Source organism: Amblyraja radiata, chromosome 17 (genome assembly GCF_010909765.2).
Source record: "Amblyraja radiata isolate CabotCenter1 chromosome 17, sAmbRad1.1.pri, whole genome shotgun sequence".
NCBI lineage: Eukaryota > Metazoa > Chordata > Chondrichthyes > Rajiformes > Rajidae > Amblyraja > Amblyraja radiata.
In genome coordinates this window covers 46807746-46879834 of record NC_045972.1, presented here as the reverse complement: position 1 = coordinate 46879834, position 72089 = coordinate 46807746, and the positions used below count along the sequence as shown (strand labels likewise).

Here is a 72089-nt window from a genome sequence, read left to right as displayed (position 1 = left end):
TGGAATGGGTCAGGAAAATGTTAATGAAAAAAATCTAAATCAAACGTGGAAAGATTTTCTTAAATAGATTAATATTATCATAGACTCTGGAATCTGATCAGCATATAGCACCTTCCTTACTGTTTAATACTATTGTCTTCAGAATAATGCTTGGTATAAGATATGGTCTTATTGTACAGCATGTTATTTATATTTTAGTTCTATTTCTTGATGCTGAAGATTTTTGTTCTAATTGTGTTTGTTATCACTTTAAATTGCCCTGGTTATAATACTGATAAACTTGATATTTAGGAGTAAAATATATGCACCTCTGATTATCTGTTAATATTCATCATTACCCTTTAATTAAGGATCATAAAATTGAGTTTCCATTTAGTTTGAGTGCAAAGGGTTTGCATTCAAATGACAATATATAACCATATAACCATATAACAATTACAGCACGGAAACAGGCCATCTCGGCCCTTCTAGTCCGTGCCGAACACTTACTCTCACCTAGTCCCATCTACCTGCACTCAGACCATAACCCTCCATTCCTTTCCCGTCCATATACCTATCCAATTTATTTTTAAATGATAAAATCGAACCTGCCTCCTCCACTCCCACTGGAAGCTCATTCCACACAGCTACCACTCTCTGAGTAAAGAAGTTCCCCCTCATGTTACCCCTAAACTTCTGTCCCTTATTCTCAAATCATGTCCTCTTGTTTGAATCTTCCCTACTCTCAATGGAAAAAGCTTATCCACGTCAACTCTGTCTATCCCTCTCATCATTTTAAAGACCTCGATCAAGTCCCCCCTTAACCTTCTGCACTCCAAAGAATAAAGACCTAACTTGTTCAACCTTTCTCTGTAACTTAGGTGCTGAAACCCAGGCAACATTCTAGTAAATCTCTTCTGTACTCTCTCTATTTGGTTGACATCTTTCCTATAATTTGGCGACCAAAATTGTACACCATACTCCAGAATTGGCCTCACCAATGCCTTGTACAATTTTAACATTACTTCCCAACATCTATATTACAAAATAAATAATAGTATACATTCCAATCATATTTTGAGATTGAATGTGTTACATGCAGACAGTGCATTAGTCCAGGAATATTTAGTCATCTCAACAGAGCCAGATTTATTAATTTAGTAACGGAGCATCTTGCTGGAATGAAAACTATCTTAATCAAAGCTAATAATCTCTAAACAAAAAGGCACAAAAACATAAAAGAAAAAAATAACGACTTTACTAAAGTCAAAATGCTGCTGACAGGTTTTATGACAGTAAGAGGCACTGAACTTTCAGTGAGCTTTTGCTTGGAGGATGACTACAAAAATCAAAGATTCTAGAACTACTATAATATCTGTGAGTATGCAGAAGATATTACTTTCTTTAATTTACTACGTTCTATGTTTGTGGTTTGAAACCTTTCGATTAATAATCTACAGTTTTTCCAATATGTAATTTTACTTAAATTGCATGATGGTATTTAAGGAGACTGAGTGCTACACAATATTCCAGGTATGGCCTCAATAACGTCTTGTCAACTTGCATTCTATACTCTAGTTAAAGAGGCAAGTGTCCTATATGCATTCTTCACTAGCTTAATTACCTGTATTGCCATCATTGAAGATCCTTGGACTCGTGTGCCAAAAGCCCTCTGTTCTTCCATACTGTCTAGGGCCCGACCAATCATTCTAAACATCCTTGTCTTATCCCCTCAAATTGCTTCACCATAGTATTCACTCTGCCATTGCTCTACCAACCCTATCCATTTATCAACATAATTCAGCAGCCTGAACAGCTCTCCTCAAACTTCAACTGGCCACTTGAACGCCCAGGAATGAAGGAGATTACAAACAGTGGTGAATATTGTCTGGTCCTGACTCCTCTAACATCGAACAGATCTGTGGGAGGTGCTGTCACAAAAAGGCAGCCAGCATCATCGAGGACCCACACCACCCTGAACACGCTCTCATTTCACTCCTGCCATTGGGAAGAAGTTATAGGAGTCCGAAAACTGTGATCTCCAGGTTCAGGAACAGGTCCTGCCCAACAACCATCAGGCTATTGAACACTATGAACTCCAACTAAACTATGGGGGATCTTCAGATGGCACAATGGGCTAAGTGTTCGGCTGGCAACCGGAAGGTAGCCGATTCGAATCCCGCTTGGAGTGCATACTGTCGTTGTGTCCTTGGGCAAGACACTTCACCCACCTTTGCCTGTGTGTGAATGTGTGTGAATGTGTGTGAGTGATTGGTGGTGGTCGGAGGGGCCGTAGGCGCAGATTGGCAGCCACGCTTCCGTCAGTCTGCCCCAGGGCAGCTGTGGCTACAGAAGTAGCTTACCACCACCGAGTGTGACTGAGGAGTGAATGAATAATGCATAATAATGAATGAATAATACGCCTTGAGTATTAGAAAGGCGCTATATAAATCCCATCCATTATTATTATTATTATGAACTGCTTGGCTTGCACTGGGGACTTTGTGCTTTTGCACAATATTGTGGGTTTTTTAACTAATTAAATGTTTATTTATTTATTATTTGATCTATTAAGTACAGTTAATCACCTGTGTGCTGCTGCAGCAAGTACAAATTTAATTGTTCTGTTTTAGGACATATGACAATAAAACACTCTCCTTACTATCAAAATGCCACCAATTTTCATAACAGTTTCAAAGTTACTTATCTTACTTCCTATATTCCCAGCCAATGCATGTACATACAGTATATAACAGACAGTAAGTGTTTCAATACCAATCCCTTCGTAAGCCTCTGCTTATAGACTTTCAATTGCAAATACTTACCAGTGGCGTTCTGTGTGATCAAACTACCATCACATACATATTCTCACAACTTGCCTTCGACATGTGCTCTGGTGAGAGGAAGCTTATTTTCACATATTTGCTCGTATTCTTTTGCTTCCTCGTCTTCTAATCCAATAGACTGAGAGAGAGAGACACAAGAAACTGCAGATGGTGGAATCTTGAGCAAAACACAATATGTTGGAGGAATTTGGTGGGTCAGGCAGCATCCGCGGAAGGATCGAACATGAAGAAGGGTCCTGACCCTATACGTCGACTGTCTATTCCCTCTCCAAATGCTGCCTGACCCGTTGAGTTCCTCCAGCACTTTATGTGTTTTGCCCAATGGACTAATAGTTGGGCACAAAGCAACAAACATGACTCCTGCATCATAAACCAGGGGGAGTGGGATGGACAGACACAAGGCAAATTCAAGTCAATGGTCTTCCCTGAGAATTAGACAAATGAATCAGCACACTTCTTCAAATGTGCATTGGCTCTCATAATGTCACATGTATTTTATAGGGAGCAGTAAAAATGGTCTTCCACCATTCTCCAGTGGTAGGAATATAAAAGAATATCATGCTTTTATATTCCCTTAGGAAATTGCACAAGGATAATTTAGACTATCTGCCTTACTAGCCATACTCCGAGGGAAATACAGGTAAAAATATACTTCTCTACACTTTTAATTGCATTTCCAAGGTAGTAAACCACGTTCCTATGAAATATTCATATGGAATATGAAATATAAATGAAATGTGCAGGGCAAGTGTTTTAAACAGAGGGTGGTGGGCTCCTGGAATGCCCTGCCAGGGGTGGTGGTGGAGGCAGATATGATAGTATTTAAAAGACTTCTGACTAGGCACATGGATACGGAGGGAATTGGATGATGTGCAGACAGATAAGGGGTGGTCTTGGCATGTTCAACACGGACATTGTGGGCTAAAGGGCATGCTCTTGTGCTGTATGGTGGCACAGTGGTAGAGTTGATGCCTTACAGCACCAGAGACCCAGGTTCGACTCTGACTAGGTGCTGTCTATATGGAGTTAGTACGTTCTCCCCGTGACCGAATGGGTTTACTCCGGGTTCTCCGGTTTCCTCCCACACTCCAAAGAGGTACAGGTTTGTAGGTTAATTAGCTTCAGTAAAATTGTCCCGTGTTTAGGATAGTGCTAGCATAGGGGGATCGTTAGCTGTCGCGGACTTGGTGGGCCGAAGGGCCTGTTTCCACGCTGTATCTCTTAAACTAAACTAAACTACTGTTCTATCGAAACATAGAAAATAGGTGCAGGAGTAGGCCATTCGGCCCTTCGAGCCTGCACCGCCATTCAATATGATCATGGCTGATCATCCAACTCAGTATCCTGTACCTGCCTTCTCTCCACACCCCCTGATCCCTTTAGCCACAAGGGCCACATCTAACTCCCTCTTAAATATAGCCAATGAACTGGCCTCAACTACCTTCTGTGGCAGAGAGTTCCACAGCTTCACCACTCTCTGTGTGAATTTTTTTTTTCTCATCTCGGTCCTAAAGGATTTCCCCTTTATCCTTAAACTGTGACCCCTTGTTCTGGACTTCCCCAACATCGGGAACAATCTTCCTGCATCTAGCCTGTCCAACCCCTTAAGAATTTTGTAAGTTTCTATAAGATCCCCCCCTCAATCTTCTAAATTCTAAATTCTAGAACGATGTTCTATTCATGTCAGTATTCCAGGACGTATTGGATTTACCATTTGGAATTTACTATTTTAGTCCCTGATTAATGTGACAAGACTAGAAAGAGTATTTTGACATTAAAAAGTTGATGCTAATACTCTTGTCTGGTCTATGCTTTCCAGGTAGAGACAAGTGCATGCTATCGCTCAGAGTGGCAACAAATGGGAACAATTGCATTTGTAATTTTAACAGGGCATCCTCATTAATAACAGATGGCACATAAAACTTGTTAGCATTTAACACCTTGAACAAGTCCTCAGGAATTATTGCAGCACTTCAAATGTTTATGTACAAAGTTTATGGTGTTATGTTACTCAAACCATTTTGGCAGGACTAGCTGTAGAGTGTTCTCAGGGCACTGAAAACCACCACACCATAACCAGACACCTGTTTGCATTAAGGCCAAGTCTGCTCTCATTTTCAGTACACCCAGTTAGTTCCAGATGTTTAAGTGGAATGTAATATTAACAAATGATTCCCTGAAGTCAGAAATAGTGACTTTGTGCAGGAAATTAATAATGTATGGAGAAGGTGGGGCTTCATCTTGTGCTGTAACTTTCAAGGCTTTATTCTGGAAAGCAAAAGCAAAAAAGAATGTTGTGATTTTCATAAGTTCATGTGATAGGAGCAGAATTAGGCCATTCGGCCCACCAAACCTACTTCACCATTCAATCATGGCTGATCTATCTTTAGAAACAGAAACATGGAAAATAGGTGCAGGAGCAGGCCATTCGGCCCTTCGAGCCTGCACCGCCATCCAATATGATCATGGCTGATCATCCAACTCAGTATCCCGTACCTGCCTTCTCTCCATACCCCCTGATCCCTTTAGCCACAAGGGCCACATCTAACTCCCTCTTAAATATAGTCAATGAACTGGCCTCAACTACCTTCTGTGGCAGAGAATTCCACAGATTTACCTCTCAACCCCATTCTCCTGCCTTCTCCCCATAGCCCCACGACATCCATACTAATCAAGATATTAGAACATAGAACAGTACAGCATAGGAATAGGCCCTTCGACCCACAATATTTGTGCCAAACATGATACCAAGTTAAACTAATCTCCATTCCCTACATATCCATGTGCCTATCTAAAGGCCTCTTAAACACAATGATTGTGTCTGGCTCCACGACCCCTTGCAGTACACTCCAGGCACCCACCACTTCCTATGTAAACAATTTGCCCCACGCATCTCCTTTGAACTTTGCCCTCTAAAGTTATGCTCTCTAATCTTTGACATTTACCCCCCCCCTCCCGGGAGAAAAATTCTGAAGTGCCTCATCATTTCCCTCTTTTAACAAGAAATTATTTGATGGACCAACAAATTTCAGTGCATCTGAAACCTAATGAATATTACAAATCACTGGTAGACAAAAATGCTGGAGAAACTCAGCGGGTGAGGCAGCATATATGGAGCAAAGGAAATAGGCGACGTTTCGGGTCGAGTGGCATTTCTTAACTCACTATTTCACTATTGTTGATTAGATGCATCTGTTTTTCATAGGTTTTTAAACAAACCATCCGAGTTGAATATTTAGCATTTTCTGTGCGTGCTTCACAATGATCTTCTGAAAGCTTCTTACCAAATGCTTTTTATTTTAAATTACTCTCTATGTCACAATATTGATGAATACGTGTGAACAGTTGCAAGGAAATTGCATGTCATATTTTTCTATTGTGCAGTGGACAAGTGAATTGCAAGTGAGATACTGAGCCATACAAACAAGAAAAACATCCTAAATGTGATTTCTAATCTATGCTGAATGAGTTCATCTCAACTAAGAGGAACTAGGAGTGTACAACAATGTCACCGAGACTAGGGGAGGAAGACTACTGCGGGATCTCCCTTCCTTGGTCGGAAGTTAATTGTACTGTCCATATACACTCTACAATCTTGAGTGAGACTTTTCCTGTGATTATACATTCCACTGAGCTTTAATTACCCGTGTCATAAATAATATACACTTGGATACTGACAAATACTATTCACTTGGGTGAAAACTCGAAAGAGCTGCTATTGCTTGAGGGAACTATGCTAAGTTATTGATGCAACACAGAGGTAAGAAAATCAAATCATGGAGAGAAGTGAGTAATGTTCAACTAAAAATCAAGTCATAAAGAAAAATAGGCCAAGTCTTTGACAATGCAATGCCCAATAAGTGTGGAGAGATTTGAATAATTCCATGACCTATCAAACTTGGTGGACTTATTGCTGTATACAAATGAGATTGATTTGATTCATATAACTTGTATGTAACCATCCATCACTCACTGCATTTTCTTGAGAAATTACCTTTTACTTGGAGCTGTTGCTGCAGTTAATGTTCTCTGCTGTTTTAACAGACTGCATACTAAATAAATGTACTTGCTGTACACAAGACTACTGTGAGTTATACCCTCTACCTTTAGTCCATTGGCAATACATACTCTGACTATGATAGAGCACCATACATTGAATATTTTGGGATGATGCAATTGCACCCATTACAAGTGGCTGCATATATCATGCAGCATTGATTGAGATCCCTGGATTTATTTCCAGAATGAGCTAATCTCGGATGCAACAGCAAGTGAAATACTGCAGCAGGTCTGTGTCCCTGTTCAAGAGATAGGAAAATTCACCAAGGTTCCCCAGATTTAATTATCTCTGCTGAACATCGCCGATACATAGAAGAAAGCAGAAAAGGCCTCATGTTATAGACAATAAATAGACAATAGACAATAGGTGCAAGAGTAGGCCATTCAGCCCGTCGAGCCAGCACCGCCATTCAATGTGATCATGGCTGATCATCCCCAATCAGTACCCCGTTCCTGCCTTCTCCCCATATCCCCGACTCGCTATTTTTAAGAGCCCTATCTAGCTCTCTCTTGAAAGCATCCAGAGAACCTGCCTCCACATGAGTCAGAGAATTCCACAGACTCACCACTCTCTGTGAGAAAAAGTGTTTCCTCGTCTCCGTTCTAAATGGCTTACTCCTTATTCTTAAACAGTGGCCCCTGGTTCTGGACTCCCCCAACATCGGGAACATGTTTCCTGCCTCTGTTACAATCTCTTATGTTATAATTTTTTTAATCAAATTAATTACATTTCATTTTGAGCAAAAATCCCTGTATCCACCTATGACATGCCAGTCTTTGACGCACCCCCAAGTCTCTTTTCAAACTCCCCCGATTCCATCAGTCTGAAGAAGGGTCCTGAGGTTGTGACCTGAACCATCATCTATCCACTTCCTCCCCTGATGCTGCCTGACCTCCTGAGTTCCTCCTGCACTTTGTATTTTGCTCAAGCTTCCACCATCTGCAGTTCCTCGCGTCTCCAATCTACCAAGGCTGGAACGTGAGGAAGCGGGTGTAACAACTGGGGAAAACGCGAGGCAGTTTTTGGGAGCACACACAAATTCCAACCAGGAGGTCAGTATTAAACCGAAGTCTCTGCAGTTGTGAGATAGTTGTATCACCACTGATGGTAGTAGATGCAGGAAAACATCAGTGTGGGTGAGCGGGCTGGGGGCTTCCCTCCTGAGCCCTCAGAGGCACTTTGGTCTGCAGGAGGCGCCCCAGGACACGGAGTCGGAGCTGTGGCCGTGCGAGGTGACGAGCGGTGTGTTCGTGGGTCGACGTGTCCGGATCGAGGCGTCAGTGAAGTGAACCACCGGAGGCCCTACATCAGCCTGGGGCTCGATTACACTGGGCGCCGCTCCACAGGGCCGAGTGTGCGGTTCGGACGCAGCCTGCAGTGGTGCAGAGCGGTGGAACAAGCGGTGAAGGGCATCAACAACATCGTCTGGCCATGCCGAACCCTGCAACTCTGACCCAGCATCGCCACCAGGACAACGGCCCTTTACGGCAATGTTAAAGCTATACATTGTTAACAGTTCTGGGCTTGAATGATACAAATTGGCACTAGAAACATGGTGACTCTTGTGTCCTCTCTCAGTGTAATCTGCTATTCCTACCCACTTGTATTTTAGTGTAATTGTGCCTTTATATAGTAAGATTTTTACTGAACTATATGCTGTAAGGAATTTCAACGTACCTAGGTACACATGTCAGTAGTGTTGCCAACTGTCTCGTATTAGCCGGGACATCCTGTACATTGGGCCAAATTGGCTTGTCCCGTACAGGACCGCCCTTGTCCCGTATTTGACTGCTACTACTCGAGGGGTCGAGGGGATGTCGGGTCGGAGTGCCGTGTCCGGCCCCGCCTCACCAGTCCTGACGTAGTGCAGCCCATGGAGTGCAGCAGCAGTTCCTCGCCCGTGGACCTGTAGGGTCTACGGGCGAGCTGTCCGACCCGCTGTCCGACCTTCGGACCTTCCCTTACCGCCGACACCACCACCCCTGCTTCTCATGGCCGATCATCGGTTCATGAGTTGGATTCGGTGCTGGACTTTGCGCGCGACATCGCGCGGCCCGGGCCAAAACTCCTCAGCTGGCCCGCCGGCTGAGCTTTGTGTGCAGTCCAGCACTCGGGCCAACTCATCATTCACCCAGCCACGGGCCGAGTCGGTCAACGAATTGCTGTGGGGAATTTGTCCCTTATTTTGACCTTTTGTCCCTTATTTGGGAGAGAGAAAGTTGGCAACCCTACATGACAGTACAGTATCATTGTGTCAGCCTTAATGTTATAAGCTGGATTCTACTCTTTATATTTGGAGCCTGGAGTATAACGGACTAAAATTTTAATTTTTAAAGAAGGGACAGTGATTCTCTTGACATGATTTCTTTTATTCCGCCATCTTGGGAGTTAATGTTGTGTGGCTGACATAATGAGCCTTAGCAAATCCTGAGATGAAGCTATGAATTAACTTTGCAATGATGTCAAAATACCTCTCTCAGGGACTGAAAATAACCTCTTGTCTCCTTTAACTGCAAACACACTGGTAAAAGGATATGTGGCACAATCAATTTTCCTAATGATTTTGTTTCTATAGAAACATTCTTATTTTCCCCCGAGTTGTAGCACAGATCATGCAAATAGCTAATGGCGTAACACATATTCCTAAAACATTTGTTTGTATTCAACTCTTGCAGTGAATTTGCTTCCATGTGTTTACAGATATTTAATTTGCATCCTTAAAAAAACTTTTTCTCCAGGGTGGAAAAATAAAGAACTAGAGGGCACAGTGAGAGGGGCAACGTTTAAAGGAAATATGCGGGGCAAGTTTTTAAAACAGAGATTAGTGAGTCCCTGGATCGCACTGCCTTGTAGTGGTGGAGGCAAACGGAATAGTGGTATTTAAGAGCCTTTTAGATAGGCACTTGGATATGCAGGGAATGGAGTGAGATGGATCATGTGCAGGCAGAGAAGATACAGTGCCCTCGATAATGTTTGGGACAAAGACCCATCATTTATTTATTTGCCTCTGTACTCCACAATTTGAGATTTGCAATAAAAAATATCACATGTGGCTAAAGTGCACTACGTCAGATTTTATTACATTTTTATACATTTTGGTTTCATCATGTAGAAATTACAGCTGTGTTTATACATAGTCCCCCCCATTTCAGGGCACCATAATGTTTGGGACACATGGCTTCACAGGCGTTTGTAATTACTCGGGTGTGTTTAATTGCCTCCTTAATGCAGGTATAAGAGAGCTCTCAGCACCTAGTCTTTCCTCCAGTCTTTCCATCATCTTTTATTGCTGTTTATCAACATGAGGACCAAAGTTGTGCCAATGAAAGTCAAAGAAGCCATTATGAGACTGAGAAACAAGAATAAAACTGTTAGAGACATCAGCCCAACCGTAGGCTTACCAAAATCAACAGTTTGGAACATTGTTAAGAAGAAAGAGAGCACCGGTGAGCTTACTAATCGCAAAGGCCAAGGAAGACCTCCACAGCTGATGACAGAAGAATTCTCTCTATAATAAAGAAAAATCCCCAAACACCTGACCGACAGATCAGAAACACTCTTCAGGAGTCAGGTGTGGATTTGTCAATGACCACTGTCCACAGAAGACTTCATGAACAGAAATACAGAGGCTACACTGCAAGATGCAAACCACTGGTTAGCCGCAAAAATAGGATGGCCAGGTTGCAGTTTGCCAAGAAGTACTTAAAAAAGCAACCACAGTTCTGGAAAAAGGTCTTGTGGACAGTTGAGTTGAAGATTAACTTATATCAGAGTGATGGCAAGAGCAAAGTATGGAGGAGAGAAGATCCAAAGCATACCACTTCGTCTGTGAAACACGGTGGTGGGGGTGTTATGGCCTGGGCATGTATGGCTGCTGAAGGTACTGGCTCACTTATCTTCATTGATGATATAATTGCTGATGGTAGTAGCATAATGAATTCTGAAGTGTGTAGACTATAGATGTGTATAGACACATCTTATCTGCTCAAGTTCAAACAAATGCCTCAAAACTCATTGGCCGGCGGTTCATTCTACAGCAAGACAATGATCCAAAACATACTGCTGAAGCAACAAAGGAGTTTTACAAAGCTAAAAAATGGTCAATTATTGAGTGGCCAAGTCAATCACTCGATCTGAACCCAATTGAGCATGCCTTTTATATGCTGAAGAGAAAACTGAAGGGGACTAGCCCCCAAATCAAGCATAAGCTAAAGATGGTACACAAAATTGCTGGGGAAACTCAGCGGGTGCAGCAGCATCTATGGAGAGATGGCTGCAATACAGGCCTGTCAGAGCATCACCACAGAAAACACTTAGCAAATGGTGATGTCCATGAATCGCAAACTTCAAGCAATCATTGCATGTAAAGGATATGTAACAAAATACTAAACATGACTACTTTCATTTACATGAATGTCCCAAACATTATGGTGCCCTGAAATGGGGGGACTGTGTATAAACACTGCTGTAATTTCTACATGGTGAAACCAAAATGTATAAAAATGGCGTTTATTAAAATCTGACAATGTGCACTTTAACCACATGTGATTTTTTTCTATTTCAAAATCTCAAATTGTGGAGTACAGAGGCAAATAAATAATCGGGGAAACCTTTTCCTCGCTGGTGATCCCGATCCCACCTGGCGATCTCTGGCTGTCACGGGGATGACCTCCTCTCAGTCTCCCCCGCCCGATCATCTGTCACGCGTGTGGGTGGGCTTCCCCTCGCGTGAACCCGCGATCGGCCGGCCCTCCGCTACTTTTGACCATCCTCGCCATGGGCCCCGCAACCCGCTCGCCGTGGGCCCCGCAGCCCGCCCGGCTCCCCTCCTCCTCCCCCCCTCCTCCACTACCCCCCTCCTCCTCTCCCTCCCTCCTCCTCTCCCGTCCTCCTTCTCCCCCTCCTCCTCTCCCTCCCTCCTCTCTCCCTCCCTCCTCTTCTCCCCCTCCTCCTCTCCCCCCTCCTCCTCTCCCTCCCTCCTCTTCTCCCTCCCTCCTCCTCTCCCTCCTCTCCTCCTCTCCCCCCCCTCCTCCTCTCCCCCCCTCCCCTCTCTCCCCCCTCCTCTCTCTCCCCCCCTCTGCCCCCCCCCAACCCACCACCCTCCCCCTCCACTTCCCTCCCCAATTTCAGGTAGTCCTTGCTTTCTCCCTCCTTCCCCTCCCTTTCCCAGCTCTCCCACAGCCTACTGTTTCCGCCTCTTCCTTTCTTCTTCTTCCCACCCCACCCCCACCCCACCCCCACATCAGTCTGAAGAAGGGTCTCGACCCGAAACATCACCTTTTCCTTCGCTCCATAGACGCTGCCTCACCCGCTGAGTTTCCCCAGCATTTTTGTCCACCTTTGATTTTTCCAGCATCTGCAGTTCCTTCTGAAAGGATAGTTCAAGGGTCACCAGCGAGGTAGATGGTAGTTCAGGACTGTTGGGATGAGTGAATTATTAATGATGCAACAATTAAAACAACATTTGAAAACCCTACCTACTGCGGTCACGTTGGCGCAGCGGTAGAGTTGCTGCCTTACAGCGAATGCAGCGCCGGAGACCCGGGATCGATTTCTCCGAGATCGTCGATTTCCTCCTACACTCCAAAGACGTGCAGGTTTGTAGGTTAATTGGATTGGTAAATATAAAAATGGTCCCTAGTGTGTGTAGGATAGTGTAAGTGTGTGGGGATCGCCGGTCGGCCACGGACCCGGTGGGCCGAAGGGCCTTTTTCTGCCCTGTATCTCTAATCTAGACTAAACTAAACACTTTCCACCCCTTCTTTTCAATGCAGCGTAACATATTGCCCTCTTTCTGACTCACAATAATACTACAGTATTTGAAATACTATAAAGTTGTACAGAGAATGTAATATGTTAACATCGTTTTTGTACCAATACATTGTACTCACTTCTAATAAATAAAATAAAAAAGATTAAAAAAAAGAAATACTATAAAGCTACCAAATGTAAGGCTTAAATCAGAAGAAGGATATTATTTGTTTAAGAAGGAACTGCAGATGCTGGAAAATCGAAGGTACACAAAAAAGCTGGATTTCGGTCCGAAACGTTGCCGATTTCCTTCGCTCCATAGATGCTGCTGCACCCGCTGAGTTTATCCAGCTTTTTTGTGTACCACCAAAGGATATTATTTATCTGATTACTGGATTTAGGCTTATGCTTAGGCTTATATTTATTATTGTCATGTGTACCGAGGTACGGTGAAAAGCTTTCTTTAGTACGCACTCCAATCAACTCAGATAATACTATATACATAAATACAATCAAGTACAATAGGTGGAACAAAGGGGAAGATACAGAGCGCAGAATATAGTTCTCAGCATTGTCGTGCATCAGTTCCAGAGACAATGTCCAATGTTAGCAACACTCCATTGCATTGGTAATAATTTTAAGCAGAGTTTATCAATATTATTTTACCTTGAATTCTGTGCATTGCAAAGTCTAGCTTTGTGTAGTGTTATAATTTATCTTGATTTTGTGACTTGCCAGAGAGCCAGAGGGTTATAATGGACAATGAAACAGGGGCCTCTGAAGTCATTGAGAGTGCCATGTGTTGCCCTGAGATATTCCCCTGCGGAGAATGTCAGGCAGGAAACCAATACCATTGGTAAGCCGATCAAATTTCAGGAACAAAGAGGAACCGCTAGAATTTTGCAGAAGAAAATGGAAAGAAGTGAAGAGTTATGTTTATGAAGCTCGCTGCCTCTCATTGTGATGAACAGTGGTTTGAAATCTAAGGAGAAATCAGAAAGCAGATTCTATAAAGGTTATTTTCAGGACTATCCATAGAATCCATGTACACAAACACTTGGGAGAAATAAATTATGGGTTAATGACAGCTTTGTTTAAAACTGCAAAATGTAACACGATTCCTGGAAGACACTAAAATACAACTGGCAATCCAATGAAAGTAAATGATTTATGATTCCCCCCCCCCCCCCCCCTGCTAATCAGCACTCCTCATTAACATTGCAGTTTCCTTTAGATTTGAATACATTGGGCGAACACAGCATAGTAACAGTACTTCATTGCTTGTGTTAATTTGCATGGCAGTCTAACACTGTGCTCTATTTGTATGCAAACAATTGTGCACATAAAGTATTAAAAAAAAAGCCCTTTCCTCCGTTCACCACTTCCGGCAGTAGCTGAGAAATCTAACTTGCTGGAGGGCAATGGTGATGAATGAATGCACACTAGTGCCGAGATATAGATTAATATAGGATCGGAGAGAGGGAGATATTCTGCTAATTCTGTCATGTTGCAAGATATATATATATATTTTTGTTTTCTGAGTCAGTGAGATCCGCTTTGATTAAATAAAATTATCCCCAAAATCAGAAATGTAGGAAGAACCGGTCACATTTCTTTGCATTGAGGTGATGGGATATATTGATGAATAAAATGCAGTCAGCACCTCCATCACCAGATTGCTCACAAATTAATTTGCTAACATTTCCGTGTGCGCATAAGATGGGACTCAGAGGGCGGTAGATGTATGGAACAAGCTGCCAGAGGAGGTAGTTGAGGCAGGGACTATAACAGCATTTAAAAAGCACTCGGACAAGTACATGGATAGGAAAGGAATATGGGCTAAATGCGAGCAAGTGTGTGGGATTGAGCATCTTTGTTGGCATGGACAGGTCGGGCCGAAGGGCCAGTTTCCATACTCCATGACTCTAATATGACCCTATGACTCCATGAACCAAAGTGCAAAGGTTACAGGACATGCAGTGGTAATGTAAATTGGCTTGTGTAACGTTTCGGGTCGAGACCCTTCTTCAGACAGAAGAAGGCTTGAGGTGTCAAGTAAATACATCCACTCTCAGCTTTCCTCTTGGAGAGAAGGGCGAGATAAGGGATGACTTTGTAAAGAGCTTTAAGATTTTTAGAGTCTTTCCTCATTGCATATGAGTAATGACATTTAGATTTTCCACATGTATGACATTCTGCCAAGAAAGTTGGGGAACTGTTGCATCTTAGGAGCCTTAGCTGCAGCAACTGATATTCCATAGTGAATTGGAGAGGTTGGCAGAAACTTCAGCAGACTAGTTCACAGAGAATTAAACTGCAGCAGGGAGCCAAAACAAATGTTTGAGAGTAATTTCAAGAGAGTTAGATTTAGCTCTAAGGGCTAAGGGAATGAAGGGATATGGGGAAAAAGACAGCACGCAGTACTGGTTTTGGATGATCAGCCATGATCACGTTGAATGGCGGTGCTGATTCGAAAGGCGGAATTACCTACTTCTGCACCTATTTTCTATGTTAATTCCAGCCCCTGGTTCATAGTCCTGTGCAGATCTTCATCCAGATGTGTTTTACATGTGACAAAGGTTTCCTGCTTTGTTTCAGGTCAAAGTTTTGGTTTGGTTTTCCACCAGTGTTTCAGGTCATCATTCCCAGAACTGCATCATTCTATGGGTGGAAAATAGTTTTGTGAACTTCCCTCTGGTCTAACACCAGAGGCCATAGCCTCAGAATAAAAGGATGTTTCTTTAGAAAGGATGAATGTCTTTAGCCAGAGGGTGGTGAACCTGCGTAATTCCTTTCCACAGGCAGCTGTGGAGGCCAAGCCAATGGATATTTTTAAGGCGGAGATTGACTGATTTTTCATTAATAGGGGCGTCAAGGGTTACGGGGAGAAGGCAGGAGAATGGGGTGAGGAGGGAAAGATAGATCAGCCATGATTGAATGGCGGAGTGGATTTGATGGCCAAAATGGTCTAATTCTGCTCCTGTATCTTATGAACTTTTGAAATAACCCTTTGGTCTATATATCTGAAGCAGTGGACTTCATGCACTACCATGGTCAGGCCACAGGCAAACTAGAGGAGCATTATCTCATATTCTGCTTGGATCATTTACAATCCAATGGCATGAAAGTTGAATGTTCCCACTTTAAGTAATCCCCCCCCCCCCCCTTTTTCCTTCCCATGCCCTTCCACCCCAATGTCCCGGGTAAAACCCCCAGGTACTACCCAACTCACTAAGCCCCTCCAGTATTTTGTGTTTTGATCTTAAATCTATTTACAGAGGCCAATTATATAACCATATAACAATTACAGCACGGAAACAGGCCATCTCGGCCCTACAAGTCCGTGCTGAACAATTATTTTCCCTTAGTCCCACCTGCCTGCACTCATACCATAACCCTCCATTCCCTTCTCATCCATATGCCCATCCAATTTATTTTTAAATGATACCATCGAACCTGCCTCCACCACTTCCACTGGATGCTCATTCCACACCGCTAGCACTCTCTGAGTAAAGAAGTTCCCCCTCATGTTACCCCTAAACTTCTGTTTAACCTACAATTAACCTACAAACCTGCATGTCTTTGATGAGGGAGGAAACCAGAGCACCTGGAGAAAACCCACGCAGTCACAGGGTGAACATGCAAACTCCACACAGACAGCACCCAAGGTCAGGATCGAACCCTGGTCTCAGGCGCTGTGAGGCAGCAACCCTACCTGTGCTGCAGGTTTTGTCGAATTAATCAGTTCTCACCATGTACAAACCTTTTCATATTTATTTCCCTAATTTTCTCATGAATTAGGATGCCATTTGGCCCCATTGAGTCTATACTAGCCCTCACAGCAATCCCATACCTGGCTTGGTTCCCTCTCACTCACGTGGCTGTCAGTTCCCTCGTTATTCTTCCACGATCCAGCCCTTACCGAGGGAGATTGTTGGGGTGAAGCCATTACAGCTCATATTTTATCTTGCTGTAACCTCTATACATTGTATATGCATCAGTAATCATGCAGGAAACCAAGGGAGTTGGAAATGGCAATGACATACCTGCTGCTAAGTTGTTTCCTCACTGCAGACAATAGCTATCCGAAACTGGAATTTCCTATTGATTCAAGATATTTTTACATTTATACCTTTCACACACATTACAGTAAGGAACAGAAATGTAAAGCTCCTAATGCACTTGAAAGTGCTTTTGAGGCCTTCTGCAGCGTGGAAGGCGCTATTTAAGGTAATAGGATTGCTTCCGATAGGAAGAAGTGACTTCCTGAGGTACTAACTTAGCAAAAAAAAAATATTTTTCTGATATGTTTAAAGAAACGCTCTCCATAGCATATACAAACATGCTGGAGAAATTCAGCGGGTGCAGCAGCATCTATGGAGCGAAGGAAATAGGCAACGTTTCGGGACGAAACCCTTCCGGGTTTCGGCCCGAAACGTTGCCTATTTCCTTCAGGGTTTCGGGACGAAACGTTGCCTATTTCCTTCGCTCCATAGATGCTGCTGCACCCGCTGAGTTTCTCCAGCACTTTTGTCTATCTTCGATTTTCCAGCATCTACAGTTCCTTCTTAAACACTCTCCATAGCTACTGGTGGAGCTGCTGCTGCCTCACAGCGCCAGGGACCCAGGTTCCACCCTGACCTCGGGTACTACCTGCGTGAAGTTTGCGTGTTCTTCCTGTGATCACGTGAGTTTCTTCCGGGTGCTAAGGATTCCTCCCACATCCTAAAGGAAGTGTGTGTTTCTGGGTCAATTGCCCTCTGTAGATTGTCCCTGGTGTGTCGGGAGTGGATGTGAAAGTGGGATAAGATAGAACGATCGCTGGTCGGCGTGGACTTAAGGTGGGCTGAAGGGCCTGTTTCCGTGCTGTATCTTTCAATCAATTATGTTTGTTATTTCAAACTACTCCCTTCTACAAATTGACAATGGGTTGAAAGGAATTGATGCAGCCTCTCTCCTTGTCTCTCCTTCATTGTCGATAGTATAATTGCAGAAGATAGCAATTGCAAAAACTATAGTTACTAACTTTATTTCATTAAATTCTTGTCAGGCGCCACAATTTAGCGATTTTTATAAACAACTTTTATAGACAATAGACAATAGGTGCAGGAGTAGGCCATTCGGCCCTTCGAGCCAGCACCGCCATTCAATGTGATCATGGCTGATTATCCCCAATCAGTACCCCATTCCTGCCGTCTCCCCATATCCCCTAACTCCGCTATCTTTAAGAGCCCTATCCAGCTCTCTCTTGAAAGCATCTAGAGAACCGGCCTCCACCGCCCTCTGAGGCAGAGAATTCCACAGACTCACCACTCTCTGTGAGAAAAAGTGTTTCCTCGTCTCCGTTCTAAATGGCTTACTCCTTATTCTTAAACTGTGGCCCCTGGCTCTGGACTCCCCCAACATCGGGAACATGTTTCCTGCCTCTAGCGTGTCCAAGCCCTTAACAATCTTATATGTTTCAACTTTTAAAACTGCAAAACAAAAAAATGATACCACAAACAAGGACAATTTGTTAGAAGCCAAATGTTGTCCGCAATAGCCCTATGGGGATCGATCTATGTCAAAAGCGGTTTCAATCTAGCTCGCAGCAGGGGATTAAAAGTTGCATTATGTAAGGATATTATTCCTGAATAGGAATTGTGTTTACTTATCAACAGAGGGACAAAGACCTAGAGACTGAACACACCCAGCACACCGGAATAATCAACATTTAGGAAGGGTTACAGGAAAACAGAAGCAGGTGCACTCTGCTGAATCCCTTGCTTACTCCGGCATGCAGTCGTGTGGATGGGGTGGGAGATTGCAACCTTCACGTGGTCCGCCCTGTTTCGACTAATGCAATCAACCCGACGTGCACAAACAAGATCAAATAGAACAAGTTGACCTGCAACTTTAGGCTGTGCACGCCATACACAAGAAGAAAAAGAAGTAGTGCGGATAGACACAAAAAGCTGGAGTAACTCAGCGGGACAGGCAGCATCTCTGGAGCGAAGGAATAGGTGACGTTTCGGGTCGAGACCCTTCTTCTGAAACATCACCTATTCCTTTTCTCCGGAGATGCTGCCTGACCCGTTAAGTTACTCCAGCACTTTGCGTTTATCTTCAGTTAAAAAACCCCAGAATCACATAGAACCAAGCCGTTTGACACACCTCCCCCCCCCCCACCCCCTAAATCCCCCCCCCCCCCCCCCCCCCATTGAGTCAGCAGTGACCATCAATCGCCCGTTCACACTAATTCTATGTTATCCCACTTTCTCATCCACTCCCTACACAATGTGGGCAATTCACAGAGAACAAATAACCTACAAACCTGTATGTCTTTGGGATTTGGGAAGAAACAGGAGCACCCGGAAGAAATATGGTTACTTGGAGAACATGCAAACTTCACACAGACAGCATTTGAGGTCAGGATTGAGGGGTAATCTTATAGAGGTGTACAAAATGATGAGAGGAATAGCTTGGGTAGATACACAGATTCTCTTGCCCAGAGTAGGGGAATCAAGAACCAGGGGACATAGGTTTAAGGTGATGGGGGAAAGATTTAATAGGAACCTGAGGGCTAACTTTTTCATACAAAAGGTGGTGGGTGTATGGAACGAGCTGCTGGAAGAGGTAGCATTGAGGCAAGTACTATTGTAAAGTTTGAGAAACGTTTACACAGGTACATGGATAGGACCGGTTTAGAGGGATAAGGGCCAAATGTAGACAGGTGGGACTAGTGTGGATGGGATGTGTTGGCCAGCATTGGCAAGTTGGGCCGAAGGGCCTGTTTCCAAGCTGTATCACTCTACGACTCTTTGTGTGCTGTCCTAGAAGAGGATTTGCTGCACAAATCACTGCACTCTTATACTTGTGTATGATTGTACTCATGGTATGATCAGCCTGGATATCACACCAAACAAAGCTTTTCACTGTCTCTCGGTACATCAACTATGCTAAACTAAGCTAAGGTAGACAGAAATGCTGGAGAAACTCAGCGGGTGAGGCAGCATCTCTGGAGAGAAGGAATGGGTGACATTTCGGATCGAGACCCTTCTTCAGAACGCCATTCAGATTTCCACTCAATCTTCCTTGCAGCAGGGAATACAGGCTAACTTTGTGTTCTCGGGGAGTGCTGTAACCAAGGTTTTTTTATAGCTCTGGTATTTCCTGCTTCTTTGCACACTAGACTTCTAAATGGTAAACATCAGCAGTCTTTGAATCATTTTGCAGATATTTGCTGTACTTGTCCATTATATATTTTAGTTAACTCTGTACTTTATCCTCAATTTCACACAACGTCTCTGCTCCGAGGTCCACACATAGAAAGGATGCGGTCGGGATGTTATAGGTGTCAAGGTGATAAAACTCAATGAAAACTCTGCAATGTATCTGCCACAATTCATCATTTGCTCCTTTTCTGTAATTCTCTCCTTCCATTTAAACGGATTACGTTGCAGCTGTCTTTGGATCCTTGGTAAACTGGTGTCTATAGACAATAGGTGCAGGAGTAGGTCATTCGGCCCTTCGAGCCAGCACTGCCATCCAATGTGATCATGGCTGGTCATCCCCAATCAGTACCCTGTTCCTGCCTTCTCCCCATATCCCCTGACTCCGCTATCTTTAAGAGCCCTATCTAGCTCTCTCTTGAAAGTATCCAGAGAACTGGCCTCGACCGCCCTCTGAGGCAGAGAATTCCACAGACTCACAACTCTGTGTGAAAAAGTGTACGTTCTGTCCTCTTGTTTACATTGTTTACCAATATGATGCATATTGGTAAACAAGTCCTTGGTCAGGACCAAGAAAGTCTGAAGAAGGGTTTCGGCCCGAAACGTTGCCTATTTCCTTCGCTCCACAGATGCTGCTGCACCCGCTGAGTTTCTCCAGCATTTTTGTCTTCCTTCGATTTTCCAGCATCTGCAGTTCCTTCTTAAACACTTGGTCAGGACCAAATTGGAGTATTGTGGAGCCGTATGGGATCCTTTCAACACCAACAAGATGACCCTGGAGAGAGTACAATGCCGAGCAGCCCGCTTTGTATGTCATGACTACAAGCGCAAATCAAGCGTGAATAATATGCCGACTTCTCTCGGATGGGACACCCTAGAGCTCCGCAGAATCAGGCTAGGACTTATTGCAATTGACAAGGAGATTCACAAAATCACGCCATCAAATCTCCCGTCATCCCAGAGCACCGACTACCATGAAACAAGACAAAATAACGGTCCCTACATCATCAACTCGCTAAATCGCAATAAACTTTGCGAGCAATATTCCCTTTACCCAAGGACGATAAGAGAATGGAATATGTTACCATCCACCACACACGCGCTGCTCCTGATGTTAAGTCATTTAAAAAGGGGATTGAGCAACTAGATCTCCTCAACTTGGTCAAAAAGGCCCACTTCAAAATGGCCCGCTACTCCACTCACTCCAACCTGCGCGAGATAACCACCGATGAGGTGTTTGCGCAGTAACCACCCAGAACCAGAACCAGAACCAGAATAATTACAGTCCAACACAGACACTTGAAGAATACCATTAAGGGCCAGTCCCACTTGGCCGTCATTTGCGCACCATTTACGCGACCTGGTAGCGTGTGGGTAGTGTGGGGCGGGCGCATGGAGTGGCGTGGAGGAGTGTGGAGTTGCGCGCGGTATCGCGCAGCGCTCCAGGATTTCGTTCTGGACGAAAGCTTCACGCGTCACCGGCCTGTCGCGTAAATGACGGTGGTGGAGGGAAGACTTAAGCCAGAAAGGATTTTGGGGAAGAAAGAGCTGCCTTAAATGTAGTTGCATCTGGTAGGGTAACTATGGTAGGGTGAAGATTATTCCAAGCTTTAATTGTGCGGGGGAAGAACAAATTGCTGTACACATCTGTCTTGGTAGCTGGAATCACATATTCAATTGAATGCCCTCGTCTGCTCCTAATTGGTTTGGGTTTGGTGTAAGTTTTGTAATCTATGTCGAGCTGACCATTTAACATTTTGTAAAAACAAGTCAAACGTCTGTCTTGGAGAGGGTTCCCAATCTACAGGAACAAACAGTTCCCAATTTAATAGATTCTACTTCAACTCATGTGTGATTTATGTCAACACATATTCCATTCCGTCAGTTTGAAGCACATTATGTGACAGACACCTAAACCTTAATACTTGATAACATTGGATGCCTAATTTCAATTTCCAACTCCTATTCGGTCTGCGAGGAACTTTTATTTTTATTTATTGCTCATATTTTGAGGATTATTTTCAGTTTCCAAGAGATTTTTCAGAAAGGCTCTCGTTTCATTTTCAAAGTATGGCAAAATATTTCTAGACTTCATTTAAAACCAGTTCTTCATGTTTACATGATATAATTAGCCGGTGAAGTTTAATAAAGTATTTTCTAAACGAGCTTTCAGAAAGGAAAATAAACATGTATTCCCACATGGAAAGACATCCAAACAAATCCTTCCTCCTGATCCAACTCTCACTGCCTGTTTTGTATTCATCTTCTTGCATTTTCCAGACCCTAGTGCCCGCTGTTTCTCTGCGATATCCAGTTACAAATGAAGGAGCTATTAAGTTCATTTCAAGATCCTTCAGGGCGGCACGGTGGCACGATAGGGGTGGTCACTGTGGCACCGCAGTAGAGTTGCTGCCTCACAGCGCCAGAAACCCAGGTTCGATCCTGAGTACGGGTGCTGTCTCTGCGATCTCCCCGTGACTTGCACGTGGGTTTTCTCCAGGTGCTCCAGTTTCCTCCCACATTCCAGAGACGTGCAGGTTTGTAGGTTAATTGGCTTTGATAAAAAAGATCCCTGGTGTGTGTAGGACAGCGTTAGTGTGCAGCCTCGGTGGGCCAAAGGGCCTGGATCTCTAAAGTCTGAAGTTAATCCTCTTGGGCCTTTTTTTTTACAGCGATGTCATTCTAAACCCTGGCACTAAACATACACATTAAACATAGGCATAGAATGTAGAAAGGTACAGCACAAGAAGAGGCCCTTCGGCCCACAATGTTTGTGCCGAACATGACTCCAAGATAAATTAATCTCATCTGCCAGTACATGATCCATGTCTGTGCATTCGCTGCATATCCATGTGCCTATTTAAAAGCCTCTTAAACACCACTACCATATCTGCCTCCACCACTACCCCTGGCAGCACGTTCCAGGCACCCACCACCCTCTGTGTAAAACCTTTTTTCACACACAGAGTGGTGAATCTGTGGAACTCTCTGCCACGGAAGGTAGTTGAGGCCAGTTCATTGGCTATATTTAAGAGGGAGTTAGATGTGGCTCTTGTGGCTAAAGGGATCAGGGGGTATGGAGAGAAGGCAATGAAGGGCCGAATGGCCTACTCCTGCACCTATTTTCTATGTTTCTATACACAATTCAAATTTAAAATGTTCCTCTTTCACCTTAAAGCTATGCCCTCTAGTCTTTGACATTTCCATCCAGGGAAAAAGATTCTGACTGTCTACCCTATCTATGTCTCTTATAATTTTATACACTTCTACCAGGTCGCCCAGCAACTTCCAGCGCTTCAAAGAAGACACCCCAAATTTGTCCAATCTCTCTTTATAGTTAATATGTTTTAATACAGGCAGCATTCTGGTAAACTGAAAATCCACCATTGTTTTTATACAACTACATTTTTTTCTGATTTTCTTGCATCAATATGATTTATTTCAGGAACGATCCCCCTTCCAGTAACACTGAGAGCTCAATGCGATAGAAGAGGCACTTTGTGCAGCACTTACTTCTGTTGGCAGTTACAAGCTAGTGCTTGGCAGAGTAGTATAATGTTGCTAGTGTAGTCCGGAGGGACACACAGCAGAGCTGGTTGTAAGCCGACACAAAGTGCTAGAGTAACTCAGTGGGTCAGGCAGCATCTCTGGAGAATATGGACAGGCAACGTTTCATGTCAAGACCCTTCTTCAGACCCAACCCAAAATGTCACCTATCCATGTACTCCAGAGACACTGAGTTCATGTTTTCCTATAACAATGTGGTCTGGCATGTTTAAAGGGCTTCTCTGCTTCTTCTACAGATGCGCTGCAGAATGCATTTTATCGGGATGCATCACAGCATGGTTTGGGAACAGCTCCATCCAAGACCGCACAAAATTTCAAAGAATTGTGGACACATGTCCAGACCATCACACACAAAGCAACCTCCCTTCCATTGACTCCATCTACACCTCACGCTGCCTCGGCAAGGCCAGCAGTGTAATCAAGGACGAGTCGCACCCCCGGTCACTCCCTCTTCTCCCCTCTCCCATCAGGCAAGAGGTACAGAAGTGTGCAAACGCACACCTCCAGATTCAGGGACAGTTTCTTCCCGGCTGTTGTCAGGCAACTGAACCATCCTTTCACTAACTAGAGAGCAGTCCTGAACGAACCATCTACCTCATTGGAGACCCTCGGACTATCTTTAATCGGACTTTACTGGGCTTTACCTTGCACGATGCTATTCCCTTTATCCTGTATCTGTACATCTGTGGACGGCTGGATTGTAATCATGTATTGTCTTTCTGCTGACATGGACCTCGGCACATGTGACAATAAACTAAACTAAACTACACTAAACTTTGCTCTCAAGCTATTTCTCAGTCCTCTTGGTTTACTTCCCATTGACTCCGATGGCCTGTGAAATTCCATGACATCACAGCACCGTGAGGTTCCCCTTTAGTGACACACCCATTGGCTTCCTCACGGAACACACCACAAACCCAAGCACCAGTTCCTGTTCAGCTATAAACGCAGCTGATACGAATATTATCATTTTCATCGATGGCAAATTAGGTTTATTTTACAGGCATCGTCTAATGGCAAAGAAAAGTTATATTCTGTAGGCATATCGTTGTCATTTTTCTCGTGTAAACAGCAGCAAAAATGTTTTCACATGAAGCTTAACACCAGGGACTGGTTGGTGTTTATTAAGTTGATTGGGAGCAGCTTGGTTGTTTTAGCAATTAAAGAACTAAATACAGACAACTGCCAAGGGCTAAGTGAATGTACACAGTTGTCACGAAGCTCTCTCCACTCCCACCAACAGGCAACCTGAAGCAGAGCTGATATTTCTGCTGGATATCCATCGGCAATGTTAAGCTGGAAATATTTTGGCTCGGCTCGAGTTTAATGTTGAATAGCTGTTGAAACAAGAAACATTATCCCCATTTCTCACAACACAGGTGCTGAGCGAAGTTTCCAGCATTCCCCGCCACCATTCCCCTCCCTCTGTGTACGTCAAGAGAGACAGAGGTGATGAGCTAGTCTATAGTGAGGATATCATTGCCTGCGTCCCAATTTTTCCAACATGGAAGCCGCCTCATTTTGCTACAGAAGGCTGTTGTGGCCAAGTCAGTGGATATATTTAAGAGATAGATGGATTCTTGATTAGTACGGGTGTCGGGAGTTATGGGGAGAAGGCAGGAGAATGGGGTTAGGAGGGAGAGAGATAGATCAGCCGTGATTGAATGGCGGAGTAGACTCGATGGGCCGAATGGCCTAATTCTACTCCTATCACTTACAACCTCATTCTTCCATCAGACACAAAGATTGGAAACTGGCAGCCAATCTCTGCCGTCCATCGCTAATTACCCTTGAGTACCTTTTGATTGATTGACACTTTTTTTATCATATGTGACATGTCACAGTGAAATTCTTATATTTGCATACCGTATGCAAAGAGTCGCCATGTATTAGGGCACTGACAAAGTTGCAGTCTTCAATGTAGTCCCTAATGGCCCCTCCTTCTTCTCGGCACCCCCCCCCCCCCCCCACTCTAGGTCCCTCTGTTCTCGGCGGGCCCCTCAGCGGCCCCCCCATGCTGGGTCCCTCTTTGTTCTAGGCAGCCTCCCCCCCCCCCCATGTTTTAATTCTCTCGGTGCCCCCACCCCACCCCACTCCGAGCCTCTCTTTCTTCTCGGCGGCCAGTCCTGGAGCGACATCCACCACGGGCCCTTCTGACCTCCGGCACATGATGACAAATTGTTCATTTCAAATCTGCAGTTCTACAGAGAGTCCTGGAGTCGGGCAGGCAGCACGACAACAAGTCCTTTGGCCCACCATGACCGGCCACCAAGTGACCATTAGGGTCACTCAGTCCGTAGCTTTCTATACCACTGGTCAACAAATACTTGTTCAGTGAGAGTGCCTGCCTCCACCTCACCCTCATGTTGCGCACCCACACTGCAACAACACCCGGGGTGAAGCAGATTATGCTGCAGTCTGTACTCCATCCTCACAGCGCCAGAAACCCAGGTTACCAAAACCGATTAGCCTACAAACCTGTACGTCTTTGGAGTGTGGGAGGAAACCTGAGCACCCGGGGAAAACCCACGCAGGTCACAGGGAGAACGTACAAACTCCGTACAGACAGCACCCGTAGTCCAGATCGAACCCGGGCCTCTGATGCTGTGAGGCAGCAACTCTACTGGTGCACCACCATTCCGCCTCTTAAAGTACCGCGGAAACCCAGCCCACATAATCACGGAGACAGTAAGACTTGCCCCACCCCAGTCATTCCCTCTTCTCCCCACTCCCATTGGGCAGAAGATACAGAAGCCTGAAAGCGCGCACCACCAGACTCAGGAACAGCTTCTTTCCCTCTGTTATCAGGCTTCTGAATGGTCCTTCCATAAGCTAGGGTACTGTCTGATTCACCTCTACCCCATTGTGGACATTGGACTTTGTCTGTGGAACTGATGCGCTACAATGCTGAGAACTATATTCTGCACTCTGTATCTTCCCCTTTGCTCCACCTGTTGTACTGGAGCTTGACTTGATTATGTTTATCTCCAATATTATCTGCCACTTTCCATCATTTTGCGAATAGATTGCTCTAGGGCAGTAATTAAATCAGATTGATGCTGTCTTGTGGGCGGACCTTGAGCAATTATCCACACAGTTAGATGCATGGCAGTGTTGTTTGCAGTCAGTTGGCTCAGGGTGTGGCCAACCCTGGGATCCAAGTCTCCAGCATTACTGCGCAGGAAGGAACTGCAGATACCGGTTCACGCTGAAGATAGACACAAAGTGCTGGAGTAACTCAGCGGCAGCATCGCTGGAGAAAAGGAATGGGTGCCGTTTTGGATTTCTGAGAAGGATTCCCACCCATTCCTTCTCTCCAGAGATGCTGCCTGTCCCGCTGAGTTACTCCAGCATTTTGTGTCTGTCTTCCAGCTTTACTGTCAGATGTCATTGGAGTTCCATTTTGCTCCAGTGTTCGGTGCACATCAGAGGGGATCACCTACTGAGTTTAGTTTCGTATTAGTTCAGAGATACAGCATGGCATTGCTGGCTCGCAGGGCAGAATGGCCTACTCCTGCGCCTATTGTCTATTGTCTATTTAGCATTGCCTTCTGCTCTGTGTTGCCAGCCCCACACAGCTGAAGGTGCAATGATATAGAACTGCTTCTCCCGTTCCCATTGACATTGATGAGTGCTGACAGGAGACTGCGTTTTACCTGCTTCATCGCTTTTAGGATTACTTGGCTTTGTCTTTAACATTTTACCTGATTAAAAGTCCTCCAGAGATAGCATTTGAACTAATGACTCTGAATCATGTGTTTATCCCTCTGAATGACTGGTCCTGTAACATGTTTAAGAAAGAACTGCAGATGGTGGTAAAATCGAAGGTAGACAAAAATGCTGGATTAAACTCAGCGGGTGAGGCAGCATCTATGGAGCGAAGGAAATAGGTGACGTTTTCGGGTCGAGACCCTTCTTCAGACTGTAACATAATCACTATGCTGCCAGCTCTTTCGATTCAAGGGAGGGGATGCTGAAGTTGCATTTGTTTTCAGTTAAACTCTTCTCCTGCAAACACTCCTGTCTTTAAAACAAAGCTGAACAATAATCTCAGACACAACAAAGATCTTTCAAACCAGTGTGAACAGGCATGCACATTCAATTACAAATCTTGAGCACCAAGAATGTTTTGAGAAATTTGGTTTGTTTAGTAATAGACAAGTCATTAAGCAACTGTTTCCAAATTATAGGCTGCATAGGCATGATGGGACATGTCCCTGAATTTTAAACACTTATCTTGTTTACGTCCAAACAGCCAGGCTTCCAAGGTTACAGGTCTGTCTGTACAAAGGTGGACAAAAATGTTGGAGAAACTCAGCGGGTGAGGCAGCATCTATGGAGCGAAGGAATAGGTGACGTTTCGGGTCGAGATGCAATCAAGTCGACGTGCACAAAGGGAAGATCAAATAGAACAAGTTGTCCAACAACTTTAGGCTGTGCACGCCACACGAAAGAAGAAGAGGTCAATGTTCATACCGCTGGGGTGTAAACTGCCCAGGTGAAATATGAGGTGCTGCTCCTCCAATTTGCACTGGGCCTCACTCTGGCCATGGAGGAGGCCCAGGACAGAAAGGTCGGATTCGGAATGCGAGGGGGAGTTGAAGTGCTGAGCCACCGGGAGATCAGATTGGTTAATACGAACCGAGCGGAGGTGTTGGGCGAAGCGATCGCCAAGCCTGCGCTTGGTCTCACCGATGTAGAGCAGCTGACACCTAGAGCAGCGGATGCAATAGATGAGGTTGGAGGAGGTGCAGGTGAACCTCTGCCTCACCTGGAACGACTGCTTAGGATCCTTGGATGGAGTCGAGGTGGGAGGTAAAGCGACAAGTGTAGCATTTCCTGAGGTTGCAAGGGAAAGTACCCGGGGAGGGGGTGGTGTGGGTGGGAAGGGACAAATTGACCAGGGAGTGGTCTCTGCGGAAAGCCGAAAGGGGAGGAGATGGGAAGATGTGGCCAGTGGTGGGATCCCGTTGGAGGTGGCAAAAATGTCGGAGGATTATCTGTTGTAATGTCTGTCTGTCTGTAACAGATCTCCAGTGTTGAAACTTAGTAAAACACTGCCCTCCGCTGGTAGAAATGAAATGTTCACCTTATAAAGAAATTAATTTCACTTAACCTAAAACAATGGCCTGTTCCCATTATCTTTATGCATATCTTTCATTCATTTGATCTATATCTCTCTATATCGCCATCGATATGTCTCGTTTCCCTTTCCCCTGACTCTCAGTCTGAAAAAGTGTCTCGACTAAAAACGTCACCCATTCCTTCTCTCCAGAGATGCTGCCTGACCCGCTGAGTTACTCCAGCTTTTTTGTGTCTATCTTCGGTGTACACCAGCATCTGCAGTTCCTTCCTACACAATAATTTATACTTATTGTTAAGAGAATGAGTTTTCCAAATGGTCCGAAGCGCTTCTGTGAATGGTCATTCAATAGTTGAGAAGTTTTGAAACGTTATTTTCATGATTGACAATGCTTAAGAGTCAAGGATGATTCATTGTCTAATGTGCCGGCAACAGAACAATGACATTCTTACTTGCTGCAGCTTCACAGGCCCTCGAACACAATCAATTCTTAAGTTCTAGGAGCAGAATTAGCCCATTCGGCCCATCACGTCAGGGGTTATGGGGAGAAGACAATAGAATGGGGTTAGAAGGGAACGAGAGATTGAATGGTTGAGTAGACGATGGGCCAAATGGCCTAATTCTGCTCCTATCCCATGACCTTATAAGAGTGAAACAAATGTAGTGGATGATAGTAGATCCTCCTCTGGGCCAGCACCCCCTGCAGGCGTCGACTTGCAACTTCCAAGGCTTTGAATTCGACTGATCTTGGCCCAAAAAGACATGCAATTTCTTATGTTCTCACTAACTCCAATCTCACTCTACCTTAGTTGGTTAAGTGACAATAAACGAGAACTTGAACTTGGAGCTCAGCATCCAGGCAGCCCTGGGTTGATGAAGGAAGGGCCAGGGGACATGGGGTGGAGGGTGCTACACCCATGAGTCCCGCGCAAACTGCTTCCTATCCTGCTTCAGACACACCAGCCTGGACGAGTCTGTGTTCTATGTCTATATGATGTGTGAAGTTGCAGCCCCTGTTCCAATATCTAAAGGGGCTGCTCCTTGCCTTCTGGCTGCACTTCACACCCGCCCTCCACATCTTTGGACATTCTTTGCGTAAGGGAGAAGATAGGGCTGAGGATGTCTTGGTTGGGTTGCTGCTGGACCTGACCAAGCTGGCCATCCACGAGTCACAGTGCCAGACGGAAGAGGGCCCTGTCCGAGCCTGCTGCCTGCGTCTTTTCCGGGGTTACGTGCGCGCCCGGGTGGTTTTATAGAGGGACTACACGCTGTCCACGGGTAACAACTAAGTATTACTGCTTATTAATCTATCGTATTATTATTGTATATTTGTGTGTTATTGTTTTAAAGGTCCAATGGAGCTGCAAGTAAGAACTTCATTATTCTGTTACTGGCACATTGGACATTAAACACACTTGACTTTAAATGTCGGCTTTGATAATAAAAATCGCAAGCAGAGTTTCTTGTCACATCTACATTGCCAAATCGGGTTATTGATAGGGGATGATCAGCCATGATCACAATGAATGGCGGTGCTGGCTCGAAGGGCCGAATGGCCTTATCCTGCACCTATTTTCTATGTTTCTATTACCAGCAGGCTGCTCACATACACGAGCAGCTCTAACTGTAGTGTGCTCAGTAATTAGGACTTTGCTTCCAAAGGTTAAGACAGCATTTGATCTGTGGCCTTCTTTGGTTGCATTTGGCACAACCCTGAATAAAAGGGCTGGTATTCAGTGTGATGTTATCACTAAAAAGGCATGTTATAATAGCCCACTTTTTATGCATAAATGGAACTCTTACTCCAGCACCAACAAGTTTAGAAATAAGGTACTGTAGAAGCGGGTTTAAAAAAAGACACAAAGTGGTGATGTAACTCAGCAGGTCAAGCAGCAGCCTGGAGAACATCGATAAGGTCACATGAAGATAGACACAAAAAAGCTGGAGTAACTCAGCGGGTCACACAACTCCAGAGAAAAGGAAGAGGTGATGTTGTGGTTGAGCCGAAACCTAAACTCATTGAAGATGGAAAGCTAAAATGTCACTTATTCCATTTCTCCAGGGATGCTGCCTGACCCGCTGAATTACCCCAACTGTTTCTGTCTGTCTTTGGTTTAAAACAACATCTGCAGTTCCTTGCTACACATAGATAGGTCACACAATTGGTTCGAGTCTGAAGACAGGCCCTGACCTGAAGAGCAACCTATCCATGTTCTCCAGCAATGCCGAGTTACTCCAGCACTTTGTCTTCCCCCCTCACCATAAAGTTTAATTGTCTTTGGACGATATGACTCAAACTTACTGTACTTGAAAGTAGAGCATTTATACAAAGTGGCAATGGTCTCAACTTTCACATTGAAAAATAAGATAAAAATGGTCCCGAATTAAATATCAGATCAATATTTAAACAATGAATAATCAGGAAAACCAAAGTTTATATCTGGAAATACATTACAGAGTTACAGAGAAAGGCTTTAAACTTTAAGCAGTAGTCAAAAATGTACACAGTGATTTTGCAACTGATAAATTGTAGTAACATGGTAAAAATATTGTACAGGAACAATCAGACCAACATCTTAAGATATTAAATCCATACATACTGATAATCTTACAAAAATTCTAAAATTACAATTTATGAGATGTAATGTCTTAACAAAAGCATATACTGAACAGAAATTCTTAGTTTTCTCTTCCCACCGCCACCTATTTCATGTCGACATTGTACTCTGGATGAAGTCAATCTATTGCACTACTCATTGAAGATGGACACAAAATGCTGGAGTAACTCAGCGGGACAGGCAGCATCTCTGGATAGAAGGAATGGGTGACGTATTGGGTTGAGACCCTTCTTCAGAAAGAGAGTCAGGAGAGAGGGTGACACAGACTTGAGGAAGTGCAAGGTGTGGGAACGAGACATCATAGGGGATGCGGGTCAGGGAAAATCTAGAACTCACGGTCTCCTTGTATATAAATGGGGGAAATGTATTTACATGAGCCGACAACCAGCTGAGATCAAGGGGCAACCCTCCACGCCACATGGGCGAAGATTGAGGGGGGATCTTATAGAAACTTACAACATTCTTAAGGGGTTGGACAGGCTAGATGCAGGAAGATTGTTCCCGATGTTGGGGGAAGTCCAGAACAAGGGGTCACAGTTTAAGGATAAGGGGGAATCTTTTAGGACCGAGATGAGAATTTTACAGAGAGTGGTGAATTCTCTGCCACAGAAAGTAGTTGAGGCCAGTTCATTGGCTATATTTAAGAGGGAGTTAGATGTGGCCCTTGTGGCTAAAGGGATCAGGAGGTATGGAGAGAAGGCAGGTACAGGATACTGAGTTGGATGATCAGCCATGATTGTATTGAATGGCAGTGCAGGCTCGAAGGGCCGAATGCACCTATTGTCTATGTTTGGCACTGGTGATAAGTCTACTGATCCAAAGAACTACTTTACCCACTCAAAAAACACCTCTATTTACCTATTACCTCCCACACCTTGCCCTGCCCCTCCTCTCTTCCAGCTTTCTTCCCTCCCCCTCCAATCAGTCTGAAGGAGGGTCCCAACCTGAAACACCACCATGGTTCCATGTCCTCCAGGTATGCTGCCTGACCCACTGAGTTACTCCAGCACATTGTCTCTTCCCCCCCCAACCCCCCCACGATTACCCCAGTGCCCAATGGTAATGCAGGAATGTCATTTGACACCAGGATAACTGGTTTAAGAAAAAGTAGCATACATATTCAAAATGAAAGTGATACTTTAATCAAACTGCAGATATTTCAGTAGTGATCAAATGAAGTATTTTGTTATTATTTCATTCTTACGCCTAGCTTTACACACTAGTTTTGGTTTGACAAAATAGAATTTCAGAAAGGTTTTAAGTCAGTCCTCCAAGCCATGAACCTTTTTCAAAATTGACACCATTATTTGTCAAAAAAATATATTTTTTATACTATTTACACATTCTTGTAGCCAGTAAATAAATAGAATATCTCCCAGTTTATACACTGGCTTGTCCACAAAAAGGTTTTGCAGTATTTTCTACATCACTAAAATCAAATTGATAAAGAGTCCTCAGATTTTGTATTTTACAAAAATAGTGAAAGGTTATACAGAGACGGAGAGCTCACACACTGCTCCACCACACAGCACTGGTACATAGACGGGACGCTCACATAGAGCTCCACCACTGGTACATTATAGCATCATGGCCCTCCATTCTGAACACTACCCAGTGTCTGTTCACTTTGAGAACTGGGACATTGGGAACCTGGCACCAATGCAGTGATGAATCGCCCCAGGGCTTGGTGGGGGGGGGCTTGTTGTTGTGGGTGGGGGCTTGTCGTTGTGGGTGGGGGCTTGTCGTTGTGGGTGGGGGCTTGTTGTTGTGGGTGGGGGCTTGTCGTTGTGGGTGGGGGCTTGTCGTTGAGAAGTGGAGCTCAGGACAGTGGGCAGGAGAGGCGAGGGTAGGTGAATGGTGGGGACTGACAGAGGGCTGCTCCCTTTGCCGAGTGCAGGTGTTTTGTGAATGGGCCGGCACTGCTCAAGTGGGATTACAGAGGCATCTCCAGGCTGAGGAGAGCTGTATTGCCCGGCATAGAGGAGACAGCAGCTTACATCACAGACGGTGGTTTGGGAGTCTTGACAAATACTCAGGGCAGGGACTGTATCCCCTGAGCGGTGACATTGCCAACCTCCAGCTACCCTCACTGTCGGCCCGTGAGGTGGTTCACAGCAGGTTGGCGTCAGGTTGCCAGCGTAGTAGAGGGCAGCAGCAGCAGCAGAGAAGGCAGGGATAATCAGCAGGAGCCTGGCATAGCAGCACCGTCAGTAAGGCAACTGCCTCTACATAATGCTACAGTCCTCTTTCAGCAAGAAATCCATGCTCTTCCTTTCAGAATGCAGAGTGCGAAACATGGTACCAGTGTAAATGATGGAGTACATCCCATCCCTACCTCCTTAAGGGAACGGACACAAATACTGCGGACTCAGCATTTGCTCCACGGCAAGAACGAGATGGAGACCAAAAGTAAATTCAACACGCGATACATAATAGTTGCTTCTGATCCGCAGAAAGTCTCCAGCCTTTACGTTTTGCGAAAACCAGTTGGGCGTTAAGATCAGAGACGAGCATTCACGGTGCCTCGCCGCGGTTCAGGCGTCAAGTTCAATTTTGCATTCTGTTCTAACATGAACATTCCAACAAGCAGACGGAGCAGATTATTCTTGATCCAGCACCATCGCTGACAGAGCATTGGGGTCCCTCATGAGGGGGTGGGCTGCCAGAATACGATCTATTCTCTCTCTTTGGGGGGCATCGGGAAAGATCTTAAACAAGTCCTGCTTCAGTCGTTCAGTTTCCTCTTTTGGTCGCAAAGGAGGAATCACAGGCTGCTCCAATATTGGTTGTGCCAATAGTTTATTGTTCCCAATCACAGCCTTGAGTAAAGTCCTATAAAGCAAAGGAAAAAAAGTCACCAAGATGCCGAGTTTTCAGAATGGCTAACTGTACAGTTCATTACATAATAGAGGTGCTGGCTCGAAGGGCCGAATGGCCTCCTCCTGAACCTATTTTCTATGTTTCTAATCAATAATATCGTCTCACCAGGTGTATAACATCATGAGGTGAACAAATAGAGTGACCCAGGTGAAAGGAATTAAAAAAAAACAGGTTTAAGGAGCGAGGGGGAACTTTTAATAGGAACAATAGATGCAGGAGTAGGCCATTTGGCCCTTCGAGCCGAATTCAATGTGATCATGGCTGATCATCCGCAATCAGTACCCCGTTCCTGCCTTCACCCCATATCCTCCGACTTCGCTATCTTTAAGAGCCCTATCTAGCTCTCTATTGAAAGCATCCAGAGAATTGGCCTCCACAGCCCTAAGCTCGACTGAGGCAGAGAATTCCAGATTCACAACTATGGGTGAAAAAGTTTTTCCTCATCTCCCTTTTCCTCATCTCCCTCCCGTCTACCCCTTATTCTTAAACTGTGGCCTCAAGGGGCAACTTTCTCACTCCGAGGGTAAAGAGAAATGGAACGAGCTGTCAGAGCAGGTCGTTGAGGCAGGTATTATAACAGCATTTGAAAGACACTTGGATGGGTACATGGATAGGAAAGGTTTAGAGGGAAAAAAGACAAAGTGCTGGAGTAGCTCAGTGGGTCAGGCAACATTGCGGGAGAACGTGACTCCATGTTACTGATGGTGGGACTGAAGGAGGTAGCGTATAGACCATTCTCATGGTGGTGACGGTCAGTGTCAGGTGCTTATACAATTATTATTGTGGGCTTAAATGAATCAACACGGAACAGAATGGATGGTGTGAACAACCTTGAAGAACATCCAGAGATAGTTCCTGCTGGGAAGATTAGCAGTCTGTGAAACTAGGAATACAAGGAATGCAAGGTAGAGGGGTGAAATAGCTAAAACAGAGAAGGGGACGGTTGATAAATAACACAATTCTGAATCAGGATTGCACTTAAGGCAGCAGTTAAAACGATGAATAGCTGGAGTCATACCAAGCGAGTTGTGATAAGGAGCAATATGTTTACTTTGAAGATATCACTGGTGGAGAACAAGGCTTCACTAGCTGTGTGGGTGGCTCTCATAGTAGTGGGAATAAAATGGGAGAAATCTAAGTGATGAAACCTGATTCTGAAACACCCGGACCAAGGATGGGATTATTGTATGTACCATCAGGAGCCATCAACTACCTCGTTCTTCTCTTGTCTAATTGGCTTAGTATAAATAAATAAAGTGTAATGCATTGGTGAAGCAGTTAATACAAAACGTGCATGACACTGATAATTTAGCTGCCAGGTTAAAATAGGGGTGAAATGAGTTTAGTACTGGTCTGCGCACACAAGGTGAAAAGTTTCAATGAAGAACAAAATAAACAGGTCCTGGCAAAAGGATTACATTCCTGATTTAGTTTAGTTTTGAGATACAGCACGGACAGGCCCTTCGGCCCACCGGGTCTATGTCGACCAGTGATCCCCGCACATTAACACCATCCTACACCCACTAGGGACAATTTTTACATTTACCAAGCCAATCAACCTACAAACCTGTACGTCTTTGGAGTGAGGGAGGAAACCGAAGATCTCAGAGAAAACCCACGCAGGTCACGGGGAGAACGTACAAACTCCGTACAGACAGCACCTGTAGTCAGGATTGAACCCGGGTCTCCGGCGCTGCATTCGCTATGAGGCAGCAACTCTACCGCTGCGCCACCGTGACCGGCCAAGAAATCACAGAAAGTCCCCAAAAACCAACACTTGCGGGGAAAGATCAAATCAAAAAGTAAGAATGAAAGGAAGCCACAAATCTGACATTGTGACAGAGACTAGTGTACAGGACATGGGTGCCGTGGCAATTAAGAGTTTAATTAAAGACAGATGCATCTTTCATCAATTGTCAGTGATGTGACTCACTGCATTGTGAATTCAGCACCACACTATAATGCTATTTGCTACACAGGAGATGAAGCCTGGATGAGCAAGTGGAGTGTTGATAGGCAATTACATTCAGAATAGCAGTTCCTGGAACATATTTTGTAGAATAAAATGTTGAAATGACAAATTCAAGGGGATAAAGTGCACTTTACTTTTGTCTTTCTGCTAAAAATGAGATTGAACACAAAAATGACTTTTAGTTCCCAGTGCAGTGAATGCCTTCCCATACAGGTATGTACAACCACTTGGGGGATACATCTCAATCCACAACACCCCTTGTGTAGGAACTGCAGACACTGATTTATACCAAAGATAGACACACATACTGGAGTAACTCAGCGGGAAATGCAGTATCTCTGGAGAAAAGGAATAGGTGACGTTTCGGGCCGAGAACCTTCTTCAGACCACGATACCGTTATGAATTCTCAACACACATTTTGTGGTAAAGTAAGGGTGACCTGTAGTGCAGATTTGTGATTGGGGTGAGGAGGGACTGTGCCGGTGATGTAGTGTGATGTTTGCTTTGCCTGAAAGGAGCAGAGTTTTTTTTTTTAAATAAAGGAGTTCACTCTTCAGTAAGCAAATAAAACCCAATTGATACAAAGCACTGTAAATGTCAGAAATACAATTGTTGTGGTTTAATGTTGTACGGAATTAGATGTTATCATCTTTGGAAAACCTGCCACAGGATCTTTCACTTTTCTCTGAACAAGCAGATGAGAATTCCATTCTACCTTTCAGCTGAAGGACAATCTGAATTGAAACGCTGGTCTAGATAGTAAACAAATCCTACAGCAGCCTCTGGCCCAGGGAGGATAAAACATTTCAGCAAGTTATGTGCAGATGGCAAACTAAAACCCATGTTGTTTGAATCACCTCCTGTGATCAATAGCTAATTAATGTTTAAGAAAGAACTGCAGATTCAGGAAAAATCGAAGTTAGACAAAATTGCTGGAGAAACTCAGCAGGTGAGGCAGCATCTATGGAGCAAAGGAAAAGGTGACGTTTCGGGTCGAGACCCTTCTTCAGATTTGAAGGGTCTGAAGAAGAGTCTCGACCCGAAATGTCACCTTTTCCTTCGCTCCACAGATGCTGCCTCACCCGCTGAGTTTGAATAGTTACCTTATCTACTCTTTCGGAGAAACTATTTCAGCAAGCACAGGAGGTGCTTGAAGTTTAAGAAACTGTATCTCCAACAAAAATCTATACTTTCAATAGAAAATAATTAAAAACATAAAAGCACATAGGATGTCTAGGTCAGCACGGTACTGCCATACAGCACTAGCGACCCAAGTTCAATCCTAACAATGGGTGCTGTCTGTGCTGTTTTACCTTCTCTCTGCCACTGTATGGATTTTCTCCAGGTGCTCCGGTTTCCTCCCACACTCCAAAAAAGATGTACAGATTTGTGGGTTAATTGACTTTGGTAAAATTGTAAATTGTCCCTAGTGTGTAGGATAGTGTTAGTCAATGAGGTGATCGCTGGCCGGCACGGACTCGGTGGGCCGAAGGGCTGGTTTCCGCGCTGTATCTCTAAAGTAATAGTCTAAAGTCAATGATGAAATCTGAATTGAGAAGACATTTAAAAGCTAATTTGGGGGGCACTTTCCACAGCACCAACATCTGACAAAAGTCCTTTCAGTGAGAAGTACCTGCAAGGGCCTGCCTGCAGAAAGGTGTCCAGTCTTGGTCCGTTCCTCCCAAGGGGATCATCAGGTATCATGAATATGTCTCCAACAAATGTATACTGTAGTAACCTAATAAACAGAATCAACACTTTACACTTGTCCAGAGATGACAATTTGGTATTATAAACCAAGCTTTTGCCCATTTTCAGTAAATTAGCACTCATTTAGGTAAATGTTCCACACTTCATGCAATAATACACAAAAACCATTCTGCATTGATTAATGAACTGTGCAATTCTGATGGTTTCCTCAACTTGCATATGGTGGGTGGTCCTCAATTTCAACTACGATTCTGAGCAAAGCAGGGAGAAATTAAATCACATGCAATGCTTCTGCTCATGATTACTATGCAGTTGCTCTTGCTGGAAGGGACGTGAGAAGTGGTGCCTGCCAGAGATTGACTAATATCTGTGGTTTAAATATGAAGATTCATCGTTTTAAATGCCCCGGAATTGATCTAGCTTCCGTCGTATCATTTTAGAATATATAAAGCGGGGAAAGATTAAAAATCTTTCAATTATCCGAACATTGCCCATCACAAGGCAAATGAGTCAATTCTGAATCACGCTTTGTGTTAACGTTTAATATCGAAAATCAATAATGCCATGGAAATACCCTATCTAATGAGGTTTCATTCACGGCAAGGTTATGATGAGTCAAAAAGCTTTTTATAAAAATGCCTGTAATATCCACATACCGCTTGTAGAACTTCTCAATATGTGTTTTTGCATTGATGCAAATAGGTAGAAAGGCACCCTTTTATTCAGTGACGATTTGAAAGCAAAATTAAATTCTCAATACTTTACTTCAAGGAAATCTTGATTTAATGCAATTTAAATTTATAATTAATGAAACATATTTGTCCTAGGGACAACTGTAAGTAGGATTTATAGAAACATAGAAAATAGGTGCAGGAGTAGGCCGTTCAGCCCTTCGAGCCTGCACCGCCATTCGATATGATCATGGCTGATCATCCAACTCAGTATCCCATCCCTGCCTTCTCTCCATACCCCCTGATCCCTTTAGCCACAAGGGCCACATCTAACTCCCTCTTAAATATAATAGGAGTTTAAAGAAGGGGTCCCGACCCAACCTGCGATCTGTCCATTCCCTCCACAGATGCTGCCTGACTTGCTGAGTTCCTCCAGAACTGTGTTTTGCTTAGGACTTAGCATTTATATTTTATATTCACTTCTACAATCTCCTTCAGATCACTGTTCAGGTGTACTGCTATTTTCCATGTAAAAACACAGAAAATAAGCAGATTAATTTGGGCAGTCTGGCAATTTTGTCAATGGTATTCTGTGTTTATGAATGTAAAATCATGAAATCCACAAAGAGTAGACTAGGCAATTGAGATTTGTTTTTTCCTAGTGGCTATTTACATGATTATTACACCTTGTTCCACTCAGCATCATTGGAATTCAGAAAGCTCAATCTACTTCAGACACTTCTCAAGTCTCCAAAATTACAGTTGGTTTGGCTCAATTCCACATATTTATCATCATTTCTTATATCCCTGATATAACCCAAACTCAGGTGCTGCCCAAAATTGCTCGGCTTAGATGGCTTCCTAATACCTCCAGTTCAACCATCGCAGCAGATGTGGATCTACTTTGATCCAAGCCACACGAGCCCCTGGATGCACGGCGCACAGCGAGTAAAAATGCCGCCCCACAGGCTCACCCTGACCTCGGACGCTGTCTGTGTGGAGTTTGCACATTTTCCCATGACCGTGTGAGTTTCCTCCAGATGCTCTGGTTTCCTCCCAGATACCAAAGACTTTGGATTTGTAGATTAATTGGCTGCTGTAAGATTGCTCCTAACGCGTCGAGAGTGGATGTGGAAGTGGGATAATAGAACTAGTGTGAATAAGTGATCGGTGGTCACTCGGTGGGCTGAAAGGTCAGTTTACGCGCTGTGCTTTACGGGCAGTCACGTTATCTACCAGTAGAGTTGCTGCCTCACAGCGCCGAGACCCGAGTTCGATCCCGACTAAAGGGGCTGTCTGTACGGAGTTTGTACATTCTCCCCGTGACCTGCGTCGGTTTTCTCCGAGATCTTCGGTTTCCTCCCACACCCCAAAGACGTACAGGTTTGTAGGTTAATTGGCTTAGTAAATGTAAAAATTGTCCCTAGTGTGTGTAGGATGGAGTTAATATGCGGGGATCGCTAGTCGGCGCGGACCCAGTGGGCCGAAGGGCCTGTTTCCGCGCTGCATCTCTAAACTAAACCTCTAATTTAAACAAACGGCTTTTTTCACCAACATAATTAGAGTGCTTGCTGCATACTGTTTAAAGCAGTTACCTCTCCAAAATGATTGATTTCCAGGTTGTAGTTTCATACACAAATTCTCGCAGGTTGTCATTAGTGACAATAATCCCTCCTGTTTTCTCAGCAAGGTGCAATAAAAACCTGCAGAAAAGGAACAATAGATTGCCAAAAATGTTTGTCAATTACTGAGGTTAGAATATGCCGTGTTAATCTTTTCAGTCCCTAGATTCACATTTCAACTCTCTAATAATCTCCTTCATTTTTAGCATTTCCAGTCCATCCAAGACTGTTCCACTGACATTCTACCTTAGCCCCATTCAGAACCTTTTAAATAATATTTCAGTCATCTGCTCCACAACTTGGTTACAGATTCGCACAGGAAACCATACTTTAGTAAAGGTTCTATAAAAGTACACGACAAAATCTGGATCAAGATCATGTACAAGCATGCCCCAACATACGTCATAGGCGACTTGCGTAATTTCACACTTATTTAACCCACAGTTACTGAAATTGTGATTAAGATCCAGGGAAAGAGAAATAACATTTACTTCTGTCGGAACTTATTTTTATAAATTACTTTTGTATTTGTGTATTTTACTTAACTATCACAATTAGTGCTTTGTACAAAACAGATTCGTTGCAGAATATTGCAACAGAATCTTAAGTTAGAGATAAGTTAACTTTATTGTGCTTCTATTGATTGAAGCTTTATTTTAAATTAATAGAATAGAATTGGGCGGCACTGTGGTGCAGCGGTAGAGTTGCTGCCTTACAGCACCAGAGAACCTGGGTTCGATCCTGACTACGGGTGATGTCTGCAGGGAGTTTTACATTCACCCCGTGACCACGCAGGTTCTCCCAGATCTTCGGCTTCTTCCCTCTCCAAAGACGTACAGGTTTGTAGGTTTTTAAGAAGGAACTGCAGATGCTGGAAAATTGAAGGTAGACAAAAGTGCTGGAGAAACTCAGCGGGTGCAGCAGCATCTGTGGAGTGAAGGAAATAGGCAACATTTCGGGCCGAAACCCTTCTTCAGACTCCCGAAACGTTGCCTATTTCCTTCGCTCCATAGATGCTGCTGCACCCGCTGAGTTTCTCCAGCACTTTTGTCTACCTCAGGTTTGTAGGTTAACTGGCTATGCATAAATGTAAATTGTCCCTAGTTTGTGACAATAGACAATAGGTGCAGGAGTAGGCCATTCGGCCCTTTGAGCCAGCACCGCCATTCAATGTGATCATGGCTGATCATCCCCAATCAGTATCCCGTTCCTGCCTTCTCCCCATATACCCTGACTCCGCTATCTTTAAGAGCCCTATCTAGCTCTCTTTTGAAAGCATCCAGAGAACCGGCCTCCACTGCCCTCTGAGGCAGAGAATTCCACAGACTCATAGTAGTAGGATAGTGTTAATGTGCAGGGATCACTGGTCGGTGCAGTCTCGGTGGGCCGAAGGGTCTGTTTCCGTGCTCTCTCTCTAAATAAATGAATAGAACTAAGAAAAATCACACCAGAAAATAACTGACTTATCACTGATTGTGAGCTTTTGTCATTGAGGTTTGTCATTGACATTTTGTCATTGAGAAATAAATGAGGATTACTCAATCCGTTACTTTACCTGTCATCATGAGATGCAATTCTTGTCCCACACACCGTTCGAGCAGGTGTAAAGGAAAGTACACCCAGCTCTTCAAGTTCATTTAAAAAATGCTGTTCTGTTAAAGGAGAAAATGTGTCACATGTGTTGTAATTTTCAGACAAGCACCAATAGTCTAGCAAAAAAATGTTTATAGTGGAAGCATCACTTTCAGTCGAAATTTCAACTTATACTCCCAACCAAAGACAGCCAAAGAAAGAAACATTATGAGAAAGACAATGTGCACATAAGTAAAACTAAATGCCAAGAGGAATTTAAAATTACCACATACCAAAGCCAAAGAAAATACTTTCAAGATGGTAATACTAAATATAAATTACAAACATAGAAATCGCAGGTGGACAAAAATGCTGGAGAAACTCAGCATCTATGGAGCGAAGGAATAGGTGACGTTTCGGGTCGACACCCTTTCGGGTCTCGACCCGAAACGTCACCTATTCCTTCATCAGTCTGAAGAAGGGTCTCGACCCAAAACGTCACTTATTTCCTTCGCTCCATAGAAGCTACCTCACCCGCTGAATTTCTCCAGCATTTTTTGTCTACCTTCGATTTTTCCAGCATCTGCAGTTCCTTCTGAAACATAGAAATCGCAGTTGGAAGCCTTTAATGCAGATGTTATTTGGGGCCATACCTGTGATTTTGGCATCACGTTTGGTTCTCCACTGTGGAACAAATACAGTTATTTGTCGGTGACCCCGATTCCAGAAGAACTCCACGGCAATAGCAATGCCACGGCAGGAAAATTGTTTTTTCATTCCGTGGCTGGGAAAATGAGAGTAGAAGAATGATAAAACTATCACGTATCACAACTTGCGTCTTCAAATTAACCTTGAATGCTCCCCTAGCCAAATGTATTGGAGGTTTTAGATGGTAAAGCTGACAGTTTAAGCAGTCAAAATATTGTCCTTAATATTTGAATTACCCATCTTTTGAATAGTAGAGATATAATGAAACAATTTTCAAAGCATAAAACCTGTGTGCAGATTAGTCCATAATATGCAAATATAACTGAACTCTGTAAAACTGTTAAAAGACTATATTCCTGACAAACGGATTTTAGAATACTAATTTATTTTTCCTACAAATAAATGTAAGAAAATGACAGCAGAAATAGTTAATTTCTCTCAACTGATCCACGTTTCTATTCAATTCATTAGCAAAAGCCTGATATTGTTTCAAATAAACACAAAAATTACTAGAAACACTCAAAACATCAGGCAACATCTGTGGAAAGAGAAACAGTTCAGGTCCAGGGCCCTTCATCAGTTCTGCTGTTCTGTATTATTTTTTTTTAGCAATGTCTTTTTTATTTCAGATTACCAGCTTCTGCAGCTTTTCTGATCTTCATGGCAATAGATAATAGACAATAGGTGCAGGAGGAGGCCATTCGGCCCTTCGAGCCGGCACCGCCGTTCAATGTGATCATGGCTGATCATCCCCAATCAGTACCCCGTTCCTACCTTCTCCCCATATCCCCTGACTCCGCTATTTCTAAGAGACCTATCTAGCTCTCTCTTGAAAGCATCCAGAGAACCTGCCTCCACCGCCACTGAGGCAGAGAATTCCACAGACATTGATTTCTCCATCACATTTTCAGCTTTCCCAAAATGCATGTGGTATTCACCTCAACTATTCCACATAATAGCAAGACGAAATGCGCAGGAAGGAATTGCAGATGCCGGTTTAAACCGAAGATGCTGGAGTAACTCAGCAGGTCAGGCAGCATCTCTGGAGAGAAGGAATGAGTGATGTTTCGAGTCGAGACCCTTCTTCAGACTGAAGTCTTTCTCATTCCTTCTCTCCAGAGATACTGCCTGAGTTACTCCAGCATTTTGTGTCTACCTTCCACATAATAGCAAGTTCCACACTAACTGCATACATTAACCAATACCATTGATTTTTACCTTCTCCACAAACCGGGCTCTCCCGGCAGACCCATTGTCTCTGCTTGTTCGTGCCCCACCGAACTCATCTCCACATACCTTGACTCCATACTATCCCCCCTGGTCAAATCCCTTCCCACCTATGTTCTAGACACCTCAGACACCCTCCGCCGCCTCCGCGCATTCCACTCTCTAGGCCCTCACCCCCTCATCTTCACCATGGATGTCCAGTCACTCTACACCTCCATCCCCCACCACGATGGCCTCAAAGCCCTCCGGTTCTTCCTCGACCAGAGGAGCAACCTATACCCAGCCACTGACGCCCTCCTCCGCCTAGCGGAGTTGGTCCTCACCCTCAACAACTTTACGTTTGACTCCTCCCATTTCCTCCAAACGCAAGGCGTAGCTATGGGCACACGCATGGGCCCCAGCTACGCCTGCCTCTTTGTCGGGTACGTTGAACAATCCTTGTTCGAGACGTACCAGGGCCCCATCGCCGACCTCTACCTCCGTTACATTGACGACTGCTGTGGGGCCACCTCCTGCACCCACACACAACTGACTGACTTCATCCACTTCACCACCAACTTCCATCCGGCACTGCAATACACCTGGACGATTTCCGACACTTCCCTACCATTCCTTGACCTCACCATCGCAGGGGACAGACTTCTGACCGACATACACTACAAACCAACTGACTCACATGGCTATCTGGACTACACGTCTTCCCACCCTGCCCCCTGTAAAGACTCCATCCCCATCTCCCAATTCCTCCGCCTACGCCGCATCTGCTCCCAGGATGAGACGTTCCACACCAGGGCATCGGAAATGTCCTCGTTCTTCAGGGAACGGGGATTCCCCTCCGCCACCATAGATGAGGCTCGCACCAGGGTCTCATCCATACCCCGCAACACTGCGCTCTCTCCCCATCCCCGCACTCGCAACAAGGGCAGAGTCTCATCCATACCCCGCAACACTGCGCTCTCTCCCCATCCCCGCACTCGCAACAAGGGCAGAGTCTCATCCATACCCCGCAACACTGCGCTCTCTCCCCATCTCCGCACTCGCAACAAGGGCATATTGTTTCCAGTTACTGGAGGTAATGATAGTGAAGAAATTGATGCAGATTATATTATATTTGGGTTATGGATTTATTTTCAACTAACCTAAAGAGTTACTACCAAAGAGTTCACTTTTGTAGAAAATCCTCTATGGAGCTATCAGTTGCTATTGTTTTCTCATTCCAATAATTGTAAAAGCACAGGAGAAAAACTGTCTGATTACTTCAATAGAATTTCTATAAATAACAGTAACATCATTTTTACTTAACATAACAGAAATCTTCCAAGAAGTTCAATGCTAACATAAACACCAAGTATATATATATATAGTAAACTTCCCTAACTACTTGAAAACCCAGTGAATCAGTATGTGGACAACATGTGGTGTTTGTCTCAATCAGTTCCCTCCCACTCGACCCGCATTCTCAAGCTTCTTTCCCACGCCTGTTCATGAGCTCCCTTTCAATCTGTTCAAGAAGGAACTGCAGATGCTTCAAAATCAAAGGTAGACAAAATTGCTGGAGAAACTCAGCGGGTGCGGCAGCATCTATGGAGCGAAGGAAATAGGCAGCGTTTCGGGACGAAATGTTGCCCATTTCCTTCGCTCCATAGATGCTGCCGCACCCGCTGAGTTTCTCCAGCAATTTTGTCTACCTCCCATTCAATCTACCTGGTTCACGAGAAAATTTGAGAATGCTGTGTAATTTCATGCATTGGTGTATTAATTGGCTTGGACATTCTGCCAGTCCAGCATTAAAGTCACGAACAGGCCAGATTTTTGAGTTTTCCCTCGGTTGGTAACACTAATACCAAAACTTTATTCACATTGTTATGTGAAGGAAGGTTAAAAGTACACGATCATTGCAAGGAAGTGATGTTGATGGTAAAAATGACAGTGCGGGAATTCCCAATCAGAAGACAAAGAATGATTCATTAAAGTGTTCCGCTGAAGAGCAAAAAGTGTATACTTTGCATCTGCATTATATAATTGTACAAAAAATATAGTTATGATTCAGAATGTCATGACGCACTTTGTTACTGTGAGTATCAGTGTGTACATATAGTTGGCCACATGCACCACAGGTAGAGAGCGTGGATGTGAGAGAAACTGTTAGTCATACTTTAGTCACTGTCATAACACTTGGTAAGATCACCTTAAAATCCAATCGCAAATCCCATTTCTGGAGTAGATTTTTAAATATGTATTTCCCAGGGGACCCAAAGATCTACTGATCTACCTGATAAATTTGACTTGCATTTAAAAAAAAATTAGATTTACGTATTTTTTTAACAAAGGCCTAAAGTGAGAATATTTGAAGCCACACGGGCAGCCTATTTAATTCACAAATTCATTTTTTATTTTGAAAGTTTAGGAAATCCAATTCATTTGCAGACAAATCTCCGCTATTAAGGATATTATGCCCTTGTAATGATGTCTGACAAGCTGTAAAATATTAGAATACATTGTGCCCCGAGTAACTGATAAACAATGTTATAAGGTGGACAAAAGTGCTGGGGAAACTCAGCAGGTGCAGCAGCATCTATGGAGCGAAGGAAAGAGGTTTCGGCCCGAAACGTTGCCTCTTTCCTTCGCTCCATAGATGCTGCATGCTGCTGCACCCGCAGAGTTTCTACAGCACTTTAGTCTTCCTTCCATTTTCCAGCATCTGCAGATCCTTCTTAAACCAATGTTATAAGTTCTTGCATCAGAAACAGTTAGTGGTTAAATGCCAGTTTTGATGAAAGACAATTGGCTCAATATGATAACTCTCCCTGGCGTACTGCTTCAACTGTTAAGAACTTCCAGCATTTACAGCTTTTATTTCAGATTTCCAACATCTGCAGCAACATGCACACAATTTTGACTCTGGAATATGTACTGCAAAGCCAATTTTACATTTACTATATTACTTTGTACTTAGATGGTACCAGATTCACAACCTATCATTTAATGTACAGCATTAAGACACCATAAAAATAATTCTGTGGATTAAATGTCTCTTCAGCTAGGTTGAATTCTTTGTTGTATTTCAATACATTTGATGCAGATTATGCATTAATTCTTGAAATATCAGCCATTATTTGGAAATGTCATACTTTAGTATAGTTCTCAAATTTATCATAGCCAATTGTATTCCATCAATGTTTGCTTTATTTTGAGTGATGACCTTGGATAAATTGAAACTAAATTACTGCAGCCTTAACAAAATATTATCACATTAAGATCTCCCTAGAATGCCCCTTAACAGCAAGACCAATGCTCTTTCCTTGTGCAACACTGGATCAATCCCTCGTCGATTCCTTGACACGCTAATCAAGATATTTCCTACCCAAAAAGCTTAACTTTTTGGTCTGGACTTTTAAGTTAGTTACAGGCAGAAAGAATGGAACAGTAGCATCAGTGAAGAGGGGAGAAAGAACAAACTAGGCACCTTCACTTTATGTGTAGGAAGGAACTGTAGATGCTGGTTTAAACCGAAGATAGACACAAATTCAGTGAGTCAGACAGCATCTCTGGAGAAAAGGAATAGGTGATGTTTTGGGTCAAGACCCTTCTTCAGACTGAAAGTCAAGGGAAAGGGAAACAAGAGATGTAGTCAGTGATATAAAGAGATTCAACAACTAGGGTGTGGGAGGGACGGAGAAAAGTCAGAATGGGAAAGGCAGTTATAATCCTTTATAATGGATTCCACCAAACTGAAAACTCGCTCTATGGTTGAAAAACCATGAATTTTAACAGCCTGAAACCCCTGTCCCACTGTACGAGTTCATTCCATGAGTTCTCCCGAGTTTGCCCCGATTCGAACTCGGAGATTTACGGTAATGGCCGCTCGTCGGTACTTGGGGCTCTCGTGGACATTTTTCATCATGTTGAAAAATCTTCACGAATCTTCCCGTGCTTACCTGCCGTTAGCGAGTCTTCCCGAGTACCTGCAGTTAGCGCTAAGAGACATCCCTGAGCTCCGACGTACCCATTACGTTCATTCTCCGTGCTTACCATGAGTTTGATTTTTTTTAAACTCGGGAGAGCTCTTGGAATGAACTCGTACCGTGGAACAGGGCTTTTAGAAATATATTCAATGATGTTAGTATTTCAAATTAATAGAATATTTGTCTGGTCTTCATAATGTTGTATGTAGTGCTTAATATATTTATCAAACAAAACACTGTACATGAAAGTAACTGTATTCAGTCATTACACAAACAAGGTTTTACTAAAAGAGAATGTTCAAAATACTTTGATAGTTGAAAGAGCTAGGCTTGCCAGATTTTCCTGTTCTTCTCTGAATAGTACCAGCAAATCTTTAATATTCATATGGAACACATTCTATTCTAATAATGCAAGCAATTATATCTTGTTTTGCAGTCTCTATTTTAATTGTCTTGTATAATTTAAGTATAACTGGTTGTGTGCGTTGTCTGAATCGACATCCCTGTGAAGCTACATCTCACCCATACTGGTGTTTTGACTTGACCAGAGTTTATAATTGCCAGGTTAAAATTCTGGAACACGACTTGTTAATCAAAGGACAACACCAAAACTGAGTCAAACTGACAACAATCTGAAGAAGGGCTCGACCCAAAACACCAGTCTGAAGAAGGGTCTCGACCCAAAACGTCACCCATTCCTTCTATCCAGAGATGCGACCTGTCCCGCTGAGTTATTCCAGCATTTTGTGTCTACCTTCGGTGTAAACCGTCACCTACACCAAATTAACTAACAATGAACAGATTTGGCACTTGCTGCGCTTCGCATGCCAAGGTTAATTAATCCCGAGAACAGTCATAAATACTTACGCCATTGCAACATTACTTCCATCAATTATAACATATTTTAAGTTTTTGTTCCCTGGATCATTTGTTAGGGTCAGTTTGTAAGGATTTTTAAGCAAATCGTGGAATCGTTGTACCCCAGTTACTGAAGATCTCATTTGCTGATTAGCAGGCACAGTAGAATACCAATGGGCAATAGGCAACTGTGTCTGTTCGGAGCTGCCTCTTGCCACTATCTCATTTTCACTTGGGGCTCGCTCATTAAAAAAGTCATTGTACCAAGGTTTGGCTGGTTGAAAACTTTCAGAACCTTTAGTAAATCGAAGCGCAAGTGGCTTTAAGACTTCATCTTTGTCGTCCCGTGCATTGCCAATTGACACATTTTCAGAATGGCAATTTTCTTTACGATGCTCACTTTTCTGTTGATTTTGAGAAGGATTGATGACTGGCACAGATACACGCTCTGTCCCTTTAACTTCAGCAGCTCCAAAAGTACAAGCTTTAGGTTTTTCCTCGCTGGAATTCCCCGCTTCATTCATTAGATTTGTATTACAAACAGATGTCTGGCCTGTATTACTGGCTTGTTCTTTTTCCAAACGGTTACTTTCTTCAACAATTTTCTTTAGCAGTTCCATAGGTTCCTCAGTCACTCCCATTTCCTTAATTACTTTTTTTATAATAATCCCAGAATAACCCATTGACCTGAAGAATTCCACAAGCATTCTGAATTCCATTTCTGAGGTGGTAGTGGATGAGTCCTCCTCAATCTGATTATCACGATGTTCAATTAAAGAAGGAACCCATATATCAGGATCAGCGACCAAATCATTGCACTGTGACTTTGTCGTTGTATTAATTGCTGCGAGCTCATCAATATCTCCAGAAAACTGTCGTTTTGTATGTCTGTCCTCGCTGGCAGATGACCTTCTTTTGCACGATTGCCGTTCCGTACAAACCGATGAGTCCTCGCGCAACATGTGTGTTTCGGGACCAAATGAACTTTGTTTAAGCATCGTGTCCATCTGCTGAACTAGCTCAGACACAGGTGTGCCAGCCTGCTTTCTGGTTTCTTCAGAAGATAGCAAATCATTGGATTTTGCCTCAGAACACAAAGTCTCTTGAGAAGAGCTCAAGGCTTCCTGAATAACAAAAGGGGAATTATCACCATCAGGTACCAACGTAAGATCGATATAATCTTTAAACTGTAGTACTTCTTGAGTAAGATTCATTAGTTCCTCCTTTACTGAACTTGGCAAGAGCAGCAAATCCATTGTATATTTATCAGTATGTGATTCGACAAAATGTTTGAATTTCCTTTTAACGCAAGATTCCGTTCTGGGTGGTAAACAATGATTGTCTCTGAAGAGATGCACAAATTGCTGAATGCGAGTTTTTGCCATTATCACTGGCTCTGTACATCCATTAATAACAATCACTCCAGGGCTTTGCAAGCAGATGTCAGCGCAGGTATCCTGTATAAGACACTTGAGAAACAAGCCTCCGGCGCCCGCAAAAATGCAATGCATATCCTTGGGATAACACTCAATTTGACGAAGCTCGGGATTACAAACACCCTTGATATATTCCTAAAAAAAGCAAAAAATAATTAGATAATCAGGCAATCAAAAACTATTTATTTTGCACATTTTTGTAATCTCAGTCTTTGTGGGTGTTGGGGAGGGGGGGGGGGGGCGGGGAGGAGATCACCTTAAGAATTTTTGTTTATGCAAGACAACCAACAAAATATCCATGTGGCAACTCCAAATACTACATGGCATTTTGAAACATGATATAAGAACAATAAGTTGGACAGAAAGTTCATCCTAAAGCAAAAAAAAACCTGACAAATAGCTGATTGCTATAAAAATATCATAAGATGCTAAACACACAACAAATAATATTTAGAGTACCCTTTGACAAACTTACGATTGGCCTTGAATGAATTAATTGACCCGACTCATTTTGCAAGTTATCATGTCTAGCCCAAACAATTACATTTATACCAAAACCAGATAATGCTGGAAATGCTGAGCAGATTAAGTGGCGTAAAGTGGGAGGAAAAAGGAGTCAACATTTTGGGTCAAGGACTATTCATCAGAACTACAGGCGTGAGCAAACAAGCGTGTTAAGTTGAAGAGGGGAAGGTTCCCTTCATCCAATCCAACCAATAATTATTATTATAATAATAACAATAATTAATACTTTATTAATCCCCTTTTCAGGGGAAATTCAGATGTCCTTGCAGCACACTAATAAAAATACAACATAGCATTAAAGAAGAAGTTTAACATAAAAACATCCCCCCACAGTGGTTTGGGGGAAGGCACAAAGTCCAGTCCCCATCCTCATGTCCACCCATGGTCAGGCCTATTGAGGCCTCCACAGTCGCCGCTACAGAGGCCCGATGTTCCAGGCCCTCTCGCCGGGTGATGGTGCTCCGGCGCACCGGAGAGCCCTCTCAGCGGCTTGGGGTGCCAGGAACGACCGCCTCCTTACCGGACACCGCGGCTTCCAAGCCAAGAGGCCGCGCTGGACGGAGCTCCACCACTGGCGATCTTGGCGAGAGATCCCAGGCTGCTCCGACCTAGACTCACCATGTCCATTTATCCATTCTGATCTTCTCTCAGATTCCAATTTACCAGTCCTCAGCGTAAATCTGCATGTCCACACTTTAATGAATTGGCCTCACACTGTGTTGAACTCTTTAGCTGCTGCCTTGGACAGTAACAGGAATCTTATAGTCACCAGCCCCATTCATATCCCATCCAACTGAGTGATTTCTTTATTCTTCATTTGGACATGCAACATACAAAACCGGAACTCGTTAGATTATGAAGCAATTATTCTTTATAAAAACTAGTATAAGGAAGATAAATATATGATCTTACTATTTTAGTCAACCATTTGGAGCAGTATTGTGTAGGATGAAATCCCAAACTAAAACGGACAATAGGGAAGATCCAACTACATAAGAGGACAGGGCAACAGAGTTGACACAGTTAACATTTTGGGCCAATGACTCTTTCAGGGACCCGAGTTTGATCCTAAATTTGGGTGCTGTCCATCTGCAGTTTGCGCACTCTGACCCTCCCCACCCACGAAACGTTGCCTATTTCCTTCGCTCCATAGATGCTGCTGCACCGCTAAGTTTCTCCAGCACTTTTATCTACCTTTAATTTTCCAGCATCTGGAGTTCCTTCTTACACAGTGTTCTACAAAATGGTTACCCAAACCTGCATTATAGGGCGTGGGAAACCACACAGCACAGGAACAGGCCCTTCGGCCTACAATGTTTGTACTGAAAATTATGTCGTTAAACTTGCCTCCTTTGCCTGCATGAGATCATATCCTTCCATTTCCTGCATATCCACATACCTATCTAAAAGCTTAAATGTCACTACCCTATCTGCCTCCATCACCACTCTTTAAAAAGCACAATTGCCCTCAATAGACAATAGACTCTCGCATCTCCTTTAAACTTTGTCCCATTGCTGAAGAGGCAGGAAACATGTTCCCGATGTTGGGGGAGTCCAGAACCAGGGGCTACAGTTTAAGAATAAAGAGTAAGCCATTTAGAACGGAGACGAGGAAACACTTTTTCTCACAGAGTAGCGAGTATGTGGAATTCTCTGCCTCAGGGCAGTGGAGGCCGGTTCTCTGGATGCTTTCAAGAGAGAGCTAGATAGGGCTCTTAAAAATAGCAGAGTCAGGGGATATGGGGAGAAGGCAGGAACGGGGTACTGATTTGGGATGATCAGCCATGATCACATTGAATGGCGGTGCTGGCTCGAAGGGCCGAATGGCCTACTCCTGCACCTATTGTCTATTGTCTACTCAGCGGGACAGGCAGCATCTCTGGAGAGAAGGAATGTCTACTGTCTATTGTCCTGCACAATGCATTAGTGACATTCCCAGTAAACACATTGTTTTTGCCTGCTTATGCCCCACAGATCTATTTCACCCCCCCTTCCTCCCTGTCACATTTTTATTCATACTAGCAACAGTAGGCCCCCCTCGGTCATGACTGACCATGGGTGATGCATCCTGGTCTGATGCAAGCCTGGACGATGTCATATGGAGGACAGGCTGTTGCCCATGCAGCACGTGCCCCCTCTCCACGTTGCTGATCGATCCAAAGGAACAGCAGGGCCGTTACAGTTTGGCAACAGCGCCGTCGCAGTCTAATTAGTCACCTTCCTCTGTCACTCCCCTTTATCTGCATAAACGCAGCCTGAGGATGTGACAAGTAAAATGGATGAAGGGGTGCCAGTGGATGTAGTGTATCTAGACGATCAGAAAGCCTTTGATAAGGTCCCGCAAGGGAGACTGGTGACTAAAATTAGAGCACATGGTATTGGGGGGAGGGTGTTAACATGGACAGAAAATTGGTTGGCAGACAGGAAGCAAAGAGTAGGAGTGAACGGGTCCTTTACAGAATGGCAGGCAGTGGCGAGTGGAGTGCCGCAAGGCTCGGTGTTGAGGCCGCAACTGTTTACCATATATATTAATGATTTGGAAGAGGGAATTAGGAGCAACACTAGCAAGTTTGCGGATGACACAAAGCTGGGTGGCAGTGTGAACTGTGAAGAGGATGTTCGGTTGCAGGGTGACCTGGAGTGAGTGGGCAGATGCAGTATAATATAGAAAAATGTGAGGTTATCCACTTTGGTGGCAAAAACAAGGGGGCAGATTATTATCTCAATGGGGTTAGGTAAGGGGGAGGTGCAGCGAGACCTGGGCATCCTTGTACACCAGACACTGAAAGTTGGCGTGCATGTACAGCAGGCAGTGAAGAAAACTAATGGAATGTTGGCCTTCATAACAAGAGGATTTCAGTATAGGAGTAAAGAGTTTCTTCTGCAGTTGTATGTGGTGAGACCACATCTGGAGTATTGTGTACAGTTTTGGTCTCCTAATTTGAGGAAGGACATCCTTGCGATTCAGGCAATGCAGCGTAGGTTCACGAGATTGATCCCTGGGATAACGGGACTGTCATACGAGGAAAGATTGAAAAGACTAGGCTTGTATTTTAGAAGGATGAGGGGGAGATCTTATAGAAACATATAAAATTATAAAAGGAATGGACAAGCTGGATGCAGGACAAATGTTCCCAATGTTGGGCGAGTCCAGAACCAGGGGCCACAGTCTTAGAATAAAGGGGAAGCCATTTAAGACTGAGGTGAGAAAAAACATTTTCACCCAGAGAGTTGTAAATTTGTGCAATTCCCTGCCACAGAGGGCAGTGCAGGCCAAGTCACTGGATGGATTTAAGAGAGTTAGATAGAGCTCTAGGGGCTAGTGGAATCAAGGGATATGGGGAGAAGGCAGGCACGGGTTATTTATTGGGGACGATCAGCCATGATCACAATGAATGGCGGTGCTGGCTCGAAGGGCCAAATGGCCTCCTCCTGCACCTATTTTCTATGTTTCTATGACACTGAACAACACCTTTGGTTTTGTTTAAGAAGGAACTGCAGATGCTGGAAAAATCGAAGGTAGATAAAAATGCTGGAGAAACTCAGTGGGTGAGGCAGCATCTATGGAGTGAAGGAATAGGTGACGTTTCTAACTCCTTTGGCTTTGGTCACTTTCCCTGTGTCAAGTGCATTGCTCTGGGATGTACATTGCCAATGTTTACCCATTTGTCACCTTCATATGGTTCATATCTATTTCTTCCCTTTCTTTTTCCATTATCTCATCTCGGGGCTCAGATTAACTACCAGCATCCATGATAAGCCACCAACACCTAAGGTTTTCTTGACTACACCTTCTCCCACCCTGCTTTCTGGAAGGACTTTCAGAAATGGATAGAAAATTGGTTTGCAGACAGGAAACAAAGAGTAGCGATTAACAGGTCGGTCCCTTTCAGAATGGCAGGCAGTGACTAGTGGGGTACCGCAAGGCTCGGTGCTGGGTCCGCAGCTATTTACAATATACATTCATGATTTACATAAAGGGATTAAAAGTAACATTAGCAAATTTGCTGATGACACAAAGCTGGGTGGCAGTGTGAATTGCGAGGAGGATGTAGGGTGACTTGAGGATATCCACCTTGGTGGCAAAAATAGGTGGGCAGATTATTAGCTGAATGGTGTCAGGTTGTCTATTCCATTTTATCCATCATATTAGTTCAGATCGCTTGGCTTTCTACACCAGTACCCTAAATAAGTATTTTTCCTTAACCATGAGTTTCCTTTGACCATAGCCATTGGTATTATCAACCCTATTTCCTGCGCCTCTGCTCACACCAATCTCCCTTCCCAAACAAAACACAAATGCTGTTTCCTTGTCTTCATCTTGCATCCCATCAGGCTCCATGTTCAACAAATCATTCTCCAGTTTCTGAAATCTTGAACATAATTTTACCACCAAACTTCTTTCCTCCCCCTTTCAACTTTCTAAAGGGACTGGTGGCGCCAACCCTCTCAGGTGAATACTTCCATCTAAATCAAGCACCTCGATGCAATTGTAGGTAATGCAACATTCATTTATTCTACCACCCAGGGATCCTGTCTTTCCAGGAGAAGTAATAATCCACTATAACTTCTTTTAAGCTGGTGTACTGTGATCAATACGGAAGATCAATAGACAATAGATGCAGGAGCAGGCTATTTGGCCCTTCGAGCCAGCATCGCCATTCAATGTGATCATGGCTGATCATCCCCAATCAGTACCCCGTTCCCGCCTTCTCCCCATATCCCCTGACTCCGCTATTATTAAGAGCCCTATCTAGCTCTCTTGAAAGCATCCAGAGAACTGGCCTCCACCACCCTCTGAGGCAGAGAATTCCAGAGACTCACCATTCTCTGTGAGAAAAAGTGATTCCTCGTCTCCGTTCTAAATGGCTTACTCCTTATTCTTAAACTGTAGCCCCTGGTTCTGGACTCCCCCAACATCGGGAACATGTTTCCTGCCTCTTCAGCAATGGGACAAAGTTTAAAGGAGATGCGAGAGTCTAATATCTATTGAGGGCAATTGTGCTTTTTAAAGAGTGGTGATGGAGGCAGATAGGGTAGTGACATTTAAGCTTTTAGATAGGTATGTGGATATGCAGGAAATGGAAGGATATGATCTCATGCAGGCAAAGGAAGCGAGTTTAACGACATAATTTTCAGTACAAACATTGTAGGCCGAAGGGCCTGTTCCTGTGCTGTGTGGTTTCCCACGCCCTATAATGCAGGTTTGGGTAACCATTTTGTAGAACACTGTGTAAGAAGGAACTGCAGATGCTGGAAAATTAAAGGTAGATAAAAGTGCTGGAGAAACTCAGCAGTGCAGCAGCATCTATGGAGCGAAGGAAATAGGCAACGTTTCGGGGGTGGGGAGGGGGTAGGGGGGGCTCACCTAAAGTGTTAATTTACAGTGGCCAATTAATTTACTGGCATGTCTGGGAGGTGGAGGGAAAGCAGAACACCTGGCAGAAATCCACACTTACCCAGGCCAAAGTCAGAGTGCGCAAACTGCAGATGGACAGCACCCAAATTTAGGATCAAACTCGGGTCCCTGAAAGAGTCATTGGCCCAAAATGTTAACTGTGTCAACTCTGTTGCCCTGTCCTCTTATGTAGTTGGATCTTCCCCATTGTCCGTTTTAGTTTGGGATTTCATCCTACACAATACTGCTCCAAATGGTTGACTAAAATAGTAAGATCATATATTTATCTTCCTTATACTAGTTTTTATAAAGAATAATTGCTTCATAATCTAACGAGTTCCGGTTTTGTATGTTGCAATAATGGAATTTTATGTAAACACGTCATCATCTGAGAATTTCACTGTGCGTTAGACTTATTGTAAAATATTTTAAACTTTTGAATTGTTTGACAAACTTGATTTCCTACCAAAGGTCTGTAGTAACATATAATTATAATAATAATATCTTTGTCATTGCACATAAGCGTAACGAGATTTGGTATGCAGCTTCCATCCGATGTCATAACATAAATAACTAATAACATTTAGATTTAGATACCCCGAGAACATGGATTGTAATAATTATGTGACTATCAAACCCACCAACAGTACAAATCAATTTTACTTATTTTAATTGGACAAACAAAAACAGCTTGTCAGAATTTACATTATATCAACTGCACAAAACAAAGCTCTTGCTCAGCTACAAGTTTCCTTGTTGATAAAAACAAGATTTTGTTGCTCAAGTTTGCAGCAAATCCAATGAAAGTAAATTCACTTCCTCTTCCAGGGCAAGTTTCCTGTAACGTAATTGCAGATACCAAGGATTTTGATTTAGGTTTATTATTGTCACATGTGCCAAGATACATGGAAAAGTTTATGTTTGTTTGTCATTCAATCAAATCAGATAAGACTATATTTGAACACATTCAAGTAAAACTCCAGCACAAAACGTACATTGAAGAGAAAGATAAGAGTGCAAAGTTTTCAGCATCGTAGCATTCCAGTGACAAAGTCCAATATCTGCAATGAAGTAGGTTGGAGAATTGGGACTGTACCCTAGCTTTTAGAAGGACCATGCAGAAGCCTGACAAGAGGGGAAGAAGAAGCTTTTCTTGAGTCCAGGGGTGCATGCTTTCAAGCTTTTGTGTTTTCTGCCTGATGGGAGCAGGGAGAATGAGGAATGACTGGGAAGAGAGGAATTACTTTAATTATGTTGGTTGCCTTTCCAAGGCAGCAGGAAGTGTAGATGGAGACAATGGTCGGAAGTCTGGCATAGTCAAGAATGAGTCAAGAATGTTTTATTGTCATATGTCCCAGATAGAACAATGACATTCATACTTGCTGCAGCACAATAGAATATGTAAACATAGCACCTAACCAAGAGAAAAAAGTTTGGTGTGTATATATATACACACACACACTCAATAAAACAAACAACAACAAACAATTATTATAGTGCAATAATAATAATAGTCTGTTGTAGTTCAGAACTTATTTGTTGTTGTGTTCAATAGCCTGATGGCTGAAGGGAAGAAGCTGTTCCTGAACCTGGACGTTACAGTTTTCAGGCTCCTGTACCTTTTTCCCAACAGCAACGGTGAAATGAGTGTGTGGCCAGGATGGTGTGGGTCTCTGATGATGCTGGCTGCCTTTTTAAGGCAGTGACTGCGATAAATCCCTTCGATGGTGGGGAGGTCAGAGCCAGTGATGGAATGGGCTGTGGTCACAACTTTTTGTAGTCTTTTCCGTTCCTGGACGTTCAAGTTGCCGAACCAGGCCACGATGGTTCGATCAGTCAATATGCTCTCCACCAGTAGAAGTTCAGGAGAATCCTCTTTGACATACCGATTCTCCGTAATCTTCTTGTAGATGTAGATGAGTCTACATCAACAACTCTCTGACATACTCCAAAAAGACTCTTACATTTAAAAAAAGTCCCAAGGATTGCCCAAACTCTTGTGAAATACCTTTGGTGCCACAAGGAAGTATAGATGCTGGTTGCTTTACAAAAATCATAAACAAGAGTGTGCTAAACATAGAGCCGGTCGGTGTGAGCGGCCCGACCCCGGCCGGCCCCGCTTACCTTGGCTTTGCTCACATGCTCCCGGTTGCCATCCAGCTGGGCCCACACCTGCGAGGAGTCGGCCGCCCCGGGCACGAACGCGGCCAGAGGCAGCGGCAGCGGAAGCGGCGTCAACACGGCCAGTTCAACCTTGAAGAGTTCCTGGATTGCGGCCTTGTTGTGCTCCAGGTAGTCCTGCTTGTCCCGGGACACGGCGAACTCGTCGCTGACCGGGATCGGGACCGGAACGTCGTCCAGGGCCTGGTACCGGAGGGCGGTGGAAGGCCCGGGCCCGCAGGGTTGAGCCTGGGGCCCGCGTCCCGCCGCGACGGCCCACTCGCTGTAGCGGCTGGCGGCCATGAAGGGACGGACTCAGGGCGGCACTCGGTCGCCGCTCTCCCACATCGCCTAGTCGAAGGGCGGAGGACAGTGACGTCACCGCGTCCGGCGTCATGATGTAAACACACACGCAGCCCCTTCTCAGCCGGCGCCATGACGTCAACACACACACGCGCAACCCCTTCTCAGCCGGCGCCATTACGTCAGCGCATCAGCGGCCGCCCGGCGCCATAACATCAGCGTTCCCGTACCACCGGCGCCATGACATCAGCGTTCCCGTACGACCGGCGCCATGACATCAGCGTTCCCGTACGACCGGCGCCATGACATCAGTGCTCCCGCACGCCCTGCGCCATGACGTCCGGAGGGCGGCAGGTTGTGGAAAAGGGCGGGCTGAGGCCGCGCGCGCCTAATTACGGGGCTTTCCGTTGATTCACCGCCGTCCCGTCACACCACACCACAGGCTGCAGGTGTGAGGTAAGTGAGAGCACACTGACACACATGGCTACATACCGTCCCCACCCCTCCAGAGACAAGCACCGAGTGAGTGAGTGGTGAGGGGAGGGGTGGGTTAACGCGGCGGGTCGGGCAGCATCTGTGGATGGCGGAGCCTTCTTCGCATTTCAAGAGCCTGCCCTTAACCTTCTGGATTTGTAGTCGTGGATTTGCAGGGCAGTACTCTGCATATCGCCAGCTTGGATGTGTTGTGCATACTAACGTGCTGTTAGTGCCGCCTTACAACTGTCTAGTCAAGGTGATTTGACTATTGTTGTCTAGTTTATTCCATTCCTTTAAGGTTCAAGTCAAGTCAAGAGAGTTTATTGTCATGTGTCCCTGATAGGACAATGAAATTCTTGCTTTGCTTCAGCACAACAGAATATAGAAGGCATGAATACAGAACAGATCAGTGTGTCCATATACCATTATTCAGATTCAGATTCAGATTCAATTTTAATTGTCATTGTCAGTGTACAGTACAGAGACAACGAAATGCATTTAGCATCTCCCTGGAAGAGCGACATAGCAAATGATTAAAATAAATAATAATAAGTGATAATAAGTGTCCGGGGGGGGGTGATTGGCAGTCACCGAGGTACGTTGTTGAGTAGAGTGACAGCCGCCGGGAAGAAGCTGTTCCTGGACCTGCTGGTTCGGCAACGGAGAGACCTGTAGCGCCTCCCGGATGGTAGGAGGGTAAACAGTCCATGGTTGGGGTGAGAGCAGTCCTTGGCGATGCTGAGCGCCCTCCGCAGACAACGCTTGCTTTGGACAGACTCAATGGAGGGGAGCGAGGAACCGGTGATGCGTTGGGCAATTTTCACCACCCTCTGCAATGCCTTCCGGTCGGAGACAGAGCAGTTGCCATACCATACTGTGATGCAGTTGGTAAGGATGCTCTCGATGGTGCAGCGGTAGAAGTTCACCAGGATCTGAGGAGACAGATGGACCTTCTTCAGTCTCCTCAGGAAGAAGAGACGCTGGTGAGCCTTCTTGATCAGAGTTGAGTATATATAAATATATACACACATGATAATAAACTGATAAAGTGCAAATAAACAGATAATGGTCTATTAATGTTCAGAGATTTGTTTCAGTTGAGTTCAATAGCCTGATGGCTGTGGGGAAGTAGCTATTCCTGACCTGGATGTTGCAGTCTTCAGGCTCCTGTACCTTCTACCTGAAGGTAGCGGGGAGATGAGTGTGTGGCCTGGATGGTGTGGGTCCTTGATGATGCTGCCAGCCTTTTTGAGGCAGCGACTGCGATAGATAGTAGGGAGGTCAGAGCCGATGATGGACTGGGCAGTGTTTACTACTTTTTGTAGTCTTTTCCGCTCCTGGGCGCTCAGGTTGCCGAACCAAGCCACGATGCAACCGGTCTATCCCTCAGCTCCCTTTGATTACGCAGCCTTGCCCTTAGGTCCCCCACTTTATTTCCTAGTGACTGTACGTTGGACAGTAGGATAGTAGGGAGAGGGAGCTGAAGTCCCCTCCGTTTCAGCCTGACCTGTAGTCCTGCCCGATGGCCACGTTTCTTTACTCCATGGAGCCCTCTTCCCTGTTTACAGGTACAGTACTTACGGGTCTCCGCGAGGTCGGGGAATCCCCTGAGATCGGGAATTCCCATACAGTCTACACCTCCAGCTCCGTTGCTACTGAGGGATCCTGCCCGACGACTTCGATTCCGACTTCCTGTAGGCCTCCCCGGTGTTTGCAGGTAAGGTTCTTGCTGTAAGGAGCCTGCGCTCCTCCACGAGTTTGGGGAATCCCCTCTGACCGGGGGTTCCCTTACTGGCGCTAACTTTGGGGATTCCCTTACCGGCGCTAAGGTTCTTACAAAGAATGAGTTCTTATAAATATCTGGCCTGTCGAATGGGGTATCTATTTGCATATCAATACTCTTTCTTGTTCTCCCTTCTGTTGAGTATGTTATTATCTATCTGCAGTTATTCCATGTTCTATACAGGTTCTAGGAACAAAATTAGTCGAACGAGCGGCCAGAGGAGGTAGTTGAGGCTGGGACTATCCCAACGTTTAAGAAACAGACAGGTACATGGATAGGTTGGGTTTGAAGGGATATGGGCCAACACAGACAGGTGGGACTAGTGTAGCTGGGACACGTTGGCCGGTGTTGGCAAGTTGGGTCAAGGGGCCTGTTTCCACACTGCATCACTCTATGACTATGACTCTGTCTACTCCGCCATTCAATCATTAGACCGTGGGCCGAGGTGCCTTTTCGTTTCATGTTGTGACCTAGATCCCATATCTACCTGTATTTATAACATATTGTGTAAAAAATATTACAGAAATTATATCTGAAACTCATCAAGAACAAAACCTGCACATATTTTTAATATATGGAGAAAAACCTCCAAAATGTTGTCAATTTCCCTAGTAGTAATTGTCCGATCAAAGCACGTTTGACATTGTGTCGGACGCCAATTGAGCAATCGTGCACTTTGTTTCAGGTCGGCAGAGAGCCCACTGGGATCATGGTGGACAGTATTTCGTCTGATTCTAGTGTGACGGAAGATTCCGAGGAAGGTTATGTGGTCTTCTGTGCAATACATGTCGTCAATACCCATAGCAAGGTCATTGCATTTAGTGAGAAAAGCTTTAAAAAGTCTCACGAATGTGCAGCTAAGTGGATAGAAGTGGAAGAAAGTCTGGAAAGCAAAGTCGCCGCTGAGGCGCTGCAACACAAACACGTCAGCCAAGGCGTGGGACCGGTGAAACTTGAGGACGAAGGCCGTGCAGCTGCTGGCGATGATGATGATGATGATGACCATTCTCATGGACATGGTGAAGCAACTGGAACTGGAAGGTACGATCTAATGTCAGAATTTATGAAAATGAACCCAATCATGAATAGTATCATTTTGATGCATCTTATATATAATATGAGATCTTGAAGCTGAAGTTGAGGACTTGAACTTTGTCTTTCCTGAATAGATTAAATTAAAAGTTGTCACTAATGTAGCTATCATTTTATGAATTCACTAGGCTCAACTCGTAAAAGTAGGCTCAACGCTTCTGCCCTACCACTCTTTGGAGCCTCATACACATTCACATACAAAAGCGTTGTGTGTGGACATGCACTGGAGGCATTGAGCCACATAATGATCTACATGAGTGAGACCAAGCGCAGGCTTGGCGATCGCATCGCCCAACACTCAGTTCGCAATAACCAATCTGATCTCCCGGTGGCTCGGCATTTCAACTCCCCCTCCCATTCCGAATCCGACCTTTCTGTCCTGGGCATCCTCCATGGCCAGAGTGAGTCCCACCACAAATTGGAGGAACAGCACCTCGTATTTCGCTTGGGTAGATTACACTTCAGCAGTATGAACATTGACTTCTCCAATTTCAGGTATTCTTCGCTTTCTCCCTCCTTCCCCTCCCCTTTCCAGCTCTCCCAGAAGACCACTGCCTCCGCATTTTCCTTTCTTTTTCCCGCCCCCCCCCCCCCCCCCGACGTCAGTCTGAAGAAGGGTCTTGACCCGAGACGTCGCCTATTCCTTCGCTCCATAGATGCTGCCTCACCCGCTGAGTTTCTCCAGCATTTTTGTCTATCTTCGATTTTTCTAGCATCCGCAGTTCTTTCTTAAACATGCGTACATGTATATTGCTCCAGTGATATGTTGATTTTGTCTTGCATAATATAAAAAATGAAAATAGGTAAAATACTCCCTTACACATTTTATCTCGTATTATTAGGAGGCAGCAGTGTATCCCGGGTTATCATGCCGAGTGCTATCGCCACTTCTGCAACATTACAACAATAAATCGAGCTATAGCAAGGTTTCGAAAGAAGAAAGGTAATGCTATCCACTTGCTGATAATTTTGTTTTACAACTGATTTAGAACATGCAAAATAATTATGTGAAAATCAGAAATTGACTGAGACGGACTGAATTGTTCTGTTATAAATTTCTAGTATATTTTCACATATTCTAACAAAGAAAAGGTTTCATAAACTTAGTTAGGCCAATGGCACAATTTCTGTCAATGATGTCAGCTTTGAAGTCAGTGATGTATAGAATGATGTATTAATTTTATCTTTGTAAAGTTATGATGTTGTGAACTGTGAAATAAAAACTTGTGTCCCTATTAAAAACTTTTAAACCATCTGGGGCAAAGCAACCAAGATTCATGTAAATAAACATTTTAACAAATATGCTATAGGCACTTAAATATAGTTTTGGATGATGCTCAAAGTTTGTTACTAATGGCCCTGAAAATATATGATAGGACTCGATCAACATTTATTCGTATTTATGGTCATATTCTATTAGTTTGTGCAATGGAAATATATTTGAGATGTTGAATTATTTTACTTTTCTTTCTTTTACCTCTTCTAATTTTGTTCAATCCACAGACGCTGAAAAGCCTAAAGCAGGATCCTCTCAAGAAGCAGTTCCTGATGGCGAACCACATGAGTCGGCCCCAAAGAGACTGCTTCGGTCCATGGCATGTGATGGGCAACAAACAGCTACTGACCGCAGGCACGTCCCACCAGTGCATTGCATCATCTGTAAAGGCTCAAAGTACATTAAAGAACAAGCCACGGGTAAACGACAAGCAGAGAAATTAGTACGATGCGAAACAAAACATGGGGGCCAGTTGCTAACTGCTGCCACCTTGAAGCAAGATGAAGCATTGCTATTACACATAAGAGATAAGAATCTTGTAGCTATGGAAGCAAGATACCATAAATCATGCTACCTTAGATACACAAGAGTTGTCATAGATTTTGCAAACATTATTAAACAAGATAATCAGCAGCAGGTGTATGAGAAGTCCTACTCTAGTTTCTGCAAGAGTGTCATCGAGGAAAGAATCATCCGTGGCAAAGAGATCTTAAGACTTGCTAAACTTAACCAACTTCTCATCAAGGAGGTTCGAGAAGTTGAGGGCCTGGATGCATCATCTCACAAGGCAGGCCACTTGAAGGCAAGGTTGAAAAAATCCTATCCTGTCTTATGTTTTACAAGGCTATCCAGGCAAGTAGAAAGTGATATTGTATTTGTAGAATCACTTGCTGTTGAAGAGCTGGTTGAAGGTGTGCGAGTTAATTCAAATGAGGACGGTGAGAGCAGCAAAATTGTTGGTGAAAATCAACAAGGTGGATCATCGTCCCATCACCTCAGAGACATGTTTCTTGCAGCCCACATAGTGCAGAACAGCATCGTCAACTCGCCAAACCCCATCCAATGGCCCTTAACTTCTGCAGACTCAACATTAGATAAGGCTGTAGAGATTGTCCCAACTGAGCTGTACAACTTTTTGGCATGGACCACCGGAGCGAGCAGTCAGCCCAAAGAATCTGGGAAAGTTGTTGTGCCTGACGAGCTGCATCACCGTCTGCTGTCAGTTGCCCAGGATGTCATGGACCTGAAAAGGAAGGATACTCCTTCCATGGAAAACTGACTGTGAGAAGTCAAATACAGGCGCCTGAAAGTCTTACCCTTCGACCACGTTTCCAGACAAAATGGAAGCGCATCCCATCGTACTTGAGGTTTGTAGGTGACTGAGAGCTCCAAGGTAATGAGCAATAATTTCAGACTTGATTTCAACCTGGTTAAAGCTTTTGCCATTGCACACGCCGACCGTGCTGCCAGATGTAAAGGATTGGCGGAATAAAACTGTATTCAGTGTCTTTGGAGTGTGTTTATTATATTCGGATCAAGGTGACAATCTGACATTGGTGACGAGGATGTACTAGTAAATGTTTAGGAAAGAACTGCAGATGCTGGTTTATAACGAAGATAGACACAAAATGCTGGAGTAACTCAGCGGGACGGGCAGCATCTCTGGAGAGGAGGAATGGGTGATGTTTCGGGTCGAGACCCTTCTTCAGACTGATCTTGTAATTGTTTAAGAAAGAACTGCAGATACTGGAAAAATCCAAGGTAGACAAAAATGCTGGAGAAAATCAGTGGGTGAGGCAGCGTCTGTGGAGCGAAGGAATAGGTGACGTTTCAGGTCGAGGGTCTCGACCCGAAACTTCACATATTCCTTCGCTCCATAGATGCTGCCTCACCCGCTGAGTTTCACCAGCATTTTTGTCTACCTTTGTAATTGTTTAGTTCAGTTTTTGAAGCAGATAATAATAATAATAATAATAATAATAATATCTTTTATTGTCATTGCACATGGGTGCAACGAGATTTGGTATGCAGCTTCCATCCAATGTCATAACTTAAACAACTAATAAAATTGAAATACCCTGAGAAACATGGTTTATAAAAAAAACAAGAACAGTAAAACAGTCTAAAGTGCAAATGTGTCTGTGCCGGGTCAAATAGAGAAAGCTAGTAGACAGAATGGGAGGCAGGAAGCAGAAAAGGGAAGCACTCGGGCACAAGAGGAGAAAGAAAAAAAAGGAAATAAACAGAGAATAAGAGGCGGGGGGTTTCTTAAATGTGCATATTTTAATGCTAGGAGCATTGTAAGAAAGGTGGATGAGCTTAGAGTCTGGATAGACACCTGGAAGTATGATGTTGTGGCGATCAGTGAAACATGGTTGCAGGAGGGCTGTGATTGGAAACTAAATATTCCAGGATTTCGTTGCTTCAGGTGTGATAGTATTGGAGGGGCAAGAGGTGGAGGTGTTGCATTACTAGTCAGGGAAGATATTACAGCAGTGCTTTGGCAGGATAGATTGGAGGGCTCATCTAGGGAGGCTATTTGGGTGGAACTGAGAAGTGGGAAAGGGGTAGCAACACTTATAGGGGTGTATTATAGACCGCCAAATGGGGATCGAGAATTGGAAGAGCAAATATGTAAGGAGATAGCAGATATTAGTAGTAAGCACAAAGTAGTGATTGTGGGAGATTTCATCTTTCCACACATAGACTGGGAAACACATTCGGTAAATGGGCTGGATGGTTTGGAGTTTGTAAAATGTGTGCAGGATAGTTTTTTGCAGCAATACATAGAGGTGCCTACTAGAGGAAGGGCAGTGTTGGACCTCCTGTTAGGAAATGAGACGGGACAGGTGGCGGAGGTATGCGTTGGGGAGCACTTCGGGTCCAGTGATCACAATACCATTAGTTTCAATATAATTATGGAGAGGGTCAGAACTGGACCTAGGGTTGAGATTTTTGATTGGAGAAAGGCTAACTTTGATGAGATGCGAAATGATTTAAAAGGAGTGAACTGGGACATTTTGTTTTATGGGAAGGATGTAGAAGAGAAATGGAGGACATTTAAAGGGGAAATTTTAAGAGTACAGAATCTTTATGTTCCTGTTCGGTTGAAAGGAAACAGTAAAAATTGGAAAGAGCCCTGGTTTTCAAGGGAAATTGGATATCTTGTTCGGAAAAAGAGGGAGATCTACAATAATTATAGGCAGCATGAAGTAAATGACGTGATTGAGGAGTATAAGGAATGTAAAAAGAATCTTAAGAAAGAAATTAGAAAAGCTAAAAGAAGACATGAGGTTGCTTTGGCAAGTAAGGTGAAAGTAAATCCAAAGGGTTTCTACAGCTATATTAATAGCAAAAGGATAACGAGGGATAAAATTGGTCCATTGGAGAGACAGTGACAGCTATCTGCAGAGCCAAAAGAGATGGGGAAGATATTGAACAATTTATTTTCTTCGGTATTCACCAAGGAGAAGGATATTGAATTATGTGAGGTAAGGGAAACTAGTAGAGTAGCTATGGATACTATGAGTTTCAAAGTAAAAGAAGTACTGGCACTTTTGAAAAATATAAAAGTGGATAAGTCTCCAGGTCCTGACAGGATATTCCCTAGGACATTGAGGGAAGTTAGTGTAGAAATAGCCGGGGCTATGACAGAAATATTTCAAATGTCATTAGAAACGGGAATAGTCCCCGAGGATTGGCGCACTGCGCATGTTCCATTGTTTAAAAAGGGTTCTAAGAGTAAACCTAGCAATTATAGGCCTGTTAGTTTGACTTCAGTGGTGGGCAAATTAATGGAAAAGATACTTAAAGATAATATATATAAGCATCTGGATAAACAGGGTCAGATTAGGAACAGTCAGCATGGATTTGTGCCTGGAAGGTCATGTTTGACTAATCTTCTTGAATTTTTTGAAGCGGTTACTAGGGAAATTGACGAGGGTAAAGCAGTGGATGTTGTCTATATGGACTTTAGTAAGGCCTTTGACAAGGTTCCTCATGGAAGGTTGGTTAAGAAGGTTCAACTGTTGGGTATTAATTCAGGAGTAGCAAGATGGATTCAACAGTGGCTGAATGGGAGAAGCCAGAGGGTAATGGTGGATGGTTGTTTGTCGGGTTGGAGGCAGGTGACTAGTGGGGTGCCTCAGGGATCGGTGTTGGGTCCTTTCCTCAGTATTGATGTGGATAGAGAACTGGCTGGCAAACAGGAAGCAAAGAGTAGGAGTAAACGGGTCCTTTTCACAATGGCAGGCAGTGACTAGTGGGGTACCGCAAGGCTCAGTGCTGGGACCCCAGCTATTTACAATATATATTAATGATCTGGATGAGGGAATTGAAGGCAATATCTCCAAGTTTGCGGATGACACTAAGCTGGGGGGCAGTGTTAGCTGTGAGGATGATGCTAGGAGACTGCAAGGTGACTTGGATAGGCTGGGTGAGTGGGCAAATGTTTGGCAGATGCAGTATAATGTGGATAAATGTGAGGTTATCCATTTTGGTGGCAAAAACAGGAAAGCAGACTATTATCTAAATGGTGGCAGACTAGGAAAAGGGGAGATGCAGCGAGACCTGGGTGTCATGGTACACCAGTCATTGAAAGTGGGCATGCAGGTGCAGCAGGCAGTGAAGAAAGCGAATGGTATGTTAGCTTTCATAGCAAAAGGATTTGAGTATAGGAGCAGGGAGGTTCTACTGCAGTTGTACAGGGTCTTGGTGAGACCACACCTGGAGTATTGCGTACAGTTTTGGTCTCCAAATCTGAGGAAGGACATTATTGCCATAGAGGGAGTGCAGAGAAGGTTCACCAGACTGATTCCTGGGATGTCAGGACTGTCTTATGAAGAAAGACTGGATAGACTTGGTTTATACTCTCTAGAATTTAGGAGATTGAGAGGGGATCTTATAGAAACTTACAAAATTCTTAAGGGGTTGGACAGGCTAGATGCAGGAAGATTGCTCCCGATGTTGGGGAAGTCCAGGACAAGGGGTCACAGCTTAAGGATAAGGGGGAAATCCTTTAAAACCGAGATGAGAAGAACTTTTTTCACACAGAGAGTGGTGAATCTCTGGAACTCCCTGCCACAGAGGGTAGTCGAGGCCAGTTCATTGGCTATATTTAAGAGGGAGTTAGATGTGGCCCTTGTGGCTAAGGGGATCAGAGGGTATGGAGAGAAGGCAGGTACGGGATACTGAGTGGATGATCAGCCATGATCATATTGAATGGCGGTGCAGGCTCGAAGGGCCGAATGGCCTACTCCTGCACCTAATTTCTATGTTTCTATGTTTGTTGTTTGTCATGTACATCAATGATCTGGATGAAGGTGTGGTAAATTGGATTAGTAAGTATGCAGATTTCCAAAGTCTACAGAGTGATTTAGGCCATTTGGAAGAATGGGCTGAAAGATGGCAGATGGAGTTTAATGCTGATAAATGTGAGGTGCTACACCTTGGCAGGACAAATCAAAATAGGACGTACATGGTAAATGGTAGGGAATTGAAGAATACAGTTGAACAGAGGGATCTGGGAATAACCGTGCATAGTTCCTTGAAGGTGGAATCTCATATAGATAGGGTGGTAAAGAAAGCTTTTGGTATGCTAGCCTTTATAAATCAGAGCATTGAGTATAGAAGCTGGGATGTAATGTTAAAATTGTACAAGGCATTGGTGAGACCAAATCTGGAGTATGGTGTACAATTTTGGTCGCCCAATTATAGGAAGGATGTCAACAAAATAGAGAGTACAGAGGAGATTTACTAGAATGTTGCCTGGGTTTCAACAACTAAGTTACAGAGAAAGGTTGAATAAGTTAGGTCTTTATTCTCTGGAGCGCAGAAGGTTAAGGGGGGACTTGATAGAGGTCTTTAAAATGATGAGAGGGATAGACAGAGTTGATGTGGATCAGCTTTTCCCTTTAAGAATAGGGAAGATTCAAACAAGAGGACATGACTTCAGAATTAAGGGACAGAAGTTTAGGGGTAACATGAGGGGGAACTTCTTTATTCAGAGAGTGGTAGCGGTGTGGAATGAGCTTACAGTGGAAGTGGTGGAGGCAGGTTCGTTGGTATCATTTAAAAATAAATTGGATAGGCATATGGATGAGAAGGGAATGGAGGGTTATGGTATGAGTGCAGGCAGGTGGGACTAAGGGAAAAAAGTTGTTCGGCACGGACTTGTAGGGCCGAGATGGCCTGTTTCCGTGCTGTAATTGTTATATGGTTAATGTGCGACGTGACCATCTGAGGGAGACAGTTCATGGGGGTGGGGGGCACTCAGCAGGGCCGGTTCAGAGCAGCTTTAGTTCTGGGGATGAAGCTGTTCCTGAGTCCGGAGGTGCGGGCGTAGAAGGCCTTGTAACGTCTCCCGGAAGGTAGGAGTTCGAACAGACTATTACAGGGGTGTGAGGAGTCTTTGTGGATGCTGACGGCTTTCTTGAGGCACCGTGTGTAGTAGATGCCCTCCAAGGCTGGTAGCTGTGACACAATAATCTTCTGCGCTCTGTGTACGACGCGCTGAAGAGCTCTCCTCTCCGCCTCCGTGCAGCTGAGATACCACACAGAGATGCCATATGTTGGTATGCTCTCTGGTGCAGCGGTAGAAGGTTGTCAGCAGCTTTTGGGGCAGACCAGTCTTTTTTTTAATGTTCTCAGGAAGAACAGTCGTTGCTGTGCCTTCTTGACCAGCGCAGCGGTGTTGGTGGACCATGTGAGTTCCTCTGCAATGTGTGTGCCCAGAAACCTAGAGCTGGACACTCTCTCCACACTGTCCCCGTTGATGGGGATTGGAGCGTATTCCCCTTTATGTGTCCTCCTGAAGTTGATTATCAGCTCCTTGGTCTTGGAGGTGTTTAGGGTTTTAATGAATACAATACAATACAATACAATACAATTCAATTTATTGTCATTTGGACCCCTTGAGGTCCAAACGAAATGCCGTTTCTGCAGCCATACATTACAAACAAATAGACCCAAGACACAACATATTTTACATAAACATCCATCACATTGCTGTGATGGAAGGCCAAAAAAACTTCTCTCTCCACTGCACTCCCCCCCCCGATGTCAGAGTCAAAGTCAAAGCCCCCGGCGGGCGATGGCGATTGTCCCGTGGCCATTTAAGCCATGCCGGGTGATGCAAGGCCGCACACCGGGTTCTTGATGTTAGAGCCCCCGGCGCGCGCTCGCAAACTCCCGCGGCCATTCCGAGCCGCGCGGGGCGGTGCTGTAAGGCCCCGCTCCAGGAGCTCTTCAACCCCGCAACTCGGGCGGGAGAAGTCGCCGCTGCGGGAGCCCTGAAAAGCGGTCTCCCTCCAGGGACCCGCGGGCTCCCGGTGCCGCCCGCCAAACCCGCAGTTGCAGCCACCGAATCTCCGGGGGTCGGGCCGCAGCAGCGTCCACCACAGCTCCACCCACTCTGGACTCGGCCAGCTCCGCGACGGTGAGGTGAGTAGTCGGCACCACAGCTCCCGGTCTTCCTGTTGGAGGCCGCTCCTCGTTGCAGCCCCAACGACAACGGAGACCCGACAAAGAAAAGGTCGGGTCTCCCGTGCAGGGAGAGATTTAAAAGTTACCCCCAACCCCCCCACACCACCCCCACCCCCCCACACACATACCCCAACAAAAATAACAAAAACTACATTAAAACATAGACATAAAATAATAAAAACGCAGACGGACTGCAGAGGCCGCTGCAGACGAGAGTCGCGCCGCCTACCGGAGATGACCGGAGAAGCAGCTGGAATTAGAAGTTTGAATTCATTCGACCCGAGTGGAAGAGCGAGTGTGGTGAGTGCAAGGTGAGAAGCATGGTCAGAGGAATTTGATGTTTATGCAGAGAACCTTGGACTGTTTGTTGAAAGGCAACGCCAGTGTAGCTCACGCGACGGAGAGCATTGTTATTGTACAGTGCTGGAGCTTCAGTTCAGGAGACTTTCAAGATGTTTCCTGAGACAGGAGGCAAAGCAATTTATGCAATGGCTGTTGCTGCTTTCAAGAACCATTACGTGGTGCAAACAAAAGATACATTTCAACGACATGTATTTGGCCAGACGACACAGAGAGAGAAGGAAAGCATTGCTCAGTTTGTAACAAGATTGTGTCCTGTTTCTGTGAGTTGTTGCTATGGCGCTGTTGGAGAATCAAATCAGGGATCAGGTTGCACAAAGTTGCATATCAAATGGCTTGAGACACTTGTTTAGTTTAGAGATACAGTGTGGAAACAGGCTCTTCGGCCCACCGAATCCGCACCGACCGGCAATCCCCGCAAATTAACGCTATCCTATTCACGTTAAGGACAATTTACACTTATACCAAGCCAATAAACCTACAAACCATTGGAGTGTGGGAGGTAACTGAATATCTCAGAGAAAACCCAGATAGGACACGGGGAGAACGTACAAACTCCGTACAGACAGCACCCGTAGTTGGGATAGAACCTGAGTCGCTGGCACTGTAAGGCAGCAACTCTACCACTGCGCCATCTTGGTAGGAGAAAGGTGACACACTAACATAAATGGAAACACTGACAATTGCCTGTAAATTTGAAGCCATGGAGAAACAGTTTCTGACCATGAGATTGGATGGAAATAGGTACTGGCACGAGCAAGGGACATGGACGTGGGCGTCTGAAGAAGGGTCTCGACCCGAAACGTCACCTACTCCTTTTCTCCATAGATGCCGCCTCACCTGCTGAGTTTCTCCAGCATTTTCTGTCTACTTTGGACATGGTAAGGGTCATTCCAAAGCTGAAAAATGACTGAGTGTTTTAGTTGTGGAAATTTGGACCTTTTGCCAAGAATCCATGCTGCGAATCGACATCATGGGTCAAAGTCCAGTTGTAATAGTACCAAAACCAAATAGAGAGATAAGGCTTTGCATAGACATGAGACAATAATACGAGATAGACCCCATACCTACTGTCGATCAGGTCCTGCAAGTGTTATTTGCAAGCAAATTACTTTCAAAGCTAAAGTGGGGTTATCATCAGTTGGAGTTAGACCTGGAGTTAGACACATTGTGGACTCTACCGATATAAGAGGTTGTTTGGAGTCAATGAGCACCAGATATTTACCAATATGTAATTGAAAAGGTTAATCAAGGGATTTGTGGCGCCTTCATAGCAAAAGGATTTGAGTATAAGAGCAGGGAGGTTCTACTGCAGTTGTACGGTGCCTTGGTGAGACCACACCTGTATTACGTACAGTTTTGGTCTACTAATCTGAGGAAAGACATTCTTGCCATAGAGGTAGTACAGAGAAGGTTCACCAGACTGATTCCTGGGATGGCAGGACTTTCATATGAAGAAAGACTGGATGGACTCGGCTTGTTCTCGCTAGAATTTA

General features: G+C 44.3%; 2 protein-coding genes across 5 annotated transcripts; one reads left to right on the top strand and one right to left on the bottom strand.

The window, feature by feature from the left end:
* Window positions 1-23206: 23206 nt before the first annotated feature.
* n4bp1 (NEDD4 binding protein 1) lies at window positions 23207-58201 on the bottom strand. 2 transcript variants are annotated; one of them, XM_033036389.1, is made up of 9 exons: window positions 57785-58201; window positions 48311-49872; window positions 42197-42327; window positions 41527-41623; window positions 39945-40052; window positions 37602-37706; window positions 33673-33947; window positions 31094-31096; window positions 23207-23219 (listed from the first exon to the last, which is right to left on the bottom strand). In XM_033036389.1, the coding sequence occupies exons 1-7, from the start codon at window positions 58121-58123 to the stop codon at window positions 33716-33718; spliced, it is 2574 nt and encodes an 857-aa protein (XP_032892280.1). In that variant the 5' UTR covers window positions 58124-58201; the 3' UTR covers window positions 23207-23219; window positions 31094-31096; window positions 33673-33715. The 2 variants fall into 2 exon arrangements, with proteins under 2 accessions (XP_032892280.1, XP_032892279.1); XM_033036388.1 differs by lacking the exons at window positions 23207-23219; window positions 31094-31096 and having other exon boundaries at window positions 32233-33947.
* Window positions 58202-58425: 224 nt separating this feature from the next.
* Window positions 58426-64259, top strand: LOC116982860. 3 transcript variants are annotated; one of them, XM_033036386.1, is made up of 5 exons: window positions 58426-58579; window positions 60169-60317; window positions 61069-61424; window positions 62318-62418; window positions 62979-64259. In XM_033036386.1, exons 3-5 carry the CDS (start codon window positions 61093-61095, stop codon window positions 64028-64030), a joined length of 1485 nt encoding a protein of 494 aa, XP_032892277.1. In that variant the 5' UTR covers window positions 58426-58579; window positions 60169-60317; window positions 61069-61092; the 3' UTR covers window positions 64031-64259. The 3 variants fall into 3 exon arrangements, with proteins under 3 accessions (XP_032892277.1, XP_032892278.1, XP_032892276.1); XM_033036387.1 differs by lacking the exon at window positions 60169-60317; XM_033036385.1 differs by lacking the exon at window positions 58426-58579 and having other exon boundaries at window positions 60011-60317.
* The last annotated feature ends 7830 nt before the right edge of the window (window positions 64260-72089 follow it).

Excerpts from the sequence above, each read along its gene's own strand:
- LOC116982860 (XM_033036385.1), top strand. The coding sequence starts at position 60,123 with ATGGCCACGTTTCTTTACTCCATGGAGCCCTCTTCCCTGTTTACAGGT. Across the intron at positions 61,425-62,317 it reads GAAGCAACTGGAACTGGAAG|GAGGCAGCAGTGTATCCCGG; the intron begins GTACGATCTAAT and ends TCGTATTATTAG. Across the intron at positions 62,419-62,978 it reads AAGGTTTCGAAAGAAGAAAG|ACGCTGAAAAGCCTAAAGCA; the intron begins GTAATGCTATCC and ends TTCAATCCACAG.
- n4bp1 (XM_033036389.1), bottom strand. The coding sequence starts at position 58,123 with ATGGCCGCCAGCCGCTACAGCGAGTGGGCCGTCGCGGCGGGACGCGGG. Across the intron at positions 49,873-57,784 it reads AGCATGTGAGCAAAGCCAAG|GAATATATCAAGGGTGTTTG; the intron begins GTAAGCGGGGCC and ends TGCTTTTTTTAG. Across the intron at positions 40,053-41,526 it reads ATTGCATCTCATGATGACAG|GTTTTTATTGCACCTTGCTG; the intron begins GTAAAGTAACGG and ends CCTTTTCTGCAG.